The following is a 66,765-nucleotide window of genomic DNA, read 5'->3' as shown; positions in this document are numbered from 1 at the left end:
CGGGACACCAAACGCTGCTCGCTCCGAGCGCTGCCGGTGCTCGCTGCCTCCAAATCACCCGGACATGGGACCCTCGTATTTATGGCCCCGGCGCCGAGCCCCGGCTCCGCCTTCCCGCGCTTCAAAGCTCATTTATTGGTGACATCGTCCCGAAGAAGCTCGGGAGTGGAAATGGTCATGGCCAAAGAGCTCCCACAAAACCGGCTTTTACGCGGATCTGAAGCGGATTTTCGGAGCGTTTCATCTCCTCCGAGTGAGTTTGCGTGCAGTTTGGATTTAAAAGGCAGCCCTGCGATCTTATTTTGGGCGAGTAAACAGAGCTGTCCTGTGTTAAGCTCCCGATCTTCCCCTGCGCTTCTGGGCACTTTGCTGAGCTGCCGTCCCCGTTCGCAGGCGGGACAGAACTTCATTCATGGACAGGAAACCTCTCAATGCTCTGCTTGTGAGCCTCCAGCATCGCTGGTTACAGGGAATAACCAATTACAAATCAAAGCCACAATAAAAGGCATTTGAAACGAAATTATTTCATGGCAGGTTTCATTTGGAATAGCAAGGAAAAGTATCCCTGTGGTGTGTTTTGGAGGTACAGCCTTTCCCTGCATTCCTTATTAATGCAAATCCTGCTCAGAGCAGATCTGTGCGTGTATTTCCTGGCTGGTGTTGGAAGTGGAATTCAGTGGAATAAATGCAGAGTTCAGAAATCCTTTTCACCTTCAGAGCTTTGGTTGCTGTGGCAATCTGGGTGTGTGTAACCTGTGGGCACCCTCTTTTTATAAAGAAAAATGTTCCATGAGGAAGCAACCCGAGGTTTGATTAGAGAGTAATAAAGAACATCTCTGGATTGGCATGCAGGACAGGGCTGCTTAAACAATCCTGCGTTTTGTCACAACCCAAATCAAGCCTAGGAATTGAAAATTCATCAACATGACCTGAACCATTCCAATCCAGGCTCATGAAAATGTATTTTGTTCAGGCTGAGGTTTAGGTGTGCCCAAAGCAGCTTGTTACCTTTAGAGAGAAGTGTACATGTTTTACAGCAGCAGATTTATTTCATTTCTGAACAGTTACACAAATATTAGTGCTCAGATTATTTTTCTTTTTAATTCCCATCCCCCTCAAGACACACTCTCTCTGTTAGAAAAAAACCCACAAATATTCAGAATTATTAGAATTGGGTCTAGGTTTTAGCTTTTAGATCCACACCAAACACTGAGCCAGGAATCCTGTACAAAATGTCCTGATTTCACACAGCCACACTTGGATTTTTTTACTTTTCCAGTCTAAAGTTTTGGCTTCAAATCATAAGATTGGATCCCAGCCCAGGACTAACACCTGAAAATAATTTAGACCTGTTAACATCTCTGTTCTTACCTAGGAGAAATGGACTTCTTTCATGGGAGGGGAGGGATGAGAAGGGCTGGAAGCTTGCAGGGGAGTTCCAGCTGCAGGAGGCAGGAAAACCCCCAGGCAGGGCTGCCAGGGCCTGGGTCAGCCCCTCTGGGACTGCAATTCCCAAACCTCGGACTGGGAAGTGATGAAGGAGTTAATTGGGAGCCATTGATTGGTTTCCATCCCAGGGCTGCTGTTAGAGATGATCTAAATAGACCAATTTGATCAAATTCAATATCAAATCGAATTCACAAAATGCAAATTATAAAGAAATATGTTGGGCAAACACTCTTCTCTACTGGTCCCTAAGGCACATTTTGTCCAGGATTCTCCAGAACAACATGTCCAACTATGTTCTGGTTGTCCTAAAGACTTTTCTACCTAGCACAATCAAATTAATTATATAATCAATAGCAGAATATTATGCTCAGAACAAAATTTAAAAATTATTTTATGACAAGTTACAAATTAGTTGTCCACTATCTTCTGGGTATAAAAGAGAATTAAATACTTTCAACTGAACGTGTAGAATGTATGTTTTTCTTTTGTTTTTTCCAATTATTAGTGCCCACCAACAGCAGTGTGGGCATTAATTACCATCATTGATTGCCTTCTAACAAGAGTCCTGCACTAAATCTCCTGGGTTCCTGCTGTTGGGTGATTCCCCTGGACCCCAGAATTTGGGATATTTGCTCTCTGGAGGTGACAGGTGATGGAGGAATGAATGAGGGCCATCCCCCTGAGTGGGGAGGGGCAGCTCTGCCCCGGGGGCTTCCTGCCCTTCCCACTGCCCATCCCTCCTCTGCCCTCGGCCCCTGGCAGCAGGAGAAACCAGGGTTGGGAATAACCCAGAACTGAGAAAAACTCGGGATTTCGGGATAACCCAGGGCTGGGGATAACCCAGGGCTGCAAGAACACCCCGGGCTGGGGATAACCCAGGGCTGGGGAGAAACCAGAACTCAGGATTTCAGGATAACCCAGGGCTGGGGATAACCCAGGGCTGGGAATGACCCGGGGCTGGGTATAACCCAGACCTGAGGAAAACTCAGAATTTCAGGATAATCCAGGGCTGGGGATAACCCAGGGCTGGAGATAACCAGGGCTGGAGATCAACCAGGGCTGGGGATAACCCAGGGCTGGGGAAAACTCAGGATTTCAGGATAACCCAGAGCCAAGGAACACCCAGGGCTGGGGATAAATCAGGGTTAGGAAAACTCAGAACTGAGAAAAACTCGGGATTTCAGGATAACCCAGGGCTGGGGAGAAACCAGAACTGAGAAAAACTCAGGATTTCAGGATAACCCAGGGCTGGGGATAACCCAGGATTTCAGGAAAAACCCAGGATTCTGGGGTAACCCAGGATTTCAGGAAAACCCAGGATTCTGGGGTGACCCAGGGCTGCAGGATAACCCAGGGCTACGGAAAACCCAGGATTTCAGGAAAACCCAGGATTTCAGGAAAACCCAGGATTCTGGGATAACCCAGGGCTGAGGAACACCCAGGGCTGGGGATAACCTAGGGCTGGGGATAACCCAGCATTCTGAGGTAACCCAGAGCTGAGGAAAACCCAGGATTCTGGGATAACCCAGGGCTGCAGGATCTCCTGTGCCTGGCTGGGCTGGATTTCCTCCTGCCCTTGCTGCCTGCCCAGCCCAGCCCCTGTTTCCAGGGAGGCAGCACGGTCAGTCAGCTGTCAGTCTGTCCATCCTGGTGCTGCTCACAGCATTGCTCTGGTGGCTGTGAGCTCGCACTCAGCCTGGGAGCTGGGTCAGGAGCACTGAGCTCAGCTGCAGGGGGACTGTCCAGACAGATTTTGGAAGGGTTTTTCATTGTCATGGACATGCCACAGCCACCTGATTGTCCCTTCAGCTGTCAGGCACTTTGAGTCCACTCAGAGCCTCCTGCTTGGGCTGCCTGCTCCGTGCTTTAGCCTCTCCCAGTGCACTGAGTACAATTTTTTATCCATATCAATCTGATTTTCTCTTCATTGCGGCAAATGAATCTTATTTGGGAATGGTAGCACGCAGGATTTTCCACACCCATTGTGTTAATTCACCTGTGGGGAACTTTGGAAGGAATTTGAGACAGGCCCTCTGAATTGTTCTGATGATGTGGTTTATTTTTCTTATCTTTTGACAGGTAGGAAGGGTGAGTTTGGTTCATGTCATTACAGCATGGTTTAGAAGGTCACAAGACCCTTAGTGACAAGACTTTTTAAGGAGTTATTGTTATATATATTTTTATATAATTTATATATATAGGTTATAATTATGATAATTTTGAGTTATTAATATATATATTATATATATATATATATATAAACACTACTAACAAGGATCTTAATGTTTTTGACCTAATCTTCAAATATTTCATTTTATGGATTCATGCTACACTGTAAGCTTTCTTAGCCAATCATGTTATGACACACAAACCTACAGTGCTGCATTCTAAACTCCTTGTTTACCTTTGTAACTACTTTTATTTTTTCTATATTTTAAATTCTAAAGCTCTAAACTGTCTTTTACTTAGTTTAACGTGTCTCTGCTTTAAACTATAAATCCACATTGTTGCTTCTAGCGCTCAATTCTGGGAGCCTTTTCCAATGTCTCAGATCAAATCTTGGGTTTAATTCTAAGATTTGGCTTACAGGCCTAAGGTTCTGAGAGTTCTTGGCATTTCAGATTCCAACAACCCAGAATTTATCTGTTGCCTACTCAATGCTTTAACTCTTTTCTTTCCTCCCTGGTTCTCCTTTGGCATTGCAGTTACCTCTAAAATCTACTTTCATTTTACCTGATGAAGTCACACGACACATCCTGTACAATCATGTTGAAAATTCAGAATAGTATTTTACAAAGTAGGCGAGCTTTTATGGATTTGAAATTCCAGTACCTCTGTATGAGCTACAGCCTATTTCAAACAGGAGGGAATTTCGAGCTGTCACCTCTGAAATACTACAGCAAAAAATCCCTACAGTTTATAGGCACAGCGATTTGGGTAATTGTTTTGTAAGGTGGCAAAGTGTCACTTGGCTTTTGAGGCAGCAGTTTTCCAAACAGTTGGTGGAAGGATGAATTAAACACTGACACGCCAAAATCAAAATAGAATTTGTTTCTGCAGAGTTTTTGTCTTCAGAGTTTCTTCCAGGGATCTGTGGGAGCTGCTCTCATTGATGCACTGCAGTTACACTTTGTGTTTTCCTTCCTAATGACAATTTCTGTTTTCATGCTGTGCAGGTTTGCAAGCAGCAGACTTTCTGCCATCAGATCCCTCTGTGTTCATTTAGGTCACTGGGATTTTTAGCAGAGATAAAAATCAGGGATTTTTAACCAGCAGACTTTCTGCCATCAGATCCCTCTGTGTTCATCTAGATCACTGGGATTTTTTAGCGCACGCCAGTTGTGGGGACAAAGGTGTTTTAGGGGGATCTCCTGGTGGTCTGGGGGAGTCACCCCATAACCCAGGATCCTCTCCAGCCCTGGCTGATTTCAGGGGGCACAGGGGGCTGCTCTGTGCAGCTCCAGCCTCCCCAGGTGGTGGTGGCAGTGTCAGAGGGAGCTCAGAACTTCCAGTTCTGCGCCAATCCCCGCCGGTGTCCCTGGGAACTCAGGTGGCCCTGGGACCTGGGCTGCACTCAGCTCACAAACCACTTCAGCCTTCAATTTTGGGTCAAGGACTCACAGATCAGACACAATTTCCTCTCCCAGTAATAAATTTAAGCTCTACTCTTTTTATCCCCTTGCACTTTTATTTCCTCTCTGCCCTAGCTGAAAAGATAACACAAATCACCTCAGCCTGCCCCTTGGCTCGGGGGTATTAAACCTCACTCCTTGCATAGAGAGTTTTACACCCACTTTTAGCTGCCGAGGGGAAAGTGTGGCTCCACATCCCCAAACTTGTGCCTGTGTTTGTTGAGGCCAGCAGCTGGTGGGGTTTTGTGCTGAGAGGCCAGGGCTGGGCTGGCCCTGCTGCTGACGGAGCTGCTGCCTGGCTGAGCCCCCACTTGATCTGGAAATGGTGTTTTCTGCAAACCAAACAGACCAGAGAAAGTACATCTGCTGCTTGTTTATTGATTTAGGGCTCTTCCTGCCTGTTTCTGGGAAAGAAAAAAAAAAAACAAAAAGAAAATGAATAAAAGGCCACCTTCGTTATTTCACTTTTAATTTCCTTTCTCCAAAGTAAGCAGAGCAAAATTAGATTTAGGCTGATGCATATTCCACAAATAAATTACATGGAACTAGAGCGGTTAAATGAACTTTGCTTGGGGATTATTGGAAAGATAAATATTTAAACACTGAACTTGAGGTAAGTCATGTTTATGCAACATCTGGGGTTTTTTTGTCACTGCTTCTCCGCCCCCTCTTTTTTTTTTTATTCCTGTTGTGGCTTTTCTAGTCAGCTCAACCCCGAGGACATGAAAGCAGGGTGAATACCACCTTCAGAAAACTCTGTTGTCTGTATTGTTGCCAGCAGAGGGGGTTTTTTTTGACCCTTTTTTTTTTTGCAGATAATCTTTGCCTGGTTCTATTTTTATAGAAGTCTTTGATTATATTTCACACTACGTCTCAGTTAAAAGAATTCAAAGTAAAGGTTAGAAGAATTCAAATTATATCTCTTGGGGGGAAAAAAAACCAGCTTGCATTGAAATTGTTCAAAAATATTTAAATTGCAGTAGAACTTATAAACCATTGAGCACCATAGTATATGAAGCTGAAATGTGAGGGTTTTATTTTAAATTAATAGACTTTTAATCACAGGGTAACACTCCATTAACCAGACTTAGGAACTCCAGGAAATTTCTGCAGTAGGGGAGGGTAGGGATCTCCCCTCCATGTGGAAAAATGCAAACACCAATCCAGATGGGAACTGTGCTGGTTAATTCTGTAGCCACCTACCGGGTCACTGAATCACCTGCACCACAGATTAGCCAGGGTGATACTGGAGGTTTTGTGGAATTTTATCAAACTAGAATATTCCTTTCTACAGTAAAAACAAGCTACGAACCGTTATGAAATCTTTAAGTGGTCAGATCCTGAAGATTGATACAATAAAGTATTTGTCTTTTAAGCTCATGGTACAGAAAATTCTTAAATATTAAAAGTTTCATCTTAGCAGATGAAAGGCTAAGAAACCATAATTAATAATAATTTTTTCTTGCTGTTGTGACATCAAAAAGGGAATAGTGAAATGAACTGACTTTTTAGAGTTTCATGCTCACCTAGAAGTGACATTTATCCTCCCTGGATAAAATTTGAATTTTCACGGTTGTTATTTTGATTAATGGCATTGGATTGGCCAATGTCAGTGTGTTCCTCAGCTGTTTGCATATGTGTTCCACAAGCAGCCAGGAGTTTTTCCAGTTGCTACCAATATTTATTACCAGTCCAATCATATTCATATATGACTATACATTTTGAAAATTTTATTCTACCTTGGCCAAGTATTCTGGTTTCTGTCTAATTAATAATGGTAGTTTTTTGCCTTGCTATTTAAGTTAGAACTCCTGCTAATCCTATTTTTTATTCTGCTGTATTTTGTGTATATTTTATGTGTGTGGAAGGGCTCATGCAGTGCAGACCCTTCCATCTCTCACATTTATGAACTCGGCAGGTCTCTCAATTTCTCTGGTTGCTCTTTGGGGTTTTCCCCTCAGTTTTTAATTGCCAGAATTAAATGCCTGAATTTTTAGAATGTAGAATTTTTAGAATGTTTAGGATTTGTAGAATTTTTACTTCCCTGATTTTAAGAAAGCTTTCCAAAAATCCACAATATTTTTGTGAAATGGCCTTTTCCCCTCAGTGATACTTTACAAAGCAAACAGCTTTTATAGAAATAATTATAATACAAATGATAATTATCAGTAATTATAATGGAGATTAAAGGGAAATCCATGGAGCTGCTAAATTTTCACTGTCACTATCACACTTGTATCACATATAATGTTCATGAAATGCAGGAATAGTCTGGGGAGTGCCTGAAAAAGAGCAGATTGGGAATGGGAGGGGAGGATTCAGGTCAGGTTTTCTTTCATTTCCATGGGACATTTCAGGTTTCACTGGCAGAACAATCCCCTGGCCATGGGTTGGTGGCAGAGAGGTGCTGCACCATGGCAGAGGGAAAACTGGGATAAATAAAATCAGGGCAGGAATAAAGGAAAAGATGCTCAAACCCCAAAATAAAAACTGCTGAACTTCATGAACCTGTCCCAGGGACAGCTACAAACAAGAGAAGTGCTGGCATTATTGAAATTTGCCTGCCTGGTTTTTTCCTCTCTGAAGTTTTAGCTGCAGCATCCAGAGCCTGTTCCCTCAGTCTGTGTTGGGATATGGTGGAGAACATGGAATCTCAGGATCAGGGTCCAGAGAAAATGATGTTACTGCACTTTTCTGAGGGAGAAAGCACTTTTTTTTCTTTTTCTTTTCCTTTTTTTTTTTTTAATGTGAGATGTGTTGGCTGCTGTGGGCCCCAGAGGATTCCACAGCTGTGGGATCACAGGAAGATCCGTGGCCCTGTTAATTACAGGAGTGCCATCTGCACTGCTGTGCTCAGAGGTCTGCAGCATTTCCATGACAAACCCCACTGCAGTGGTTTGCAGCTCAGACACAGAAATGTGCTGCTGCCCTGATGAATCTCCATTCTGGCAATGATTTGTTCCCCTCCTACCCTCAAGAATTGAAAAAAAAAAAAGGGCCTGGTTTAAAATCTGAAAGTGATACAGCAGTGACTGGATGTTGACTAAGCAGGAACTTTGGTTGCTGCAGTTTAGCAAGAACTTCATTCCTAAATTCCTGTAGGGGTGACCTTTACTGTGTAATGCAAGTGCTTCTGGTCATTCTGAAACCAGCCAGTGTCTCATAAAGCCTCCAACAATTCGTAGTTTATGTTCCAGACCATCAGCTTTGCCTCTGACTGTATTTACTGTGCTGGAATGAGGCACTAAAGGGAGGGTTTGGAGCCTGTAACACTGTCCTGCTGCTGCCCAGTTTAGTTACATGTTGAAGGTGTTCAGCTTTTTATTTCTAGTTATAAACCTCTTCTGTGAAATGAGGTTTGTGCTTGAGTGATACAGGTTCAATAGGTGCAAATTTTAAGTGAAAAAAGCAGTGCCAACCATGGCCATGACTGGGAGATCTCAAACTTTTCTAAGTGAATGATGGAAGTAAAAGTGGTCATCCACAGCACTTCTTGCGAGACAGAAACATTCCCATTTCAGTGGATAAAGTGTTTTCATATGCTTCTGTATATTTGATTTCCTACTCAGTGGTTGGATTATTCCAAGTTTTTCCCTGCATTCTGGGCAGAAGCTGGAGCCTTCCCTAGAAAACTCAGATATTCTGGAACACAAGCTAGGAGCTGCCTTTAAAGCAAGTTTTTGTGAATTAGACATCACTGCTTTCATAAGTGGCCAGAAAATGTATTTACAGCCCTGCTAAATAGTGGAAATGAAGGGGAAAAGGTGGTTAATATGGCAACATTGCTGATTACAGCCTTGGAGAGTGTGAGTTTGTGGGCCAGAAAACACAGAAGCTAAGCTTAAAATAGGAAACAGCAGAAATTCAGTTTAAAAAGTGAAGTTAAAAGACAGACAAAAAATGTTAAGATTAAGGAAAGTTAAGAACACCAATTGGCTGTGTTGGGAATAACACTGTGCTCAGAAAATACACCCAGCAAGTCACCAGAACACAGAGGATGAGAAGTTTGAGGCTCAGAACAGCTTTGGTTCCATTATGACCATGCTTCTATAATCTCCCTAGATGATGCTGTTTAATCTCATGATCACCCTCTTCTCTAATGCTCCTGTTTTGTTTCCCCCAGCTCACAATGCCAACCTTTAACTTAAAATAGGAAACAGCAGAAATTCAGTTTAAAAAGTGAAGTTAAAAGACAGACAAAAAATGTTAAGATTAAAGAAAGTTAAGAACACCAATTGGCTGTATTAGGAATAGCACTGTGCTCAGAAAATACAGCCAGCAAGTCACCAGCACACAGAGGATGAACAGTTTGAGGCTCCACATGGCCAGAACAGCTTTGGCCACATTATGATCATGTCTGAATAATTGCCCTGGATGATGCTGTTTCATCTCATGGTCTCTCTCTTCTCTAATGCTCCTGTTTTGTTCCCCCAGCTCACAATGCCAACCTTTCCTGTTGTTGTGAAGATTGGACATGCTCACTCAGGCATGGGAAAGGTGCAGATGCTATTTGTTGCATGTTGGGAGCCTGGGGTTTGTCCCTTACCTGTGCATGCTCCTTCCTCCCCTGAGATTTTACCTTTATCTGTGTCTTGGATCCCCCTTTGCAAATCTCTGCCTGTCCATGCAAAGAAAGCATCTCTTTCTAGGAAAATTATGCCCAAAGTACTTTTACGACTTGGCCTTTGCAGTTTGAGAGTTGCCCTGTGTGGGATGTGCTTTGAACTGTGCTGAGATGCTTTCTGCAAGCAAAACCTTGTTTATTAATGTATTGTCTGCACTGAAATTCTTCAAGAGTCAAGGTCTGTTGCACAATCCGACTTTTTGGAGCTGGGAGTGTGGGAAGGTTTTGCCTTGGTTCTTTGTTGGTTTCAGCTTGGTACTGAACGTTGATTTCCTATCTTGATGTGCTGTCTGTGATTGTTTCATACCTCTGTATAACTGCTGCTTTCTTTCTCCAAAGTAATTGCATTTCAGTGGTGAGTACAGATGTTTTGGTGTCACTTATCTCACAGTGCAGGGCCAGTGGGAGAGCATTTAAATCCCAGTTTCACTGCTATCAGTGCCAACTCCTAGTCCTTGCAGGGTAACTTCACTCTCTGAAAACACTTCAGGGCTAGAAGTGGTTAGATTTTAAATCAGTTAATCAGAGAATAGTTACCTTTATCACCCTGAATCTCCAAAGCTCCATGAACATAATATTTGCCACTATTTTCAGATAGAAAAATGATTTAATTACAACTTGTACTGTATGTTATTTTTTGCCTATGACTGTTTTGCTTTGTTTCATATTTAGTAAATGATTGGAAGTCCCGCAGCCAATTTAATTGAGGGCAGAGTGAACCACTAATTAAACTGCACTTTCTGTGGGTTGCATATGTGAAGTGTTAGAATGTTTATGCTGTACTTTGGATATTCACCTCTCATTTAGAGAAAAGGGGAAATAATGCACAGAAATGTTCTTCATATCAAATGTCTAGAAATAATTTTTCCTTTCAGCTATGAAATATTTCAAACCCTCCAAGACTGAATGCAATCTGAGAGCGGAGGAAGGTTCCCCTGGAAGCCCAACCCTCCCTGAGGGTACTGCTGGCAGTCCCATTTCCAGAGGTCCCACTTAAACCCACACAGGCCAGTCAGTCTTCAGAAAATCAAGCTGAAACCAGGCCTCATGTCTGGTTTTTGGCTCTCAGATGGCAAATTACTCTGTGTCTTTCTCCATCAGAGAGCTGAGGGCAAATACTTAGACCTCAGGCTTTTATCTCCACCAAATTCCATTTGTTGTCCCACCTTCCAGCCGTGGCCCTCAGGTTCTCCAGTCCCAGGAGAAGGAGAAGCAACCAGGGGGTGCTGGGCTTGCAAAGAGCTGCAAACTCCTCATGTTGGACACCATGGGCAATCCTGAGCCTGCCTGCTCCTCACCACTCTGAAATGCCCTTTGGATCAGAGCCCCACTTCCCTGTTCTGCCCCTTTCACTCCTGCTTGCCCAGCTCTAATCTCCACAAGGATTGTCCTCCCTGTCCAGAGGTGATGTCTCTGTCCTCCCTCTGCCCTCCAAAATCTGCTTCTCCTCTCCCCTAGATCAGCATTCCCCACCTGTTCGTGCCCCTGTTCCTTCAAGGTGTAAAGCTGATGGTTTAGTGTCACTCACACCTCAGCAGAGCGTTCCACACCTGGGAAATCCCACCCCTGGAAAGCCCTGGAAATCCCACCCCTGGAAAGCCCAACTCCTTCAGAGCAGAGGGGAAAATGAGAATCATGGAAAAATGAGAATAAAATCTGCTCCCTGTGCTCCTGCCCTCCCCAGGATATCAGGACCCTTCAGCTCCTCCCTCATGGGAAAAGCTGATGGGATGATGTCAAAATTCCTGGTGGGCTTCGCATGTGTTCAGTTGCCAGCGCAATTTACAGAACCAGCAAGAATCTGCATCCATTGGAATTGCATGTCACACCTAAAAAAATAATTTTGAGACCTAAAGATCTATAATTGACTAACATCAAAAAAACCCCAACAAACAAACAAAAAACCCCAAAAAAACAACAACAAAAACAAACAAACAAACAAAACAAACAAAAACCAAAACAAAAAACCAACCCAAAATAAAACTCCAGTGCCTGCAAATTGCTTTCTCCAAATGAGCAGGTAATATTTTGCCTAGAAAAATGGATGTTTTACAGCAGGATTGTTACAGAACCTAGAAATCAGATTAAGTATCAGATTTTTTTTAATGTTGTCAAAACCACGCTTCTCACGAATGCCGTTTGCAACTGAATTCCACATTTTATTCCTAATTACTCTTTTCTTCTTTTGTCTGTGCTGTGTTCTTGTGGCTTGATGGCTCCAGATCAAGGTAGACAACCACTACGATTTTCAGGACATAGCCAGCGTGGTAGCACTCACTCAGACCTACGCCACCACTGAGCCCTTCATAGACTCCAAATATGACATCAGGATCCAAAAAATAGGCAGTAACTACAAGGCATACATGTGAGCCAAATCCTTATGTTCTTTCCTGCTTTTGTTTCAAAGTTGATAAGCACCAGTGAGATTCAAGGGTGTTGGAGGAGTCTCTGAGATGATGCCTCCCGTGTCACACTCTCTGGAAAGAGTATTTAGAACTTTCTGGATTTATCCAAATTGTTTTTATCAGTTGGTTGTGGCTGGGAGGAGGAGGATGAGACACCAGGTGAGCCTGCCAGAGGGGTTTTGCTGCTAACTTGTGGTCATTATTTTCATTTAAAGAAAGGAGCAGTTGGAAGAGGGTTTGGTTGCACAGAGGACTTGTTAATTCAGATTTCTGTGTACCTTTTCATCAATTTAAGGACAAATTTTCTCCACATTTTTCTTCTCCCCTCTGAGGATAAGTTGGATGGCGTTCATTCACACAAACAAACCTGAACTGTCACACTTTAATGGAACAAAGTCCTCTCCTTTCAACATAACCCATCACAGAAACAATCCAATCTTGCAGTGCCCTTCACCATGAAAACCTCTTCTCATGTTGGAGCCCAGGTGTTTGTTTAAAGGCCATGGTTAAAGGAGAGGCTCAGGGGATGTTTCAGCTTCACAGATGACATTCAGCTGGAGCAGCAAACCAGCTGTGATAGAGCATTTGAGCTCTGGTACCTGTGTTTGTGCAGATTTTTACTCTCTTTCAATTATCAGGCAGGGTAATCTGACAAACACTCATTTTGTTTCTCATTTTGTGACAAGTTAGGTCATCTCATGCCTTTGTTCTCTCACACTTACCATCCTGCGGCAGGGAAAATGTACCAGAGCATGGATAAAAATACACAGTTACATGTCCACACCCACATGCAGACACAGGGATATTTCTCAAGGAACTCCTGAACATTGGAGGGATCAGCAAATCCTTGTAAATCATTTGTAAGGTACAGTCAGGTTCTTTATCAGTAAAGAATTGCAAGCAAACCATAAACACTGAGAGAAGTTGAAGCTGGAGCGGGGTTAAAGCAAATCCATAAAATGCTTTATAAATTAAAAGACAGGGTTGATATTAAGAACCGAATAATTTAGAACAGCCATGAGGAAATAGAAACTTTGGTCCAGGGTGGGAGAAGGGGAAGAATTTCTCTGCTTAGGTTGATATTGGAGGGCCACACACTCTGGAGCTCTCACCCAGACGTTGCTGGCACAGGATCTGCTGCTCTGCCCTGCCCTGGCACTGCGGGGGCACTTGGCAAAGAACAGCCAAGGTCTGGCCTTCCCAAAACCCAAAACTCCCAAAACAGCTCAGAAATCCCCATTGCCTCCCATGTGAGGGGCTCAGGAGAGCACAGATCTGATGGAAGCCCAGTTCCCATGGTCAGACCCACCCTCAGTGTGGACACCCAGTGCTTCTGAACCCAGAATTCACTGAGCATTGCAAAATCAGCATGTTGGGAATGTGAGTTGTACAGTGACCAAGGCAGGACACCCAAACAGCTCATGAGGATGCAGAGGTTTCTGGAATATTCCGTGCTTTTGGTGGTACAGGACTGTGATTTCAGCCCCCTGTGGAACTCAGGTGTGTTGGGCCTTCCCCACCTCTCCCTGCAGGCTCCAGACCCTTAAGCAGATGTTACAGCTTTTATCCCCCAGCTTTCCCAGGAGGGTTCATTCCAGTTCTGTGGGTTTGTCTCACACTGCTGCTCCAGAGCTGACTTTCCCCTCTCTGAGGATCCCATCCTGCTTTTCTGGCAGCCCCACCAGTGTCCCCTCTGTCCCCCTGTCTGGGCCATGCCATGCTCCAGTCCTGCTGTGTTCCCAGCCTGCTCCAACCTCCCTGTCCCTCAGTCCTGTCCCCTCATGCCAGAGCTGTTCTCATTCCCAGGATGTCCCCAGGATGTCCCTCAGCCCTTGGATCCCCCTCAGAGCCATTCCCAGCCTGGCTCTGGCCCTGCTCCCATTCCCAGCCCTCTTCTCCCCACACACCTTCCCAGGCCACTCTGCAGGCCTGCATGGGGCTTTCCTCTCTTTTTCTCTCTTTTCTCTCCTGTCAGTGCTTTGACAGGCAGATTCCTTGTGTTGTGCTGCCCATCTTTCCCCTTCCCAAATTAAAAGAGCTGATTTTTCCCACTTTAGTGTGAGTGGGAAAGGGATAAGGCCCAGCGCTTGATGGCTCCAATGCATGGCCAGGTACCAGCTGCAGCACTGGGCTCATCCTCTGTGATAGAAATTGGACCACAGCATTTTGTAGAAGAGAGCCTCACTTTTTTTTTTCCCCCTTTGACTTGAAATTTAAATGCTGTTCAGCATCAGGAATAATTTTGGAAGAGTCAACCACGGTAAATTTATCATTCTGAAACATAAATGTTTCTTCTCTGCAGAAGGAGCAGTTGGCCTAAGGGACAGCAAAAATAAGTTAAAATGACAGCCTGTTCCTCCTACCTTTTTATTTATTTTTAAGTTTCTACTCAGCAACTCTGGGTTCATCCAAATGCTAAAAGCCTAGTGATCATTTTTTTGTCCAGATTCTTTCATGCACTTAAATCACACACCAAAATGAAATACGGCTCATTATTACAAAGCAGCGTGGAAAGAAGATTTACCAAATGTCTGAAAAAGAATTCTTCATGTGCACATACATATACATGATGTCAGTAGAATATTGCTTTACAGCTGGTTCTCATTTTGCTCTGTGACACAGGAACAGAGCACTTAGAGAGCCACCACAAAAAAATACCAGCTGAACATTTGTTTTTGTAGTTTAAAGAGAGTTATTAAGAGCCTCGGGTTTATAATTCTGTGGGAAATTGTGGTTTAAGTGGATCCATGAGTCACCAAACACTGGTGCTTATCGTCTGTCAGTAGAGATTATGGCCAAAAAAGCAGGATTGGATCCCTGTAAATACCACAGCCCCTCTGGAGGCTGTGTGACACACACTGAACTGCCCTGGGCACCCGGGCAGCATTCAGCTGACTTCAAGGAAATCCAGTTTAAAAGGGTCACACACCATGTAGAAAAACAGAAGTACAAAAGCTCTGTATCTAAATCTCCCCTCCAAAAGCAGGACTGCGAGTCCAAGGCTTAGAGTTCTTTGATCAAAAGGTCAATAAACCAAAAGTAAAGCACATCCAGCAGAGGAATAGTGCTGGAGGATCAAACCACAGAGCAGGCTGCCTACCCAAGAATAGTAGGCAGACATTTCTACATATTTTTCTGATGACAAGTCCCTGTCCCAGCAATTTGGATTGGATACTGCAAATGCTACTAAAAAGCAGGAAGGTGTTGGAAAGGGGGAAGCTCAAGTTACTATGAATTGTTTAGCAATTCTAAAACAGTTCTTCCTTCTTGCAAAGACCAAATCGAGTATAAACATGTTAAGCCTAAGTGTAAAGCACTTAAAGGTGTAGGAGTTGTTTTATTTATTGTTCAGTGTTTGGTTAAAGAGGAGGAAATAATGATGTGAAAGGCCCCTGGCAATTATCAGACGTGAAGAAGGGTGGGAAACCTACATGCTCCATAGATATAATTACAGAAATCATCTCTAGGGCTTAGGGTGTCTGGGTGGGTAGTTTTGGATCAGTTCACCACGATCTCTCCTTCTGGAGTTCATCTGTGTCAAACTCACAATCTCCTGAGATCCCACCAGTGAATTCTGTGTCCACAGCATTCCCCAGGCCTGCTCTGACCCCTGCCACATCCTCACAGCCAGCCAAGCATCCACTTGGAGACTTCTGCAGGAGCTTTTCCCAGTGTGGAGGGAAAATCGGGCTTAAATCTGGCCACCTTTTCCCCTCTAGTCAGTGGGGATTCTCTCTAGCGCTGGGATTCCATCACTGCAGCTGAGCATCTTGAGCTAAATACTGGCTAAAAGCCTTCAGGATAACCATTTCCTCTGATTTGTCACATCTTCCTTCCTAAAAGACACCTAAAAGGGTGCACTCTGATGAATTCCCATGAGAAGGCTGCAAGAGGATAGAACTGTGATTTGTGAGATTTTCTCTCTGGTGCCAAATGTCTGTGTGGAGTAGTAATGAGCCTAAAAATATTCATTTTTAAGCAGGCACATGTGTATAAACATCACCTAAAAAAACTGAGCAGAAATCACAACACAACCTCTCTGCTGGGTAAGGTTTCCTTACAACAGCACTCAACAAGCACCTTCTCACAACCTTCTCTTCTCTTCTCTTCTCTTCTCTTCTCTTCTCTTCTCTTCTCTTCTCTTCTCTTCTCTTCTCTTCTCTTCTCTTCTCTTCTCTTCTCTTCTCTTCTCTTCCCTTCCCTTCCCTTCCCTTCCCTTCCCTTCCCTTCCCTTCCCTTCCCTTCCCTTCCCATCTCTCTTTCTCTCCACAACACAGGACATGGCATCACAGAAGAACTTTATGCTTTAAATTTTATGAGGGTCCCAGAGAAAAGTCAACATTCCCCCACAATTGCTACTGACCCTCGTAATTAACTTAATGGGAAATGGAGAGAGAGCTCTGGCTGCTGCCTGATACACTTTTAATGCTTTGCAGATGTTCCCTTGATTTTACTAACTGGAAACACTTCATAACTTGTATGCATAGCCTGTTCCCAGTACAGCATTTAGCTTTCACAAAGCAGTAATCTTCCCAGCCCTGGAAGAAAATCCTTCACATGGATTTTTTTCTTTCTTAGAGGTTAAACAGAAGAAGGTGAGCCGACACAGCGTGTTTAGGTTATATCATGAAATAGCAAAGAGTGAACACTGGAGGAGGAACCAAAATCCAGCTCCAGAACACACCTGAAATCACTTCAGAGGTGTTAGAAACAAAAATGTGTTGCTTTTTGAGTGTTGGGACACAGTGGGGTGGGTTTGAAAGGAGAAGCTGAAGCTTCTTGACATTTACCTTTGCAGTGCCAGTGTGTTACAGATAATTCAGTGCCTTTGTAGCTGGCACCAGCTCATTTCTAACACTGCCCCTTCATCAAAGCAAGCTGGATTTTTAGAAAACAACTTAAACAAATAAATGTGGAGCAGAAATTTCCCAGCCATTCTTTGTACCTCCAGTACAAAGTGTTTTCCTGACAATGCTCTTACAACCCCTCATGGTTCAGCTGCTCTGTTACAAGCTGCCAGCTGGGGAAAAGGTGTCAATACTGCTGCTGCACTCATGGGAAAAGCAGAGGCATTTGATGATGGGAATGTGAAACCACTGGCTGCCTTTGTAATGTTTTCCCCCTTTCAGGAGAACTTCCATATCCGGGAACTGGAAGACAAACACGGGCTCTGCCATGCTGGAACAAATTGCTATGTCAGATAAGTAAGTGGAGTCTCGTGTCAAAGGTAATTAAAAAATTAACAGAGTTTTATTGGAAGTGGGTTTTTAAAGAATCCCATTGTTGGTACATAAGTCACAGTAAGTGCATGCACTGTGTTCATTTGGGGAAAAGGGATCTCTCGGTCAGGGGAAAGAGCAGAGGCAGGAGTTCCACGTGGCTTCAGGGTTACCCACCCACACTCACACCTGGGGGTTACATGAGCTCCTGGGTTCCTACATCCACATCTGCTCCTAGAAAATGTCTGGAATTCCAGATTGTCCTGTCAGTCATTGCTCCTGCTTCATTTGCCCTCTCTTACCCACCAGTCTCACACCTCTTTTAAACTTTCCTCCTTCTGCATCCTACCATCCTCCTACACAACCAAGCACTCCAGTCTGGACTTTGCCTATTTAAATAAATCCCATTTCTCTTTTCTACTTTCAATCCCAAACTCCTTACTTTTCATTTTATAAATTTCCACTGAAGTGCACTGTGAGGCTTTTTCCCCTGTTGCTGGGATACACTGAAGCTTTATTTCCCCTGTGCCATCATTCCAGCTCTGTGCTTTGGTTTACTGTGCTTTTCCTTTTCTTCCCCATTCTTATACTGGATAATTCCTGCAGTCCAGTTGAAAACATTCATGCAGCAGCACTTTGAAGCTCAGAACTCTTTTCTCAGCCCCCCTCATTTACTCCACAGCCCATAAACCTCTTTTCCCTGCAAAACAAAATCTCAGAGGCTTTTGAATGGCTATGCATTTTCTGCTGTTCAGCTTCTCCAAAGGCTGCCACCAGTGGAAGCTGAAATAAACTCTGTGCAGTGAAAGTGGAATTTAAGAGGTGTTTTCAAGTTCAACAGTAGTCCTGGTTTGTTTGTTTGGGGCTTTTTTGTAAAGCCTGGAACCTACAACTTGGTGCCTCTTAGGAGCTGAGGGAGACACAGGAACAGAAGCATTGCCTGCCCTGGAAAGGTGAAAACAAGAAAGAAAGACGGGAATTCCAGCTCCCTGCTGTCCAAGCCCTGTCTAGACTGTGTCCTCACTGATCTCCCCTCTGGGCATGGCCTGCAGCCACATTATTTTCTCTTTCTCATTCCCTCCCACCTCCCTGCAGAAAGTGAGGTTATGTGTTCCTGGGAGGGGAGGCACACTGAGCTCTGGGCTGGGTAATTACAGCCCGTGGGCTGCTGGAACACACAAACTCCACTTGTGCCCCCAGGAAAGCAGGGCCAGGGATGGGAAATGCTCCCCTGGCCCTGCTCCTGCTGGGAATGCTGGAAATGCTCCCCGAGACCTGTTCCTGCTCCTGTTTTTCAGTGAAGTCAATTAGAGCAGAATGGGGATTTTCCCATTAACACACCAGCCAGCAAAACCAAACTTCCTTTGTGCTGGTGGGGCCAAAAGCATGGGAAAGGTGGATGTGTAACCTGACAGAAAGGTGGGTGAGGCACAGCCCTGCTCCTCTGGGAGTGCTCACAGCAGAGCAGGACACACAGGGGGAAAAGAGACTTTTCTGCAGGGCTGCAGCAGGCTCACAGCACAGCAAACCCCATCAGATCTGCTGCATTTTGGTTTTAATACACCCATGGATGGGCAGGAAGTGCCTTGGAAGCACTGCCTGGTGGGCATTGCTGGCTGGACACAAACCTCAGGGGAGAAATTCAGAGAAGAAAGAAGAAGAGAGTGGCAGGAAGGGACAGGGAGAGGCAGAGGAGCAGCACATTTCAGGGTCACAATTCCTCATTTCCCCCTGTTCCAAAGCTCCTGCTGCCCAGAGAGCTGTGCCAGCTGTGCCCACCTCCCCTGGCACACCTGGTATTGCCCCTGGGAGCAATCCTTTATCTTTAATTTTGGTTTTAATACACCCATGGATGGGGAGGGAGTGCCTTGGAAGCGCTGCCTGGTGGGCATTGCTGGCTGGACACAAACCTCAGAGGAGAAATTCAAAGAAAGAAGAGAGTGGCAGGAAGGGACAGGGAGAGGGGTCACAATTCCTCATTTCCCCCTGTTCCAGAGCTCCTGCTGCCCAGAGAGCTGTGCCAGCTGTGCCCACCTCCCCTGGCACACCTGGTGTTGCCCCTGGGAGCAATCCTTCATCCTTTATTTTCTCCTTTATTGCTGCTGTTCCCACTGGCTCTGGGAAAAGAGGGCCCGTGACCTTTTGTCAAACCTACTGTGCAAGCCTTGGGTTTCAAACAGCCCAGGCTGCTCCATCCAAAACCTCTCTTTCCAAATGGATTTTTCCAGCTCTGTGTTTGTTGGCAGAAGATGGGCTATTAAATATACTTTCATAAATCTGATTGATGTTGCAGTGTTTTAGAGAAAATGTCCTTGGTTTTGTTTCCACTTCAAGTCCAGATATTTACTGTTCAAGACAAGTTTTGTTGTCCCCATGACTTTCTAAGATACACAATATTTTACAGCCAAAAAAAAAATTTATTTATAAGCAAGTGCATGCAAAAAGTCCAGTCAGCCAGTGCATCTACAGATGTTGAAATTGTCAGGCATCCAAAAAACCCTCTTATATTGAACAAAAACCATGTTTCTCACAGGAAAAAGAAATTATTTTCATTGCTAAGATATTACCATCAGGATCTTTTCAAATCAATTTCTTTGTATTCTGCTTAAAAGAAAAACTTTTCCATTGGAACAGATTTGATATAAGAAAATATAAAGAATGTGACTTAATAAGTTGACTTGGAAAGGATGCTGGTACTGAAGATATTTATACTTGAATCAGACTCTCAGCCCAGCAAGGAATTTCCTTCGATCCCACAATGAAATCAAATGCTTTGTTTATTACAGCAGGGTTTTTTTTTTCCTGTGGAAAATACTATGAGGTGGCAAATCCATCATCAGGGCTCCAGAGCTGGAGCAGGAGAGGGGCTGGAAGAGGAAATAGCTCTGCTTTAGACTCAACAGTGAGCCAAGAGGAAAATTCATGATCAATGAATGCATTAAAAATGGGGGGTTTTAGCCAATCATGCCCTTCAGTTGGTGACATCAGCCTGCATCATTCCAGGGTCATTTCCTCCCTGCCCAGCCCTGCTGGAGTCACTGAACATTCCCAGTGCCTTTGGTGTCCTTGCCTTTGGGCTCTCAGAGCTTGTGCTACAGGAATCACAGGAACTGCCTCACTCTTCTTCTAAATAAATCCCTCCTCACCCACTTGTTGGTCAGATAATCTCTCTATTCATGGAGGAAAAATGAAAATCAATCATATTGCTGCTGGTAGGATGGGTAAAGAGTCCACCCTCAGTCTCTTACCATGACATTACAAAATAAACTGAAGAATTTTTGTGCCCAACTCTGTATGAAATTGCCTTTTTAGGAGTTGTAGAATTCCTTGGAATTCTTTAAATTCCATTTGGGTTGTGCTGTAGTTGTCTATAACCCTACATGAAGAACATGACCCTTGTCTGCATGCTCCACTGCCCCCATAATGTCATATTTTTGGTCCTTCTGCCTCACCTGAAGGGTTTTCCTGCCTGGGTTTCTCCTTTTACTCAGTGCTGTAGGAATAAAACCAGCCTGGCTGCTTTAGAAAACAGCTGGGCCACAATCTAGGATGGAGCCTCTCACTTTCCTGATACAGGAGCCAGGCCCATCCAATGTAGTGAAAATTCTGAATTTAGGGTGAATGTGATATTGACTACATTATTAGGTGAGCGTCTAGGAAATCAAGAGCCTGATGAGACACTCACAGAACAAATTATTTTTGTGAAACAGGTACAAGCTTTGGGTTGACACCTGTTCTGAAATATTTGGTGGCTTGGACATCTGTGCTGTTAAAGCTGTACATGGGAAGGATGGAAAAGATTATATTTTTGAGGTAAGAAATCCTACTTGGTTTTTTTTTCAATATCTGCCTTTACATATTACAAACAGGCAAGGAAAGAACCTTTCTGATAGCTGGGCATTGGCTTATTTGTGTTTCAGGCAAGGCTGTGTATTTTTGAGCACTGTTTCAATCATGATACAAAGCCACAGGTCCAAATTAGTGGCAAAACTTGCTGGAAAATGTAACCCTATGGATGGGAATGTCTTCTGGTGTTGGAGGAAATGTACACAAAGTGCAAAACAAAGCCAAATGTGGATGATAGCACATTTTGCCAAGCCTGATGATTTCTTTCCTGAGCAGCCTCAGCAGCTTTTCCAGGAAGGTTTATAGATAGCACCATCCCAAGGGAACCCCAACAAAATTATACCTTGCCCTGGAAAGGGAGATTAAGGATGAAGTGGAAACAACTTTACTTTTTTTTTTTGTAGCCTAAATATTGCCCTGAAGATCTAAATCCTCACGAATCAGAAGTTTCTGCTGTAGGTAATTTTGAAAAGTTGAAGTTTTTCATTTCCTTTGAGGTTTTTTTTATGGAGAAATATCATTTTGTGTAGCCATAAAACAAGTTATCATCACTTTCCTATCACCATTTCTTCAGCACCTTCCACGTTCCTAGAATTTTATTGAGGAGGTGGGCAAGGATCTCCAGAATGTCCTCACTCCAAAAAAAGTTGATAAAGCAAAATGGGAAAGCTTTTAAAAAATGAGATAACCACTGCAAATTTTGTAATGGACTGAGACTGCTACTCAACAAATCCCTTGATTTTCCATGCCACAGTCAAACATAATTTCTAAAGCCCAGAATTCTCAGAGCTGCAGAGCATTTTAATCAGGGTGCAGAATAGACCTTGCAATTAAAAAAAAAAGAAAAAGAAAAAAGAGTGGATGGAAGTGTGATAATGCCTGCTGTTGTCTGGAATCAGAGGAATTGTCCTGGAGATGGGAATGCTCATCAGCAAGGACATTTAGAATCTGTAAAAGACATTGAAATGTGGGGCTGTTTGCAAAGTTCACATCCACCAGAACATCTGAAAAAATTAGGATATCAACAGTTCTTACACTGCGATTTTTACAATGAGGAGTGGAAAGCTGTCTGCACCAAGATAGGGAGAATTTTCTCCTTTTGTGTCCTTTCAGCATGGGAAAATAAAAGTTATTAAGGCTGGCACGTGCATGGTGCACTCGAGAGAGCTGAGCAGGACAGGCAGTCCAGAAATCCTGGGCTGCAGCTCCAGGAAAAAATGAGGAAAAAATGAGGAAAAAACAAGGAAAAAATGAGGAAACAACAAGGAAAAAATGAGGAAAAATTTAGGATAAAATTAGGAAAAATTGAGGGAAAATTCAGGAAAAAATAGGGGAAAAAAACCAAACAAGGAAAGAACAAGGAAAAAAACAGGGAAAAAACTAGGAAAAAATGATGATTTGGGTACCACTGACACCTTAATCCTGCAGAGCTCACCTGACAAGGAGCACACAGATTCCCTAATGAGTGAAATAACGTTGGCAGATTTGTTCTTGCTGATTTTCACTTGGCACATTGAGCCAGTGTCACCCACCCTGGGAGGGAATGGGAATTAGGGGAGAATTCTACCCAAGTTTTCTTCAGCTATCCAGACCAGTTTTCTGCTCTCTATAAAACTGTCACTACAGTTTTGCTGAAGAGGACCAAATTATTAATTTTTGACAAAATTATTAATTCTTATTCAAGGCCAAAACCCCCTGTGTTGTTCTGTGAAGGCCTGGGCTCTTTGCAGATTTGTAGGTGGGGGATGTAAGAGATTTTTACCTTTTCTAAACCTGGTGTGGTTCCCTAGACAAAACTGCCTCCTCCAGAGGAACACAGTGGTTCTTCCTGTCCTACTCCAAGGACCTGGCTCCCAGCTCCTCCTGGGGAGGAATGAGCTAATTAAAGGATGGCTCAGCTAAGCAGAGGGGCTGTTGGGTTGATCAGAATGAGAGCCAAGTTATGATTCTGTGTAACAGCCTCATCTCTTCATTTGGTGTCTGTTCTTCCCCCCTCAGTGGGAATTCTCAGCTGCCAAGCATCAGACAAGCTGTAGAAACAGGATTTTTATTAACACGTCACTGCAACATGCAGCAATTTAACAGCCTCCCCTCTTCTTCCTGATGAGACATCAAATCAAGGTCCATTAAACTTTTAACTTCTTAAATATACAGGCTTTTCCCCTTTTAAAATTAACACTTCTGAGGTTTCAGTACTAGAAGGAGCAGAGAATTGTTTATACTTCTGATCCCACTGAATATTATCTTTCCTGTTTCATTCTTGGAAAAGCAAAGCTCTGGGAAAGTAAATAAAAAGCTCAGAGTGGTGATGAGAGCAGTAAAAGAGAACAAATGTAAGAGAATCCTTCTGAGTGTTCTCCCAGAAGTCTCCCAAATTTTGTTTTAGATTAAATGGGCTGCTGCAGGTGTCTTTCCCACTTGCTTCATTTTGCCCTGAGCTAAGTTAAAATTAGCTCCCAAGTGGTGTTTTTGCCTTAGAAAGGATTTCAAGAAGAAAACTTTCGCTGGAAACCAGCGGAGGAAATGAAGAAACAGTGTTTGTGCACAATGGTATGGAAAGTTCTGCTCTTGGCCTAAAATTCTTCAGAAGCTCAGCTACTTCTCCTGTCCTCCCATCCAGGACAGAATTCCTCTGCTCAGCTCAGGGAAGGAGCCAAACCCAGCTGTAATCACTGATAAACTCAGAAGTCTCTCATAGTTTCTGCTCTGGACCATTGCTGTACTCGCCCACCCAAGGGAATGGCTTTGCCCAGCTCTCACTCTGCCAAGCATGGACCTTCCAAATCACCCTGATTTCATTCCCCCTTGCCCTGCACTTACCACTTATCCTGTTTTCTCCTGGAATTCCTGGGCTTTTCCTTCAGGAGGTCCATCTGTCCTGCCAGACTGACTGACTGACAGCCCAGCGTGTTCCTCTTGTCTTTCAGCATCCTGGGAAATGCCTTTTCCCCACTTTATCCACAGGATTCTTTACCTTTGCCCTTCCTTTAACCTCCCCAGCTCTGCTTTTCCCAGCCCTTCCCAAATCTCTGCCCAGCACATCCCAATCCTTGGGGCTGAGCAGCAGAGCCGGGTGTGGGAATTTCTCCCTCAAACATCACGATCACTTTGCAATTACTGATATAATTCCTCTGTCTCCTTTAGAAATCCCATCCCATTTCCCTTCCTAATTACAGAATTTCTCTTCCTTGTGTTGCCAGTCTGTCTTGTATCCCAAATTTTAGCAATTCACCTTTCCCACTAATATTTACAATCAGTCCCTGGGTGATAAAAGAAATTAATCCCAAGGAAGTGGCCACTGAAATGAAAGTACATTGATACAAAAATGTATCAAGTTCACAGTGATATGAATTAAGGGACTGTAATTCATAGTGACCCATGTTTTTACTGGCATCTGCAAAAGGAATGTATTTGATTTTATAAATTACAGATGTCCTCTTTTTTTTTTCTGTGAAATCCTCTTAGTGGGAAACTCCAATATTTTAAATAGCTGAACTATATGCTGAACTAAAAACTGGCTGAGTTTAAATGGGATTTTAAATCTAGCACAGGCTGTAAATAGACTATTTATAAACAGAGAGCTTTGTGTATGTTTAAACTTTGTCAAATCTTCTGAGGGGGGGAAATGCCAGCCTGACATTCCTGTAGTCACTCACAGGATTTAAAATCTGTTGGTGTTGCCCAAAATATTCTCAAGATACATTTATATAAAATCAAAATATAAAACAGTTGTCATAAACTCTTGTACCAGGAATGAAAATTGACTGTATTCTGTGAAAGGAAAAGACAATACACCAAAAATCACCATATAAAGCATCCACCTGGATCTCAGCTGCTCTGCCAGGGAGTGCCACAGGTGCTCTGTTCCACATCTTTGGCCAACAATATTTGTGCCGCTGTGGCAACAAACCCAAAGATTTTAACAAGGTCAAAACCTGTCCAAGTGATAAGAGACTGATAAGGACAAATGGTTCTGGGTTTAATGCCAAATCTGTTTGAATCTGCCTCAATTTGTGACTATGCCTGAAAATTCTTCATTCAAGGAGTGTAACAACTTCTCCACTGGAGTGGCCACGAAGCTCTGACACCTCAAGGCTCCTTATTTTCACTTTTCCCACCAGTTCTGCTACACAGCATGGCAGTACCTCCCAAAGGAAGCTGATGTGTGAACTTGCAGTTGTAGAAGCACTTGAGAGCAGAAATTCAGTCCGAACCCAATCCTGCAGATCTTAATCCTGCCTAATCCTTTGGCAGGATTTATTGGAGGCAATTTATTTCACAGTCATTCCAAGTAATTGTTTTAATGCAAGTGCATGGTAAACAATGGGAGGGTTTTTTGATTGTGAAAATTTTAGCTGATGTTGGGTAAGAGGGGGGCTCATCTACACCCTATGGTGCATATTTTTAAAAAAAACCTCTCATTAAAACAGATTTTTAGAGCCCAAACATCACTTCTGCTCTGAAAATCAGATGGTTTGCAGTGAAGAAGCAAACATCCAATGCCCTTCACACCAAAACATTCTAAATTCAGTCATCATTAACACTTCACAGTCCTGGCACCAAGCAAATTCCTCTCACAAGAAACAGCTCAGGGTACAAGGAAGTGGATCTTGAACGTGTTTATATAATTTTTAAAATAGCAGTAAGTGAGCAGAAATAAATAACAAAGGACCACTCAACCTGCAAGGTTACATTTTATCCCTCTTATTGGTTGATCAACTCTTCTCTCAGTTAATGGAAAACATTGGCATGTTCCACTGAAATTTATGGTTGTTAAAAAAGATGGTAAACTTTCAAGAACCTTTCAGTGTACTTATTAAACATCTCTTCTCTGCTGTTGATGTGGCCCTAGAGTCAAAACCAGTCATTCATTTCTAAGGAAACATTTGTTCTGGAGTTCAATTATTGTGCATTGTTTACTCTGGGGTTATTTTCAAGCCTTTTGGCTGTGAGGAAGCTCGGAGACCTCCTAAATCTGAAAATCCCAGCACAAGCATTGCCAACATTTTGGTTGCCAACACACGATGCCAGTGAATCTTGTAAATGAGCAAACAGAAGAATCATGGAAATGATTTGGGACTTCAAGCTAATCCCATTATTGGAACAAAATCTTCCTTTGTCACTTAGGAAGAATTTCTATAGCTCTCACCTACTACTATACTACTATACTACTATAGTTTGAAGAGCTCAAGCTTGATATTATTTATAAATAATAAATCCTTCCCAACTACTGCAAGGTGCAATGTTCTTCTAAATCCAAATATCCCTTTAAACATCCAACTTCTGTGTCTAATTCCTAGAAACCCTTGAAAACCTAAAAGAAGGAAGGCAAAACTCCGTTCTCTGTTAATAAAGGAAATGTCCTGCGGAGGCTGGGGGATTGAGAAGAGTTTTGCTGCCTCTAAATGCCTTCCACCTCAGGAGGGATGCACACAATGTGGGTGTGTTCCTGCTCTTCAGACTGATCTCTGTGCACCCTCAGATAAAATTCTTCCACCCAGACCTGTGGGAAACACCAGAGTGCAGCACTGCAGGTGACATGGACATGCCCTGATGCACATGCAAAAAGAATTGCAATTTCTCAAAAGTGAATGAAATCCTATTATTTTTCCAAGTAGGAATGCCCACTGTCCTTGTGCATAATAGCTGGGGTTATGTTATGCTCTTATTTCCCCTGAAAGAAAACACAGATGTGGCAGAAGTGGATACACTGGAGAAATAACAAATATTCTGAAGAAATAACAAATATTCTGGAGAAATAACAAGTGCTTGGGACTAACTGAAGTGGCAGAATTCAGTATTGGTTTCATTCATCAGAATGGGTGTGATAAATAACCACAGAGCATCATTAACCTGTCATGTTTAGAGTGGAAATGTGCCCATTTTTATCTGCCTCTCTGCCATCCTGCTTTCTCTGTAGAAATCCTTCCCTGTTCTTTGCAGCCACACTACTTTTTAATAAAGGTTATCAATAATAACAATGTGTAATTCATTAAAAACTTGAAAAGTTTTAAAGTTTTTTATGAATCAATAAGGATCCAGATCTCCCTAGCAAAACTCCACAAAGTGCCAGGGAACTGAAGTTTAACTCTGCATCTCCCTGGGGGAATTCAGCTCCTGGACGTGGAGTGAGCCCCAAAATCAGGGAAGGGAGGAAAGCTCAGCTGAAATTCCTGCAGATCACTGCACAGCCTGAGAAATCTCATTGTCCTTGTCAACCCTGTGCTTCCTCTCCCTGTTCCCAAGGTGTGTGCCCAGGTGTGAAGATTTTTCTGGAAGGTTCTTTGGTGGGAGATGGGGAGGGGGAAGGCATTGCAAAGTTGCTGTTCTCTCGTTTATTTTCTGCTGGAACACATAATGTCTGTAATTCTTGTGTACTTCTGCTAAAAGCACTGCTGTGAATGCACAGCCTGCCCTCCTGCAGGGGTGAGCAGGATTTCCCTCCCAGCACTGATGTCCTGTTGCATTGTGCAGGTGATGGACTGTGCCATGCCCCTGATTGGAGAGCACCAGGCTGAAGACAGGCAGCACATCACCGAGCTAGTCGTAAGCAAAATGAACCAAATGTTGTCCAAAACTCCTATTCCATCTCCTCAGAGACCCACTGCCACTCAGCAGCCTCAGGTAGGATAAGATTAAATTTAAATTCAGTTAAAATACAGCATCTTGGTCTATCATTTTAAGCACACAGTTTTTTGGACACCTGTGGAACCTCAAGGATTTGGGAACTTACCAACACATTTTATCAGTTTGTTCTATTTCAAAGATATTTCTCCAGATAGAATAAAGATGTGCAAGTATTGCTGTGTTTCTTCCTGTGGGTTCAGGGAATTACCAGGCTCTGTACTGTTCCCTTTCAGTCCCATATATAAAATATCATGGAAATACTGAGAAGCAGTGTCATAGAAAATGCTTGCCTTGAAGATGTCAAAAATAATACTGAATAATTCTTGTTCTTGTGAGAAATTAATGAGGTTATAATCTTTTTTTAATGTGCTGCAATTCATGAAAATGCCTTAGATGTCTAGGAAGCTCCTGAAATATGTTCAGCATAGTAGAAGATTCAGTTAAAGTAGAGCATCTGGGTCTATCATTTTAAGCACAAAGTTTTCCTCCAAGAATTCAGACACCTGTGGAACCTCAAGGATTTGGGAACTTACCAACACATTTTATCAGTTTGTTATATTTCCAAGAGATTGTGTCCAGGTAGAATCAAGTGCAAGTATTGCTGTGTTTCTGCCTGTGGATTCAGGGAATTACCAGGCTCTGTACTGTTCCCTTTCAGTCCCATATATAAAATATCATGGAAATACTAAGGAGAACTATCACAGAAAACCCTTTTACTGAGGATGTCAAAAATAATACTGAATAATTCTTGTTCTTGTGAGAAATTAATGACATTATAATCTTTTTTTTTAATGTACTACAATTCATGAAAATGCCTTAGAAATCTAGGAAGCTCCTGAAATATGTTCAGCACAGTAGAAGGCATGGGCCAAAGTTTGCAAAGAGATGCACATTTCACTTCTTTTATCTTGCATGGCCTGAGAGTTAAAGTGTGTGGATGAAGAATTCTGCCCCTGGCCCAGCTGGCTCCCAGGAACCACCTTTGTGTTTCTATTTCCATGCTTTTAAAACATGGGGTTTATTGGAGTGATCCTTTTAATAACTTTGGGGTGTGTGGTGTTTTTGTAAAAGAACAGAAAATTTGGGAGAGGTGTGCATTTGCTGGCTGGAATTGGATGGGTTAAAGAATTAGGTGGAATTAAATAGCAGCCAGTAACAAGTGCTGACCCGGGGGATCTGTACTTACAAAAGGGTCTATAAATCCCTTTTTCTACCAGGACTGAGGGGCAAGGGGATGGCTTTAAGACATTTAGATTAGACATCAGTTCTTTAGAATGAGGATGGTGAGGAACTAGAAGAGTTTGTGGGTGAAATAGAACCAAATCCACCCTGCCCATGACCTGGGAAGGGTTTTGGTGCTGCCCTGGACCTCCTCACTCCACAGGCATCAGCTGAACACCAGAACCAGCCAAACTGTAAGCCAGGAATTACCAAGCCTAAATAGCTAAATACCAAGCCTAAATCAAGGATCTATTTTTGCTCCCAGCAGGCTCCACACCAGGTAAACAATTTGAGAACAATTTTGTGGCCTACCTCAGACAGACCAGTTCTTGAGGCAGAGTGACTAATTTGTTCTTCAAATACCTCATCATGCTTTAAGATATAAAAATACCCCGTCCCACATGAAAAAATAAGTGGTGTGGCTTCTATTTATGTTGCAGCCACTTGAAACTAAGCACAAAATTGTTTCAGCCACAGAACCACATACAATGGAGAAGTTTCCATCCAACATGACTCAAGTCCATTGTAAAAAGGGCACTGAGAGGGAAAGAAGGGGAAAAAATAAATCACCTTTTGCCAAAATAGTTCCTTTTAGGAGCAACAGATATTAAAATGAAGCAAAGAGGCAAATTTAGAGTTATCCACTTAATACAAGGCAACATAAATCAAAATTTAAAGTATGTAACAGACACACCTGTCACATGAATAGATTCATATTTGATATTTCACATTTTGGGGGAAAATGTAAGGTCTTGGATAGGCTGTCCTGGATTTCAGAGCAGCCAGGGGAGGAGCAGGGCTCACTGTTACTGCTGTCATCCAAAGGAGCTGGCTGTTGGTTGGATGTAAATAAAATTCCCAATCATTCCCAAAGAAAACCTGCCCACCTGAGTCCAGAATGAAAGCAGGATCCAAGGACCATCTTTAGAAGGTTCCTAAATTCCTCAGTCATTGCTGCCGCTCAGCATGTCCATGGAAAGGGGTTTTTGCTCTTAAACCAGAGTTTGGGATGAATGCAGAGACAGTATTCTGGGATGGTGGAATTCTGGTTGGTTCTTTTTAGTTTAGGTTATTCCTGAAGGATTCAGCCCTTGCTGATGGCAACAAGATGTTATTCCACATTAATCTTCTTTTTCTTAGCCTACCCTTACATTATGGATTGCACTTGAGAAAAAAAAAAAAAAATGCAGTGAAAACCAGAGATATTCCTTCAGAATATTTGCAATATCTGTTAGCTTTCCTCCCAGTTAACCAGACTCTTAAAATTGGCCTTGTTCTACCAGTTTAGGGCAGGTAAAGGGAACCTGATTTTCTGCTGAAGATTCCATTTGCAAATACCCATTAATCTTCCCAGCTTTAGGGAAAATCATGAAACACGTTTGCAGAACTTAAAGCAGATAACTCCTCATGCACAGTTAATTTTTAGCTGGGTTTTGCTGAGAGTAAAATCAGCCTGTTAAAACAAAGCTGCCCCTTTTACTTTTGAGCAGTCTTTCCTAATGTAAGAAATTATTTCCCATTCTTGAGAAACACCCAGTTCATCTGCAGGGCAGAACTGCCCATTCCTACAGGTGACACAAAATGCAAAGCCACTGATTTATCCCAAATCAACTCTGTGCACGTGTAGAAACCAAAATACTGGAGATATCAAAGAGTAATTGCTGAGTTTTGCTGCTTCTGCTTTTAAATGAGCAGTCTATGCTCAATAATGCAGCTCCAAGTGTGCCAGGTTCTGAATCTCTTTATTTTCTGGGGGTTTCAGAAGTGTTTCTATTTTAGTCCAGACTGGGTGGACTGTATATAAAAACATGCCTCAATTTCTAAATGCCCACAGTGGTCAGCCCCACTCCAATTAAGCATCCATCAGGAAACAAATCAATGATTGGGAAAATCAGCCTTTGTTTGGCACTGGGCAGCCAGGTCCTGGTGGGGATGGTTGGTCCTGCAGTGCTCTGGCAAAGCTCTCCTGTCACAGTGCCAGGGGCAGCAAATTCCAGAGGGAAACCTCACAGGGCAGGGCTGGGATTGTTAAACCCTTTAAACCTGAGATATCTGAATGGGGAGATTTCTTCAATATGGGTTTTCTATGATATTTGTTTATTTATCTGCAAACTCTTGCCCAGACTCTGTAGCAAGTTCTGCTGGTGCACAGAGGGCAGAGAAGTTGGGCAGGTGAAGATTTGGACTCCCAGAAATTCTACCTGTTGTGGTAAAAAAATCTATCAAAATGAAGCTGTTTCTGTTATTTAAATCATGATCATTTGTTTTACCCCACACCATGCTGAAAATGGAACTTTATCTAGGAATATGATTTTAAAAGTTTGCCATAAACAAACCTGCTCTACTTGAAGGCAACAAAATTGTGGATTTTCCATATTTTCTAACCTCTTTGACTACTTTTGACAGATCTTTAGAGAAGCCTCTTTCAAATTTTCCCTAAAAATCAAGAAAATAGGTTAAACCACCCAATGACTCTGCTCTGGGTTTGCAGAGCTCATTCCTTGACCATTACATTTGTGTATAAAACAATAAAAATGGTCAAACACCCGCTCAGAGCTGCCTGTCAGGGCCTGAGGTGATTTGTGCTGGAGGAAATTCTGCAGAGAAAATGACATTGTCCATGAGAATCACCAAAAATGCAAATGTTTATGGGCGTGTGAGCAGCTGAAGCTGAGGGAAATCCTGTTAGGGAAATGCTCATTCAGTCCTGTTGCATTACCCATGAAAGAATAAGGGATTTATTTCCTTAATGGAAGGAAAGAAGGAAGGAATTTGTGCTCCAGAGGCACAAGATCCATGGCCTGATGTCATCACAGAGAGCAGAGCATTCCCAGCTACATCCTGGTTCTGTGTGCTGTCAGAGAAAGGAGCGGCACAGTGCTAATAAACCAATTATAATCTGTGTATTCTCCATTCCCTGACCCTTTCCATGCTGGAGTTTATCCAGTTTTATTGTTCCATAGCCAGAGAGAAAACTGAACCACACGTGGACATGGTGTAAATAACAAAAGTGTGAATTCCAGAGAGAAAATCAATCCATCAGCAAACTCCCTGTTCCTGGATTTCCATAGGAGCAGCCGCAGTTCTTTCACTTCCATCTCTTGGATTTAGTGGAATTTTTTATGATGAGCAGCAATTTGCTTCCAGTCACTGAAGTTTTTATGATGACCAGAAAATGCAGTTATTTGCTTTGGTCTTAGCTGAAGGGACCACATTTAATTGGGAAGGATCCCCTCATGGAGTTATTTGGAAATGGAGAATTCAGCATTAGTCCACTGTCCATAAAAGTCCTTTTAAATCATAGGTAAGATACATTGGTAAGTGAGGTAGGTATTATCATGGGTAAGATAAATTGTAATTTATCTTTTCATCCTTGGTAAGATAAATTACATTTCATATTAAAATACTTACAGAGTTTTTGTGGGTGCCTTCCTAAATATATTGGTAGAGAATCTAAACCCTTGGCATCAAAACTCACAAAGAGCAAGGCAAAATATTGCTGAGGCACAGAAATCACACAGCCTGAAATGCAACACATTCCAAAGGTTATTTCAGTCAAAAGCCATTCTGAAAACTGTCGGTTTTGCTGGAGGTGGTGCCCCCTCACTGCAGGATTTTGGTTATTTGCATCCCAGCGACACCTTGTGGCTTCTCTTCTGCAATAAACGACTTGGGGAATAAACAGAATAAATCTACTATTTATTATTACAATGCATTATCTCCTATTCCATAAGCTGTATCACATGAAAAATCTATTTTTCTATCTATTTTACAAAGCTGAAATGCTCCAAACTCCAAAATTTTTCATCATATTACTCTAATGCATTTCTTTCTTTTTTATTATTATTTCAATATGGAATATGTTTTAATTGGCTACATTAATGTGCACATAAATAACTGTATATATATATGTGTGTGTTTGTTTATATACACACACACGATGTTTATCTTTGTGTGCTTATTTTGATCAAAAGGGGGTTTCAAACCCTTAGTTTTTATGTTAGCAAAAATAAAAGAACAGCTGTTACTCTTTTAGATCCCAATATAAACCCAGGGAATTAAGGAAAGCAGCAGAAAATAAACAAGTAGGAGCCTGAGCTCACCACAACCTTATAAAATGCCACATTTGAGGCAGAGTAAAATTTATTTATCACAAGTATAAAATGATGGAGGTTTTTTTTTCCTACACTGAGGTTATTTTGTCCACCTTTGAACAAGACCCCAGCTCAGGGCAGGTTCTGCATGTGAGGCACAGAGGCCCAAGAGAGGCAGGACCCAGCTGGAGCTGCTGCATGGGGGATGTTCATGTATTTAAAACAGTCCCTATTTCATTAACAAAGTTTGATTTATTTTAAGCATTTGAACTCCACATGCAGGTATTGCAATGTATCAAAACCACAAAGTTCATGCTGGAAAATAAACCCCAAAAACTTTAATATTGATAAGGACACAACACACAAATAACTGAGCAGGAATTGTATTGATGGTAAAAGTGGAAATAATTGGTTTAAAACCCTTCCTGAGCCCCTGCACCAGCAGATGGAGTGAGAGCCAAGGGAGCTGCTCAGAGCTGGGTTTGAGTCTCAGGTAAATAGCTGGGGATAAATCTGTACAAACTCTGGGATTTTACCTGTGAATGTATGCACAAAAGGAGGGTGATTTAATCAGAACACTGATAATGGTTATCCTGCTCAGCTTGGTTCAACGTGCCAAGAAATAACCAAGGGTGCCCTTCTGAAGGCATCTGATGGCCTTAAGATTATAGAAAAATACACTAAAGGTCATATATTAAAAGTTTAGGGTTATTTGGTCAAAATTTCCACTGACATCAACAGAAATTTGTTGAAATTAAATAAAGTTTTCTGGGTGTACCCTGATTTTTATTTTTTTAATTTCTGAGTACTCTATACTGAATGCCGATCACCAGCAGTGTACCTGGGAAAATAAATGATTTCTTCAGAAAAGCCATCAAAAGCTTGGCAAAATAAAAATTTGCTCACAAAGCACTGGTTAGAAGAGAATGCCAAAGGAAAAAGCCCCTGACAGGGTCAGGCTTCAGGGCCAGGAGGATTTGGATGATCTCAGTTGTCTGTAGGATCCAGTGCTCCAGCCTTAGTGCTGATTTTTTATTTCAGAAAGCCACAAAGCACTGGTAAAATTGAGAAACCAAACAATTATTGTAGTCAGCTGATACTTTCCCATATTTCTCTGAAACATAACAACATGAATAATCTCTTTTTGTCTTCATTCACACAACAAAGTGATGCTTTTCCTAACTTTTTATTGCCTCCTGCCAGATGATCTCCTGATCATCTCCCAATCTGCCAGTGGTGTTGGGAATTCTGGCGCTCCATGGTCCCTCCCCTCAAGAAGAAATAAAATATTTGGGATTGAAAATAACCCTGAGCCCACCACGATGGAGGGGCCTGTCTGTTCTTGGTAAACCTCTGTGAGAAGCAGCTTTTTGGTGCCACAGGTGTTATTTTGGAAACTGCAGGAATTCTCCTCATTCCATTCTAGAGCCAAGCCAATCCTTTTCCAGAAGAGAGCCAGGGCAGCAGTGAGCCCATGGCCACAGGGCAGGGAAAAGCTGCCACAGACACAAACAGGGCAGCCCAGGCTGGACCCCTCTGTTCTGTCCTGGTGCTGTCATTACTATCAAACACAACATCCTTTGTTGGGTTTTTTATTGTTATTTTATATTATTTTCCATCTATTTTTACTCTCTGATTATTTATTTAAGCTGAACCTAACACAAATTCCCTTTTTCTGGAGGCTTTTCCTTGGTCTCCCTTCCTTTCCCCAACGTGGTGGGTGTTTCCTCTCTACTTTTTTTTTTTGTTATCATTCCCTGTCTCCACTTGACTTTTCTGTTTGATTTCTCTGACCTTTAGATCATACCCAGTTAAGCAGAGGGGTTTGGCTTTTCTCCCTGTTTAACTTGCAGGAATTCTGCCCCTCTCCCCAGAAATCCCTGCCATGGTTTATTTTCAATAAAGACCATGTGTGTCAAAATCTTTAAACAAGGAGAAGCACCAAGAGAAATTATGGAAGAATCCAAAGCCAGAGCATCTCATTTTCAACTTTTCTTGATTTTTTCCGTAGGAAAAAAAATAAAAATAAGCAGCCCTCGCACACAGACACACTTCCAGCTCTGGAATGTGGGGATGGACTTGTGGAGCTGCCAGCAGAGCAAACTTGTGTTCAGCTGCTTCAAAATTCCCCTCCAGGGTCTTTCAGTTCTAGGAGAGACTTTTCAGAGCTCAGAGCAGCCCCCAGAGCTCCTGTGGGTGTTTGAGGGCAGCAGCAGCACCACGAGGAGCGAGAAGAGGAGCTGTGGGTGCTTGTTGGGTTTGGATCTCACCAGAGCCCTGAAATTCACTTTATTTAGGGACAGCTCAGCTGTCTCTCCCAGTGCCTCTTTTCAGTGCCCCTTCCCACTCCACTGTGACCCTAAAAACACAAGATGGGGGTTCTCAGACTGGGCTTGAGGCTGCTCCAGCATCTTTTTTTCCAAACTCTCTCATTTCCAAGGATAAACTTCAGCTCTGAGTGGATCCAGTAGTGATGGATCTCTGCAAGGTGAACTTCTGCACCTTTAAGCTCCTCCTGTTCATGCAAGGATCTCTTGCCATCCCATATTTCAAAACAGCCATAAAATTACCCTTCTTTTTGTTAAAACTGGAGGAGCAGACACAGCACAGCATCACCCTGGGCTCAGGGGTCAAAACTTCCCTACAACTCCAGCCCTCAGCACAGGATTTTGGCACTTCCAGCCCCACCTGACCCACTGAGAATAGGGAGGTTCCTCTGTACACTGGGAAAGGTGAGAGAAATCCTCCTTGCCAGTCCCAGGATGTTCTCCTGCATCTCCTGGAGCCTTTTTTCTGCATTTCCATGTTTTGGAGCTGTTCCCCTGCTCCAAGCTCCCTTCACACCCAGTGTCAGCACACGGGGGAGCTCGCTGCCATCCCAAATTCCCTCCCTGGTTTTGTCTTCTCCTGGAAAGAGCTGCCTGAAAGCTGCTGTGCCACTGCGTGGTTTCAGTGTCCCCTGCTGCAAAAGCACAAGTGGAAATCGGATTTCTTCAAGCAGTGAAAGAGCTGAAGATGAAATTCCAAAAGCATCCTTGTCCATTGCAATTATTGCCTGGCTGTGGAAGGAAGCAGAAAGCTTCCATAGCTGATGGCACTTCAGAAATCCATTTTCCCTGAGAAGTTTCTCTAGAAACCTCATCAAACTGAGAGATGGGGTTATTTTTTGTTCAGCAGAATAGCAGAAAATAGGGCTGGAAGGGACAGTGGGAACTGAGCTGTTCCAGTATCTCAGGAAAACACTGGAGTGTCCATGAGAACAGCACTGAGCTCCTGCTGGGTGCTCACCTGCCCTGAGCCACCTGCCCTGCTGGGAGCATCCCTGCCCAGGTGGAGAAAAAAAATATTATTTTGGAAAAAAAAAAGATCTTGAAAGTCCCTTCCAACCTAAAGCATTCTATGATTTTATGATTTTTAAGACCGATTCAAGAAGGAAGCTATTGAAGAGAAGTAATTATTTGTCTAGCAATGGAAAGCAGTCTGTAAAATCCAAGTTAGAATACTCTTTAATTAATTTTTTAATAAAAAAGCCCTTTTCAGTGCATTTTTTAAACACTATTCCAAGTAAAATTCCCACTGTTGAGCTTGTTTTCTGCTCTGAGCAGCCATTTCCTACCCACCCAGGGGAAGACCCTGACAGGTTTTGCAGAGGTTCTTTGGGGACTTGGTTGGGCAACAGCAAAAGCTGCTCGAAGTTTTTGAATTCTTTATCACAACTTCAGCACAAAGCAACCCCAGGCTGGCCCCGTTTTTGCTGAGTGTGTTTTGCACACAGATTCCCTCAGTGCAGAAGGGCAAGGCTGGACAGGGCACTCCAAAATTGTGTAGAAAGCAGGAGAGAACTCTCCTCTTGCTGCCCCACTCGCACAGGCAACAGGAAGGTGGATTTTTAAAATCTCATCTCTCCATTGTAGCTGTTTCTCTCAGTCCACAGGGAATATAAAAACCAGCAAACAGCAGAATCTTTATTGTGGGAAATGGATTTGTAGAGAGTTTTCAGGGCTTGATAGAAGGCTTACATAGTATGTATTTATATGTAAACTCTGAGATAAGAAATGTTGACTTAGAAATGCTCTAGAATAAGACAGATTTGTTGAAAGAGAAATAGAGTTAGAAAAAAAAGTTTTAAAGGATGGTTTTGTAAATAAGACTAGATAGAGAAATAGAACTGTGAAAGATGTAGTGTAGTAGGACCTACAAGGAGTAATTTTAGATTATTAGCTTTAAAGTATCTAGAGCATAGTGTACCAAAAAGCTAACAAACCAAGAAACCCTTATTGTGTTTTGTAATTAAGAAATATTCAGCTTCTGATTGTGATAGTGTGAATTATACCATCTGTATTGTCTCACCCTTCTCATGAGACTGAAAATGGAATGAAAGTTTTTAAAACACCTCTCACAAATTGTTCCCATTAGATTTCAGTTAGTGAGTGAGCTCTGCCTTTGTGACAGATTTATTTCTTATTATAGAAGAAAGCACAATTAAAATTATATGTTATATTTTTATAATACCATAGTTATGTTATATACAATTAAATACTTAACAAATTCAGATATGATATGATATGATATAATATATATATAATCATATAGATTAATATAATATAATATAATATAATATAATATAATATAATATAATATAATATAATATAATATAATATAATATACATTCTATATTATTTTAGGTAATTATATTATTATTAAAATTATTATGAATTTTTTTTTTAGCTCCACTGATCAATTTCATTCTTCCTTTAGGATATTTTGGCCCCACAGTCTTCCAGCCCTGCATCATCTACAGGTTTTAGTAGCACACACCTATTTTTTGGTGCCATCTTAATTAATTAATAATCTATTTGAGTTCTGCATCCCACTAATGTCCTTCCCAGTATTTTTTGTCCAATAGCTGTTTCTTTCCTCAGCAGTATTCCTTACCCTCAATGCAGTATTAGTGCTTTACCTTCTCCAGTGTAACTTGGCCATTCCCAATTTTTCGAAACGTGGTTTGGAATTCTGTATTTCATGAGTCAGCTGGTTTTCATTCCTGAGATGAAGAAGGTTTCATTTTTACCTGCATCTCATTTTTAGCTTCTATCCCACCTGCCATCTTGCCCTTCCTCCCGTGTTTATCATCATCTATAACACTCCAAACACTCATTTACTATTTACCCTCCACTTAAACTCTCTCAGTGACCTCTCTCCTCAGCAATCGCATTTTCTCTTAGTTCTCTTTTTACTTAAATGTTTTACTATTTATTCCTGTTCCTTTATGAGCTCTAACTCAGCTCATCTTTTAGCAACTCTCAATTGATCCCTCGCTCCTTCTTGACCTGAAAAACATGGCTTTCCCCTCAAATATTGAAATACCTATGAAAAGCTCCTGTCCTTGCATTACAAAGAAAACCAAAGGAGACCCAAAAACAACTCTACGTGCTCCAAGTACAGTTCACAAAGTCTTCAACCTCAGCCAAATCAAAATCAATTTTTGCTGGGACTCTGTTTAGCATCTCTTTTGCCCAAGGGCTATTTCCCTGCCAAGTTGCTGCTTTTGCTCCCACCCATTTCAACATTCTTCAGGCTGTTCAAAATTCAAGTGTCTGTGAATCCAATCTGCATTTATATAAAGGTAGAAAAAGAAGTAATGCCTTGATCAAACCCTAATGTAACTTATTTGAAGAATAAACAGCTCTTTCTGTCAGTTCTACCCCTAAAACTCTAAGGAGACAGTTTCAGGTAAGTGTGGAAAGGAAGGAAGTGCCACAGGGACATCTAGAGATATTTACATTCTGGATAATTAGTGGGGTTTGTGCTCTGGCTGTAATTAGCCAATGTTCCTAAAGGTCATAATGCAGCCAAATCCTCACTTGTTCTACCCAGAGCTGAGAAATCCCCGGAGTGGATTTGCAGCATTCACGGAGGCTTCCCCAAGCAAAGCTGTATTTTGGGGGGCAGTTATATAAACAGCAAACCCTTGGGAGCAGGAGAGCCCCTTTAGGCAGCCCCACAGAATGTTCCTGTCAACTGCAGCGACTCCTTCTCCTTGGGAATTTGGGTGGGATTTGGAAATTGTGTTCCACAAAATGAAAACCAAAGGGGCTCCTCGTGCCATCAGCCATCACACTTCACTCAGGTAATCCTAAACCATCCCAAAGACACTCCTGTACCCTGATTCTGCTCCAAACCATCCCAAACACACTCCTGCACCACTGATTCTGCTCTTTAGCTCCTAAACCATCCCAAAGACACTCCTGTACCCCGATTCTGCTCCAAACCATCCCAAAGACACTCCTATACCACTGATTCTGCTCCAAACCATCCCAGACACACTCCTGCACCACTGATTCTGCTCTAAACCATCCCAGACACACTCCTGCACCACTGATTCTGCTTCAAACCATCCCAGACACACTCCTGTGCCACTGATTCTGCTCTAAACCATCCCAAAGACACTCTGTGCCAGTGATTCTGCTCCAAACCATCCCAAAGACACTCTGTGCCAGTGATTCTGCTCCAAACCATCCCAAAGACACTCTGTGCCAGTGATTCTGCTCTTCAGCTCCTAAACCATCCCAGGCACACTCCTGCACTACTGATTCTGCCCCAAACCATCCCAAAAACACTCCTGCACCATGATTCTGCTCTTTAGTTCCTAAACCATCCCAAAAACACTTCTGATTCTGCCCTAAACCACCCCAAACACATTCCTGTACCCCTGATTCTGCTCTTTAGCCCTGAGTATCCAAATGAGGACCTGTGCAAGGCCATTTTCCATGACAAAATCCTGCACTTAACTCTTGATTCCTGCAATTTTTGAACCCCAAATCCTGCATTTAACCCTTGTCCCCTGCAGTGTTTGCACCCCAAATCCTGCATTTAACCCTTTCTCCCTGCAGTGTTCGAAGCCAGCCTGCCTGCAGAGCAGTTTTATTCCAAACCATGTTTGTGCTACAAGAAGTTGGCGGGGGCGGGGGGGTGAATGTGGAGGCTGGGCAGCAAAGGAAAACAGAAAATCAGCAAGAGGGGTGAATGCATGAGCAGGGCAGGTCTGGTCCAGCACCTCTGCTCAGAGAGGAGCTCCTACAGCTGCTCTGGCAGCACCTTGCAGAGGTGAGAAGAGCAGTCTGCAGCTCATCTGCCAGCAACTGGTGTTCCAGAAGGAGCCTGGATTTTATGAAAGGCCTTGGCTCAGGGCAGCAAACAAGGCTGGTTCAAAGCCTGCCTTTAATATCACCTATCAAGGTTCTGACTGTCTGAGAGGAAGGCTCTTGGAAAGGGCTGGATTACTACAGACCATTGAAAAACCATGAGTAAGAATTCTCAATTAGGAATGTAATGCTAATTAGACTTTTTGGGTCAGCCTGGGTGGGTTGGCTAATTAGCCAAAGTAATATACCCATGTGATTGGCCTGGAGTGTGGGTGAGGTTCCTGGAAGCACCAGGTGATATCTGGTGAAAAAAAAAAATAAATAAAAAATAAAGGATGTGTGGGTGGTAAAATCAGGACAGCTGCAGTCAGTGACTGGGGAGGGGGAAATACACTTCAGCAGAGAAAGCACTGCAGAGGGAGAGCTGAGGGAGCTCCTACAATGTTTATTGAAAGCTTGGTTTGGGATAAAATAATTTCTTTGCGAGATGAGAGATATGCAGATTGCGTAAGGGCTGCTGGGGCCGTGTCAAGGCAGTGCAGTTGTGTGATAGAACCTGAGAGGTTTCAGAGCCAGAACAAATGGCAGAGCTGCTCCAGCCTCGGGGCACGGGGCAGACAGGGGCCCTGCAGTGCTCTTCCAACATCACAGTGCATGTGATTTCAGCTGCCAGCCTGTGTTTCTAAATCCAACACCAGTTTTACCTGCACAGTGGAAAAAGGATAACACCCATATCCTCCCTGGGCACCCTGCGCCACTGCAGAGCCCCAGGCTGGGCTGTGGCCCTTGGGAAGGGTAGGGAGCCCATCGCCTGCCAATCATGGCAATCACAATTATTAAACCTGGGGTGTGCTTTCTAACAAACTCACGTGGGCTGTGTGGGACTCCAGGAAGAAACCCTTGGAGTTCCTGCAGCTCAGTCCTGGTGGTTTCCCTCCCAGAGCTCTGTGCACATCCCGGTGCCCAGCAGCAGAGTGAGGGATGCCCGGAGCATCCCAGCCCTGGGACAGGCAGGAGCTGCTCCTCCAGGGCTGCTTTCAGCTTCCCCCCCTGGGCTGGTGCCCTGCTCCCCCCAGCGAGCTCCTGGTGCCCAGGCAGAGGCTGCAGGGAGTGCTACCCCCAGCACTCTGCCCAGGGCAGCCCAGCAGCTCCTGCAGCAGCTCTGAACGTCACAGCAAGGAGGGAGACAGAAAGAGAGCACTCCAACCCACACTAAAGCACTGGGACATTTTCTGGTGGCTTGGTCTTTCCTTACAAAATTTTCTTATTTTCTACATATCCTCATCCTTTAGTGATGTTAAGAGAGGACTCCAACCCACACTAAAGCACTGGGATATTTTCTGGTGGCTTGGTCTTTCCTTACAAAATTTTCTTATTTTCTACATATCCTCACCCTTCAGTGATGCTCAGCAGGCACTGTGGAACTGGGTCAGGTAAATCAAGGGGCACAGTTTGTGAGGATCATTTTCACTCCTCATTTGGGCTCCTGCAGGTTGGTCATGCTGAATAATGAGAGTTTTGGAGCTGCCCTGTGTCCTTTTATTTATGCAGGTAAAGCAGACACAGCAGCTTGCAGCAGCTGCATGCACTGGAGGGCTTTTGTGCCATTTAGAACTCAACAGCTGCATTGCTGGGCAGCAATTCAGAGCACCAGGAGCAAGATTTATTCTGTAAATAAAGTACTAGGAGCGGGATCAAATGCAAATCTATCAGAAAAAAAACCCAGTAAGCTCTGCAAGAAACACGTTTAATTGATTTTGCATTTGCTCTTTAATAAATTCTGCATTTTTTTCCTCTTGACAGATGGCAATTTGATTTCTGGATCCTTAAAAAAAATCCTAAGCTATTATCTACAATGATTTAACATCTTTCATGTTTCAAAATGTTAGAGATGGGCCTAAGACAAAGTTTGGATTCAAATACTCCTGTTCCCAGAGGGTGCTCTGCTCCAAGGTTTTGGTTCAGGCCCATCTTTTCCTTTCACAAGTATCCATGTGAAAAGGATGCTGCCAAATCAACCTCCTGTTTGGAAATGTGAAGTATCACATGTGTTTCTAATAGCATGTCAGATGGAGAAGCATGAAGTCATTTCAATTATTTTTATTATTTGTCTGTGGTTTTTGCTTTCTTCTTTCATTTTGCTTAGCAAAACAGTGAAGCTGGAGCAGCCCACCTCCCTCCCCACTTACAGCCAGCAAATCAAAGTGAAACTATCACTGGCAAAACTCCTGCTGTGCAAACGCTTCTGGATACAAGTGAACATAATTAACAATCAATTATTTCTTAAATTACACAAAGGTATCTGTTGAAATCCATTTCCTATTCAGTCTGTCCTAAAAAAAAAAAAGAGAGAGAGAGAGCAGATGCATTGAAATACAAAAAAATGGTTGCTGGTGCTGGGAACTGAGGAGAAAGTCCTTCCCCAGATGGAGGTAAGGTTGGGAAGGCACTCCCTGCATCCTGATCACATGCTGCACAGGGAAAACAGTTTTTATAAGAGTTCAGCCTTGGACCAACCCAGGATTCATATATCATGTCAGGCAGCAGCTAAATTAAAAAGTGGTATCTGGAATAAATTTAAAGTATATGTTCAGCCCCACCAATAAAGAGTTTTCTAATGAAAATAAAGACAAATTAGTGGAAAATTGGAACCGAGCTACTCTAATTTTTTTTTTTTCTCTTCTGTTTTCAAATGTATTTTCCAGAGTGGATCACTAAAGGAGCCAGAGCCAAACAAAGTCCCACCTCAGCGACCACCACCTCAAGGTTGTTTACAGTACATTCTCGACTGTAATGGCGTTGCAGTAGGACCAAAACAAGTCCAGGCTACTTAGATAACTGAGACCAAAAGCAAGGGTTAAAGCAAAAATGAAAAGTGAAAAACAAAGCAAAACCCAATTGAAATCAGAGAAACAAACAATCTGAATGCAAGCATCCCAGTTTTGTTCAGTTTGCCATTGTTTCAGTGCTGACCTGGACTGTGTTTTTTCTATGCAGTGTCAACTCTCCCGTCTGGTTGTTTCCTTGTTCCTGTCTGTGCGTGTAATGCTTTCCAACCTTCCTCTGTAAACTCGTGATTGCAGGGCTGCTGTCAACAGTGTACAAAGAATGTGCCTCTCTAGAGCCCAGTGCCATGTACACCCTGGATGGTTAGACAGTATTTTTGGAGTATTTGATATTGTTCAGTACAATCCCCCCGAGGTGCAAGCCCCCCGTCCCTTCGCTTACTCTGTGAGTGTGTGCACACTGTACTCATAGCCTTTATTTTTCCGTGCGTGTGCATGACCAATAGGTAGGTGATCCAGATATATTTTTAAAGTCTAGATTAGGATTTGCTAGTGAGGCTTTTTATTTATAATTTTATAAAGTTTATTAACCTTTGAGTTTTACTTCTATGCGAGTGGAAGTCTGCTATTTTGGTGACTCCATAAAATACAGTTCTTCCCAAGGAATATTTAAAATATCTTCTATTTTACATACTGGTATTCATATTTTTAGTAATTCTGCATTAAATTATTAGCTACAAAGCTATGTAAATGGGCCACCTATGTGCAATATCTCAGTGAAAGTGTGAGTATTTAATGTATCCTGTTTCAATTAAGTAGTACCTTTTGTTGTCATTCTGAATTAGTAATCTATGGAGATTTTTAACGAAAACTAATGCAAATACTTTCAAAAAATCTTATACTTACCTAAGATTTAAATCCCAGGTTATTTGGTGAGAAGTACCTCAAGGACTGTTAAACTTCCTGTAAGAGCTCATTTCATTGCAAATACTGAGAAGTGAGGGGATGGCAGACCAAGGTACCTTTAACCAGCTGAGGATCCTGGGTTAGAAAATGCAAGGCAAAAAATGTCAGTGGTTTTCTTTACCAACTCAGGTCTCCTATTTTACACCTGCAAGTTTCCAGAGAGCTGTAAAGAAAATCCAGTCCCGACATTATCCACATAAATAGGGTTTCTAAGAACTGCTTGACATCAAACATGCAAAAGGACTTGAGGTGCCTGACAACTGCTAGATTTTCTGTAGGTAAATTCTTTGTGATTTTTACATAAGCAGTGCTATGAGAGCTCCACAGGCAGGCAGCTAATCTGTTGGGAGAAATCTAGCCTAGAATCACAAGCTGCACGCTGCTGGCATACCAGAAAGCTGAGTTGCAAGCGAGCCACAAAACTATAATTTTCATCTTGAATATGTACAAAGATGAGTAGTGGCCATTAGTTTAGTGCAAACAATTATGTTTAAAGGGAAAACAGCCTGATGTTCTACGTCTGTTTTCCCTAAAAACACTGGAAAAAGTTATCAGTGAGTCTCATCATTCTTAGTGTTTCTTTTATTTGTACGAGCTGGCTGGTGAGATGAGAAATAAGGTATGCATTATTAGCTATTTAAATGTTTGTGGTAAGTGCTACTGTTTACTACCTATCAGTAAATTACATGAATATTTTGCTTTAGTGATCAGCATTTGTCTGGGTCAGTGATCGTTCCAACGATGGCATTGGCTATTTTGTTCTATGTTCAAGGAAACCCACCCAGAAATCAGGTTCACAAATCCTTTCCTCCAGATACCCTAAAAGAGAACAAACCATACTGCCCTGGGGTGGAGAACTGAATCTGATGACTGATTTTCCTTGCAAGCAGTTGGTATTTTTTGCATGGAGTAGTGCCAGTATTCACAAGTGCTTTTCACAGGACATTTGTGTGGTGTGTGTGTGTGTGTGTGTGGAAGACCTGGGTGTCTCAGACAGGATTCCAGCCTGTTCCCTGGGAAGGATTCACAGGGGCACACACAATTCCTACATCCCACAGCCAAGAAACAAGCCAAGATGTCTCTCTGCATGTCAGCATGCTTAGGTGCAATATTGTGGGTAACAGGGAACAGATGTTTTACAGTGTAGGCTTAATGTTCAGTTCTGTTGAGTTATTTTTGGTAAAAGTTTCTTTCATGATTGTTGCCTTTTGTACAACCCAGCTGCAAGAAAGTGAGCAAACGCTGGAAATGTGACAGCAGTATATCTTTTATGTGAAATCTCTTGTACAGCTTAATGTGCAATAAAAGAAAGTTATATCTGTCTTCAGTGTAAAGTTTCTGGCATTCAAGCCTGTACGTACAAGTGGGGGAAAGAAACCTTTTCTGGTTTTCAATATTGAGTGAAAGGAGACTAATAAGAAAAGGCTCCTTATTAAGATGTTGCAAGACCATGTTATCACCTTCAAATATTTCCTACAAAAGGGGTTCAAATTAATAAACAATGAAGGCACATTCCTTAACATTCAGTACGTGCTATTTATCTTTCTGCACCACAACACACTGCTACAATTGTGTTAAAACTCACTGAGGCATCAGCACGTGCTGTCCTCACACACACACACTGGAATTCATGTAGTAAGGGGAAAGTTAACTGTAAAAGCAATTTAAAAACAACAACAAAAAAAATAATGTATTGCAGCAGTACGTCTAGATATGATGGTCTGCTTTGAGAGACTTGAGCAGATTAAGGGTTTTACTTGCACTAAATATCTACGCAAGACTAAAAATTCCAAGAAGGTCTAGCTCAGTTGTGTTCTGTGGTATTTACAACAGCTCTTATCCTGAGTGAAGCACTGTACAAACAAATACTCAGAATGTCATCCCATCCTTTCTCCCCTCAAGTCAGATGTCCTGAGTGCATTTTCATATGCGAGGGTTAAAATTCAGTTACAATAGCCATCAGTCCAGAGAACCCCAGTCAGACCTGGGAGCTGAGATAAAAGAGCAAGCTCTGATGTCTGGCACAGCATTATTTCAGCCAGAAAGCAGAAAAAACCCCACTGGATGATACTGTAGCATCTTCCAGCCGTGGGTTTCACAGCCTGAGTCTCTCCTGCACCTTGTGGTTTCCCACTTCATGCAGTAGTTTGCCAGTGAAGTGCCTTCCTGGTAAAGAATTTGTAGTGACTTTCTTGTGTTTCTTGTAACATTCTTGACATATCTCACTAAGGGGTTAAGTAAGTTATGAAAATACTTTCAACCAGCCAGAAAATGAGAGTGTTTTACTGCTGTAAGAGTGAATCTAAGAGGAATATTACAGAAATTATTTTAAGACTTTGGAGGAAGAAAATATCTGCAATAACTACACAGAAAATAGTGAATGTCTTGCTGAATTAGATATTACTACCATGTTCAGTTACCTCACAGCCTCTCCTTGACTTGGGCCAAAACTGTTCTGGGTGTACCTCCATTGATTTGGTTTGAAGTCAGTGCCTGGGATAAATGGGGTGCTATTTAGCAGTTTTAAGGCTGATTCATGGGGGGCTCCAAGCAAGTTCCTCATGAGCGTGAGCAGTGCTCTTGCCTCCACGCGAGCACACGCGAGTAGACTTTTGCCTCGAAAGTAGAGTTAATCACGTTGGAGAGGATGATTTTAAAGTGTTGAAGTTCTAAGTAAGGCCTCTTTGCAACTATAACATTATGAAGTTTTTCTTGTACTGAACCTAGGGGGCCCAGTGCAACCCCAAGGAATGCAATCCCAAAGCCAGGAGCCATTGCAGCCCCAGCGCGTGTTCCCCGCGGGGCAGGCAGCGAAGCCCGCAGCCTCGCAGCCCCAGCGCCCGCCCGGACCCACCACCCAGCAGCCTCGGCCCCAGGCCCAAGGTCCTCCCAGCTCCAGGTTATCAAAGGAAGCAGAGCCACAGCCACAGCCCCAGCCAGAGCCACAGCCTGCGCCACAGCAGAAGCCTCAGTCGCATCCGCAGCTTAAGTAAGAGTCGCTTTATCTGGTCTTCTTCTCTCCTCATGGCATGGATTCTGTCGAACTGGGGTTGGGGGCATGCTCTGACAGCCAGGGGGGAAATGAACGTGTTGTTCCCAAGTTTAAAAGGTGGTTAAATAGCTCAAAAAGCTTAATCTCTGGTAATGGAGTCAAGTAAGCCATTAGTGTTCGTTCTAGTCCCAAGTTTAAAAGGAGGTTTTAGTCCCTGGTAATGGAGTAAAGTAAGGTAGCATTAGTTCTAGTTCCAAGTTTTAAAACAAGGTGAAATAGCCCAAAAAGCTTAATCTCTGGTAATGGAGTAAACTAGCATTAGTTCTAGTCCCAAGTTTAAAATGAGGTTTTAGTCCCTGGTAATGGAGTAAACTAAGCCTTTAGTGTTAGTTCTAGTCCCAAGTTTAAAACAAGGTTAAATAGTTTAAAAAGCTTAGACCCTGGTCATAGAGTAAAGTAAGCCACTAGCATTAGTTCTAGTCCCAGGTTTAAAATGAAGATAAATAGCTCAAAAATCTTAATATTTGGTAATGGAATAAGGTAAGCTGATAGCATTAGTTCTAGTCCCAAGTTTAAAACAAGGCTAAATAGTTCAAAAACTTAATCCCTGGTAATGGAGTAAAGCTGCTAGTGCTAGTTCTAGTCCCAAGTTTAAAACAAGGCTAAATAGTTCAAAAACTTAATCCCTGGTAATGGAGTAAAGCTGCTAGTGCTAGTTCTAGTCCCAAGTTTAAAACAAGATTTTGGTCCCTGGTAATGGAGTAAAGTAAGCTGCTAGCATTAGTTCTAGTCCCAAACTTAAAATGAGATTAAACAGCTCAAAAAGCTTAATCTCTGTTAATGGAGTAAGGTAAACTGCTAGCATTAATTTTATCCTGAGCACCGTGCAAAATTTAATCTGCCCATTGTGCAATTTCTGCCCTGGCCAGGTCTGAAAGCCCATCATCTTTCTGGTCTTTGTTTCCTCCTTTTGGTGCCACTGACTCACGGGCTGGGTGTGCTGTCAGCCTGTGCTCCAAGAGGAAGTCTTATCTGCTTCAACTTTTAACCTTGCAGTCACTGAGACAACAGATCTTGTTTCCAAAGGCGCAGTCCAGGCTGGGTCATGTTGGACAGTGGCTGCCAAATTGGTTCTCTCTGCTGCCCTTGGTTGTGCTCAAGCTCTGCCCAGAAAAGGCTGCACAAAACTCAAAAAAAAAAAAAAAAAAAAAAGAAAAAAAAAAAGAAAAAGTGGTTGTCCCACTTCTGGAAGGTTCCTTACTGATTTATACCCAGTAAGGAATATGGAAAAATCCCCCCTCAGAGCTCAAAGGCAGCCAACAGAAACCCCAGGGAAGCACCAGCAGAGCTTTGCAGTTTTCCAGGACAGCAGCCCTGACACAAGCATTGCCAGGAGAGTCTCAGACACATCTCCTCAGTCTGGGATGTACAAAGAGCTGCACAGAGGCTTTGCTTCCTCCCAGGAACACAGATCCCCTTGTTCCACCCACTCCTGTGCTAGCACCAGTGGGAAACAACCCCAGGTCCTCCCTGAGCCCAGCTCAGCGCCAGAGACGTGCTGGATGACAATATTGTGCAAAGAGACAGTATTTCCCTTGCCTCCCTGGCACAATGTATTTTTTATTCTGTTTTCTGATCATAAACCTCAAATTGATTCCTCCATCATTTCAGATGATAGAGATTAGAGAGGCGGATTTTTTTTAAAGCAAGATGGAAATCAGTTTATAGTTTGAAACTTAACTTCTGAGGTTGAAGAAAAGCAGCTAAGAACAGTTACAGCAGGGCTCTGCCACATGCTGCTTCCCAGCTTTCTCCTCTAAGCTTTTTGTTCACATCTAGATTCATTTTCCTCTTCTCCAAATGGAAGAGTCTCTCTTTAAAATAAAATAACAAAGGAGAAATGAAAGGTTTTAAGATGCAAGCCATAATAAGAGCAGCTTTCTAGCTTTCAGAAGCAGTTTTAGGTCCACACCAAGGCTCAGATCTCCTGCCTGTAGGATTAACTCTATTTGCATGTGTATGCTTTGTATTCACCCACATGCTGTTGCCTAACCTGTATGTACATGTTATTAATCTGTGAATAAATATTTAATTAGGCTACTTATTGTGTTACTAATCAAGTCAAGTGCTGCTTCCCACCCTCCCTCTTTCAGTGAGTACAAACAAACATTTATCAGTCTATTCTCATTAGCACAACTATAATTTATGAAAAACCTAAAACGCCTGCAGCACTGTTTGCTGTACATTATTAGTTTAGAAGGAGAGGAGCTGCAAACCATGAGCAGTCTGAGACAATCTGAATAAGGAAAGTGCTTCAGTTTTACCAGAGCCAAAACTGAAATCTATTGTACTGAGATAAAAATGAAATCAGGTAACTCGTTTTACCCATGTAGGGATGTCTTTGTAAAAAGCTGATAACTCATTAATGTCTTCTATTTCAATTCAAGCCTCTTTTTCAGATGTTATTTTATCTGACAAGTCATGAGTTAAAGTTTTAGACTACAGCTATTTTCCTCCTTGTTTTCCTTGCAATGTTTTTCATGCTTATGGGAACTTACACAGGAGTTACATGACAGAACTAAGAATGAAATAGCATTGCCAGGCACTGCCTATAGAAAAGAAAAATATATCTGAGTTGGGGTGTTTTTTCAAAAATATAAAATGCTTTTAAGCCTGTATCAAGGCTCTAATGTTCAATACATCTAGACACAGGGAGAGCACATTACAGTTTAGGATTCAAACTCTTGTAAAAAATACCTAATTTTTCTCTGTGCACAATCATTTGCAGCCTCGCCAAAACACAACTTTTTATCAATCCTCTTGGGTTGTGATTTGGATTTGGTAGCCAGGCCCACATTTTCCTCAAGGCTCTAATTTGCACCATCCAATTCAGATCTGTAAAAGGAAAATAAAACACCATTGTGTTCCTTGAAGGAATTGTTATCCTCAAGCCTTACTCTCAAGTCAGGGGTGCAGAATTGTGGGGGACATAACAAAAATGAATGAAAGCCAATTTTTGTCCAGCCTCAGGGACAAATCCAAGGGAAAAATATGTTGGATCTTGGATCGTCTGTTTGGTCTGGCTTCTCCAAGGGGTTGTGGTTCCACTTGGTGTGCACCCAGTTGTCCCATGGGATGCTGTGGAGGGAATTCCAGTGGGAATTTCTGTGATTTTCTCTGAATTTCCCCTCCTCTGATCCAAGTGCTGGGGGGTGGAGGCTGGGGGACAGCATGACCATGCAGAATTGTTGTGTTTGTGTCTTGCAGCAAGTCTCAGTCCTTGACCAACGCCTTCAGCTTCACAGAGTCCTCCTTCTTCAGGTCGTCCGTGAACGAGGACGAGGCCAAAGCCGAGACCATCCGGAACCTGAGGAAATCCTTTGCCAGTCTGTTCTCTGATTAGCCAGCTTCGTGTAGAGTCTGAATGTCCCATAGGTTTTGTTCTCCCTGTGCCAGCACCCTTCTCTACTGTGCTCACTGTTGTACCAAGCAATATGTCCAACCTCCAGAAACACAAATCAATTGCAGGAGGACTTTGGTGGGGGAGATGCCACGCAGGAACACGCGGAAAGCTCTGCAAAGAAGGAAGGGTTCCATTGCTCCCACAGAATGTCTGATTCCGAGGTCCTTATCCATTGTAATTTTGTGGCCTTACTGTGACTGAAGTATATAATCCTATTTGAGACTCCTTTGTAGAATTGTGTTAATAAAGCATTGGGGAAGGGGTTTCTCCTGGCTTTGCCCATCCCCAATGCATTGCAATGCATGTGTATTTCGTGTGTAAATGTTTTGTACTGCAGAAGTATAGTCTTGACTTGTTCTTGCCTCCCAGACTCGGGAGGCCATTCACACTGACATTCTTGTCGAGCCACATAAATAATGTGAGAATTTGAAGCAGTTTCTTCCTCCTTATCCAATCCCTCCATCAGCTGGTTGTGGACTTCTGATGTATTGCTGGGAGTTAATCAGTACACTAAATGTCATAAATAGAGTGTATATGTACTACTGTATCGCCATATGTCTATTTAAAGAATTTATTTCCAGACTGTAACCATAACTGGGTTTAGTTGCAAAGAATATGCATGATGTTACCCTTATTTTTGTGAACACCTTCTAATAAATGTAAAGTCCCATGCCTGATTTAAAAAAAATGTCTTCTACAAAGCTTGTTTAGACATCAATATATATTGTCTATTTTGACTGATATCAAGAGGGTAGCTTTATGATTATAAAATATTTGGACACAAACTACAGCTGTAAGAAAATAAACTATCACAATGAATTCCTTTGTTGAATCAGCATTATAAAAAAACCCCTATAAATTGTAGGAATCACATTTACATTTTCTACTGACTTGTGTGGTTTAAAATTTTTTTTTGTGACTTGTGCAAACAGAATTGATCCCAGACTTTGAGGCAGTAGCAGCAGATTTTAACAGAAGTTATCTGAGTCAAACTGAAGAAGCTTGTTAGTAATCTCTAGATTACCAATTTCCAACTGATTTTCATGTCATTCTGAATCTCTTATCATTAATTACTTGCAATCCTTGCCAGGAAACAGTGCTAACAGAGGAAAGAAGAAAAAAATAACTGAATAATATTAACAGGGAGAGGAGATTAATGAGGGAGAGAAAGAGAACACCGTGGTCACTTAAAAACCCCCTTGGATTTGTGGTGGGTTTGTAGGGACACCTCTGTTTGCCTCAGAAATGTCAGCTCCTGGAGATGTGGGAGCCTGTGGAGCCTGGGCAAATCACAAGCACCTTTTGATGGCACAAACCCTTCCAGCAGTCAGAGCTGCTCTGGGTGCAGGGAGGTTGGCAGTGAGAGTGGAGAGTTTAAAGTGCAGAGGAGCCAGGGCTGAGCTCCTGGTGGCTCTGGAGTCAGCAGGCTGGGGCAGTGAGCTCAGCACTCATCCTCCTGGAAAACGGGCAGCCCCAGCTCCCCCAGGAAACACAGCCAGCCCTTGTGGGACTGACCACAACAGCTGGGACCAGGGCTGAGCAGCCCTGCCCAGAACCAGGCCAAGGTGAATTTCTGGGGGAGTTTGCACTGCAGCGATGGAATCTCAGCCCCTCGTCTCTGGAGCAGCCCTTGGAGAAGCTCTCTGACTGACAATTCTCTCTTCTTGCAGGAGGAAGGCACTGTGGACAGAAGCCTGTAGCTTAGCTGATGAATTCTGTGGCCAAACAGAACTCTTTTCATTACTCACTAGTTCATAAATATCAGCTAGACTTTGATTTTTTTTAAGCTTTGTCCCCTTCCTGCCCCCCCCACTGGATTGAAGCACCCTCCACGAGGCTGCAACAACAACCTTGAGCACTTGGAGAGCCTTTCATGTCTGAGAAGCACTTTACTTCTAGATTAGAGAGATTAATCAAAGTTGCTAACGCAAATTAATTACTTCTACAGAGAAAGCATAGTAATTATGCATAGTTTGGCACGGTCCATGATTAGTACATGCCTGGTTTCAGCAGTATTTAGCACAATCTGAATTACAGGTACTTCATTAGCCCAGGCCCCAGATTTCCACTCGAGGCAAAGTTTCTTGCTCATATAAAAATTCCCTCCCACCTCTTCCTGGGAGAAAACGGGTTTCACTACAGCCTTTGTTTTACCATCTGCAAGACAAAAAAGAAAGAAAGGGGAGGGGAAAAAAAAAAAAAGAAAAAAGAAAAAAAAAGCCAGGGAGGGGGATGATGCAATCCAAGGTGGCTGCTGGTGTTTCCTCCCACACAGAGAACTCGCTGCCTGCCCCAGTGCCAGCGTGCCAAGGAGTGTCACACACAAGCTGCTGCACGCTCCCCTCCCCGGGCTCTGCCTCTTGGCTAAGGCATTTCCATCTGGAGACACCTCCAGAACAGAACCAGGGCAAAAAAGGAGCTTTTGTGGAAGGCTGCTGGAGCTTGGATTGTCTGCTTGGTCTGGCTTCTCCAAGGGGTTGTGGTTGCACTTGGTGTGCACCCAGTTATCCCGTGGGATGCTGTGGAGGGAATTCCAGCGGGAATTGGGGTGTCTGTGAGGGCTCATGCCTGTGAGCCCCAGCCTGGGAGCACTGCTCCCTTCTTCACTTGCATTTTTCCCTGCCCAGGCAGCTCACAGTGCCACAGGTTTCTGTGCACAGCGCTCCATCTTCACTCATCTTTCACTCAAAAATCAGGAAAAAGCTACAATATAAATAAAGCTACAGGAGCTACTAATCAAGTTTAGTCTTGAGATAGAGATGGAGCCATTCTCTGACCATTAGGCCTGAAGCCAATTCAAAATGCTGAAGGAGATTTCAAGAGATTGTAATTATGGTCGAAGTGACTAATCCAGCTTTGAAACAACCACGAACTCTCCAGTAAAAATTAGTCAAAATAGCACTGAGGTACTTTGTAAACACTGGGTGTACTTTGCATACTTCCTACCTGACAAAAACAAAGCCCCTTGTCGGAGCCAGGCCTGGCTCAGTGCAGGGATCACGAACAGGGGAGCTCCTGGTTGTGAGTTTGGGGCAGACTCTGCAGCCCTCTGGGCACTCACAGGGCTCCTGCCACCCTTTGGCTGAACACCACAAATAAATTTCCTCTTGCCCACCAGCAGCAGCTTCCAGCAGGGCTGGATGTGTCAGAAACATCAGAGGTGGGAGCAGTGCTAGGCCTGGGCTGGATGGAGGGGGCATCCCAAAGGAGCCAGCTTGGCAATGCTTGGGACTGAGCTTCCCTCTCTGGCTGGACACTCAGCTGCCTCATCCCTTGTGCAGAATCCCAGCACATCCTGAGCTGGAAGGGACCCACAGGACCATTGATCGAGCCCCTGGCCCTGCACAGCCCCCAGCAATCCCGCCCTGGTACCCGTGGCAGGGCTGTCCTGCAGCTCTGGGGGCTGTGCCCATTCCATGGGCACTGCCCAGCACCCTCTGGGGTAGAACCTTCTCTAATATCCAGCCCAAACCTCTCCTGGGTCCTGTGCCTGGTCACTACTCTCCTTAAGTAATGAAAACAATTCAATTACAAAAGGCAGTCACACCACACCACGTGCAAGAAAAGGAGCAGCTAGGGGGGCAGAGCTTGGAACATGCAAAGTCCTTTAACTCAGAGGTTCAAATCCTCTCCCAAGCTTAACTCAAATCATCTCCTGTCACAGACATCTTTTCTGAAAAATCCTTTCCTTAGGATTTTTCCTCCTGAGAAGCTGAGAGGCCTCAAGAACAAAATGTAAACAATGATTATCTGCTGCTGTGGAATGCAACAGGTGCATCTGTGATTGGTCTCATGTGATTGTTTCTAATTAATGGCCAATCACAGTCAGCTGGCTCGGACTCTCTGAGAGTCGCAAGCTTTGGTTATCATTCCATTCCTTTCAAGCCTTCTGATAAAATCCTTGCTTCTATTCTTTTAGTATAGTTTTAATGTAATATATATCATAAAATAATAAATCAAGCCTTCTGAAACATGGAGTCAGATCCTCATCTCTTCCCTCAACCTGAGACCCCTGTGAACACCATCACAATCTCCCATGACTAACTACCCTCTCTAAATCAACCTCAACACAGCCCTCTCCTATGCCCTCCCAATTGCAGTGCCCTCCCTCACACTAGCAGAGCACAAAATCCTAAGCTATATACAAACATTGTTGGCCCATTTGGGCTCCTACAACCTCTAGCAGATGGAGTAATTTATCAAAGAACCTATTCGACCATCAACATCCTCCCCAGTCTTATTTATCACAACCCCAATACCAGCCTGACTTCTAGCACAGCCCCCAGCAATCCCGCCCTGGCACCCCTGGCAGGGCTGTCCTGCAGCTCTGGGGGCTGTGCCCATTCCCTGGGCACTGCCCAGCACCCTCTGGGGTAGAACCTTCTCTAATATCCAGCCCAAACCTCTCCTGGGTCCTGTCCCTGGTCCCTATTCCAGCATGGACTCAATTGAACTGTGCTCTGCATTTCTGGCACAGCAAAGCTGTTCAGAAGGCAGCGCTGCAAACAAAGAACAACCTGCAAATTCTGATCCTCAGCAGAGTTTAGTTTTCCATACCAAAATAGCTAGAAGTGATTTTGGACTCAGAGCAATTCAAGAGAAATCATCTAAATTGTCACAGGTGTCCCCACAAATGGATTTAAGTTCTGAATGACAGCGCCTGTCTCCAACAAGGAAATGTTTTTTCTTAGACATCACCTCTAAACAAGCAAAAATTGTTAGGTGCTTTTTTTTTAAAGATTCAAAATAGGTACCTAAAATTAGTGATTAGTTTTCCAAATGCATATTCAGTTATTCAAATTAGCAGCCAAATTTGCAGAATCCCATCAGTTTCTGTGATTCTTCCTCTTTTTTGAGGAGGACCATTCTACCTTGAGATGACACTTTACATCAAATTTCGTGAAACAGTGATTTACTCCTCCACAGCTAAATTATTGCAGCTCAAAAATTAACTCAAAATTAAGCAAGATAATAAAATTAAGCTTTATTTTTTAAAAAGAGAAAAAATTCAAATAATATTTTAAGAATCAAGTAATTTCTCTAGATTTAAAACAAGCCAAGAAGAACAACAGAAACAACAGCCCCTGTTTCACAGTAAGATAGCCCAGGAGAGACATGTTTGGAAGTTTTTTAACCACAAATTACAACACAAAAAAATTAGAAAGAGAACCAATTTAAACAAAACAAAATAAAATGAACAGAATTTGTGTTTTTTACTGGGCCTGAAGTTTTAACTTCTTTCAGCAGTGGCATTGCTCTGCACTTCCAAGGGTGGATGTGGGGTTTAGAGGCTGATCCACATCACATTATCCAACACTGGAGTTTCCCAGGACAAATTCTTCTTCAAGGCTTTATAACCTCTGAGCAACAACCATTTCTTTTACCTAAAGACAAGATTTTGAGTCGTTTTTATTTCCTTGCACTGCTTGTACTTCCCAGCACCATGAAGATAGTTACAGTAAGTAAAAAATTGAAGCTGCTTGTGGTGTTCTCTTGCTTTTTTTTGCTAGGCATGAATTTTTGGTACAAAATCGTGCAGATTTATAAAGCACCTGCACTGGCAGTACAAAAGAACTGTTGTCTCTCCAGATGAGAAAGAAAAGAAACAAGTAGAGCGTGTGGGCTGGTATTCAGCTATTTTTTCTTTTGGGAGCTCCCTCTCAGAAGTCTGTCAGCAGTGTTTGAGTGACAGGCACTTTCCAGAGCTCATGCAGTGAAAGGACTTAAAATTACCCAGCTGGACCTGCTGCATCACTCACAGAATGTCTGCAGTGCTGAAGAAACCCTGGATAGGACTGAAAATTGACCAGAGCTGGGCTTCTCTAGTGTGCCCTCCTAAAGAGGGGATTTCATTTTCCTGTCCCTCAGAGCAGTCAAGGTGATCCCCCAGTGAATTTGTGTGGATTAGCAACTCTATTTTAAGGAAAAGCAAGATGCTGATGCTTCTTTTCACATCAAATTCTGCCACTGAAGGCTCCTTCTGTGGGCACTGGAGATGTTGGGCAAAACTTCTTCAGGCAATCAAAGTGTGCGAGGAGACCTTTCATTCATACCTGCTGTAATAAAATCTCACAGCCTCTCTCCTAAAATGCCTCCTGCCCTGAAATCAGGAGTGGTTTTGCCACACAGAGGGGGTAAAGCATCCTCACTGTGAGAGCAGGGGCTGGGAGCAGCTCCTCTGCCAGGGAGATGTAGCTGGAGCTGCTCTGCCCATCTCTGCAACTGCGGATTGTGCAAATCCTCCAGACTGGAGGACTTGAAAATCGGAAGATTTGAAAATTCCTTCAAACAGGAATTTTCTATCCTGACTCTACCATCAGTGAATTCTTCAGACTTTGGGCTGCTTCAAGCCCAACTGCTGCATTTTCCCCACTTTCCTCGCTGTGCACCCCCTCTGCCAGGAGCACAGGGAATCTCTAGGCAGGTTTTCCCCACATACAATTATTTTCTACCTTCAGTTCCAAACTCCAGTGGCCTCGTGCAGTGAGGAAGAGGATGTGGCACTGAAGCAGTGCCCCTGGAATTCAGAGTGTGCAAACAAACTCTGCTGCCAGGGTGACACATCAGCTCCCAGTCCACGGCACATTTGCCTCGCACAATAGATCCACCAAACAGCTCCCAGGGCCAGATTTCCAGCTCAAGAGAAAGGAAATGTTCCTTTCCTCCCCTCTCCTCGTGGGGAAATGGAAATTAGTCACTCCCTCCCCAGCAGCTGAAGCAGGGCTAATTGCAGTGATGGTAATTGGGAGCTGCCCTGGTGTTTGTCCTGGTGACAATGTCAATAAATTCACTGGCACTGAGGGCTGCAGGCTTCACCTCCCAGCTCCTGGGGAATGAGGGGGTGTTTCCACACGGGATGGATTCCTCCTCTGTTGCTGTGACCACACAGTCCCAGCAAACACCCATTTTTCAGCCCCTGGAAATGGGAGTTGCTGTCTGCGTGCAGCAGGAGCGGGGTTTGCCCATCACCTGTAACAAATTTGGGTGTATGCAGGAGAGCTGCCATTTAAATAAAGGCCTCTGCCCCACCTGCTGGGGGAATGCCTCTGAACTAGGATCAAGGAAGCATTCTTTTTTCTTATTTAGATGGTTTTTTTGTCTGTTTGCAAGTCATGACTGAATCTGTGAGAGCAGCTGAAATGGCTCTTGCAGAAGCACGATGTCTCCATCCCTTCTCCCCTGGAAGCCAGGTTCACTGCCAGGTGAGCACCACACTCCAATAAATATTCCTTCCCTCGCCTTTGTTCCAGGGTACATTTCTGAAGACATTAGCATTTTTCACGCCTTTTTTACTAGAAAGGGAAAGCATTTGTGTTGACTCTGGGCCACGGGAGCTGATGTAATTCCGTGGCAAGAAGACTCCTGCTGCCCTTAAGAATGTCAGTACAAGTTCTGAACTGACTTACCCTCCTCTGGAATAATTATGCATTCCACTCTGGCACATTTGATCATGCAATTCTCCTGCTTTGTAGATTACATGTCTTGAGGAGGTACAAAAGGAAAGAGCAGAGACTGGTTTATTTCTGTGCCTGCACCTAACAAAATTATATACACAGACACACACACCCCAAGTGAGACTTTTAAATGTAAAATTACGTGAGAATTTACAGGCTGATTTAATATGTACATTAAATACAGGCATCCTTTCATGCAGCAAGGAGGTGCAAGCATCTCTTGGGAGGAACACAGCGAGCGGGGGGGAAAATACATTGTTAAATTACAATTGAACAAGCTGAAACTTGTCCAGGTTAAACAGCCCACCCTCAAACTGCAAAAAGCCAAATTTTGCCCTCGGCAGCTTCTGAAAAGCAAGCTGCCTTCAGTGGATTTGAGTGAATTTAACTGTCTAGAGTCTCCAGCCACATCAGAATCCGTCTCCCCGATGTGGGAGATAGCAGAGCCCAGCCTAGGAAGTCTTTGGAGAGGAGACCACTTGGCAATCCCACACTAAAACAGGATTAAATGGGAGCACAGGATGCAGCTGGGCTCAGAGCTTGGCTGGGAAGGGAGGGATGTTCACAGCACACAGTAAATGTCCCCACCAAGGAGTTTTAGGGTGCATTTCTCAGCCTACCCCTCGCTGACTACAGCAAAAGCCTAAAATTGGGTTTAAAAAAATCCAAACAAACAAAAAAAATAACCCCAAACCAAAACAAAAATAATCAACCCCCCAAAAAATACTTCCCCTCAGCCAAAAAAAAAAAAAGCCTTAACCAAAACAGGCAAATAAAGAAACAAACAAACAAAAAACCCTAAAATGAAAAGAAAACCCAACAAACTGGAGGCTTAATTGCCCTTGGTTCTCCTTACAAATAGCAGATACTAAAGGGTGACAATAAAAGCTGAATTCAGTTTGAATTCAGTTCTGACAAACGGGCACTGAAATACAATTCTGTCCAGGGGCACAGAGCAGGTCAGATTTCAGACTGAAGACACAAAATTGGGTTGGCAGAGCCAGCAGCAGCCCCCTGGGGAAGGAATGGTTAAAGTCACTGGACACTTGTTCCTCACCAAAGCCAGGCAGAGGATTTCTGCTCTCCTCTCTCAGAGGTGTTTTGCTGCATCCTATTGAGATGGAGATATTTCAAATCCTTTTTTTTTTTCCCAGACCTTCAGCACATCACGCTAAAAATTCGGCAGCAAGAGCACCCAGCTCAACCCAGGGGCACAGAAAGGATTTAAATGTTTACTTTTTAACCCTCCTGGAACATGAATTCCACTATTAAAAAGTTCTACCTTGTTCTACAAAGCAAAAAGATTTTTTTTTTTTACCCCAAAATATTCCCACAGACTGGTCAGTGATGCTGAGGTGCAAAGTGTGTTCCTGTGGGATGAGGGTGGGACATGGGAGATGTGCATGGAGAATCTAAACCCAAAAATGTTACAAAAAGACACACAAATGTCTTCAATTCTCATCTAATTCTGAGGTTCAGGAAAACCAACACATCCACAATAGGACAGAGGGTAACTGGAGCACCTGTATTTGTATCTGAATTTTCCTGTTTGAAACTTCCAGATCAACCCAAAAGTCAGATTTTCTATGAGTGGCTCCAGTTTGTGATGGGGGCAGCACACAGTTTATATTCACAAAATACAGCTCTTGCTTATTTTTAAGCTTCTTCTCCCAGTCAACACACTAAAGACCTCATTAATGAACATTAACAAAAGGCCAAAATTTCCATGCAGCTGAGAAATCGAGTGTTGAGCTGCTAGCAGTGATGGGTTTTGTGCTCCCTCACACAAATGGCTAACTGAGAATGAGTAGCAAGTTCAAGCTTGAAATGAATTTTTTTTTTTAAGCCACCAGTACAAAACACTAAACATGATTTAATAATGGAAAGACTGGCACAACCTTAAAGGAATCTCATCGAGTAGGCAAGGTATGCTTGTGACTTATTATAAAACAGTTAAATCGAGTCGGAACCATAATCCAGATTCTTTACATAATTATGGCAGGAGGGTGTGGAAGAAGGAATATCAATTCTTTTTTAAACTGGAGAGCTTCTAAAGTAAAACCAGCAATACATTGATCTCCCATTTCCCTCAGCTCTCTTGAAAATGTAATTTTTCACTTACGTTCATGCTATAATCTATAATTAATTAAATATGTTAAGCTGTATAATTTACAATCCAGCTTAACATTTTGTTAGCATTGAGGGATTTTTTTTGGGTTTTGGGGGGTTTTTTGTTCTTTTTTTTTTAATTTTTTTGTTCTTTGTTGTTGTTGTCGTTTTGTTTTTGTTTTATTTAGTTGGTTGGTTTTGGTTTTTGAGTTTTTTTTTTTTGTTTTTTTTTGCAGAAATTAGAACAATTTTTTTCACAATTCTCACAATTTTTATCACAATTCTCTCCAGGTGAAGCTTAACATTCTTAGGACAATTCCTTCTGTCATTAATCAAGCTGATCACAAGGTGAATGAAGCATCATTGCTGGTCCTCATTCCACTGGTAACAAAACATTATTTACTTAGTCACTCACACAAATGACTTAATTAAAACAATAGGATCTGATGTTGTGGGCAAAATTAGAGAAGAGACTGAATCAGAGCAGTGAGTGAAAATGGAGAATTTGTTGTTTTACACTCAGTTAAACCTTAAATAATTTCTGCTACAACTAAACCCAGACCATTCTGTGCTGTTTGCAGCCAGAATCCCACGTGCAGATATCAGAATGGCTCTCCCTGCTTGGAAGGGCTTCTGCTGTGGATTTCTGTGATAGACCCAGCAGAACCCTGAGATTTCCTCCAGCATTTCAAGGCTTTGAACCTCTCCTGCTGCCCATTGGGATGAGGTGTCACTAAATAACATGACGTGGACACACTGCTCTTTTCAAGGTAAAAGAGAGTTTTGAATTTCTGACTCCAACATTTATAGATTTCCAAAAGTGGCAGTGGGTTGGAGGGTGACAGTGCCACCTCTTCTATGACACTGGACAAACCAACAGCCCATCCAATTCTCCTCCTCCATAAAAGAATGCAAAGCAACGAGTTATTCACATAAAGCTTGTGAGAAAGCTCGGTACAAGAATGCAAACATCAGAACGTTTAGAAAATCTTAAAAAATCAGGGTGACACGGAGGGGCTGGGTGAGGTGAGGGGAGCAGAGAGCCCTTGTGGGAGCCCTGGAACCAGAGGTGTGGCTGTGATTAGAGCAGATCTTCCGCTGATAAGGGCGGCCTTGCATCAGCTCCTGGCTGCTGCTGCCGGTGACTCAGCAATCGCAGGAACCCAGCCCCAGCCAGGCGTGAAACCTCCAGTGATGCTTTCTAGAATTCCCCAAAAAGGAGCCCTGGAGCCCTGAGCAGGTTCAGCTCTGAGGAGCAGCTCCCCTGCGAGTGGTGGAGCCATCCCAGTGTCTTCTGCGGGTGTTTGAAGGTCCCCAGCATGAGGGGAGAGATGAATCTCTTGAATCCATGTTTCAGAAGGCTGATATTCTATTATATTATATTGTATTGTATTGTATTACATTGTATTACATTGTATTACATTACATTACATCATATCATATCATATCATATGGAAATGATATATTAAAACTACACTAAAGAAAAAGAAAAGGAGACATCAGAAGGCCAGCAAAGAAAGGAATGGAATGATAATAAAAAAGCCATGACTGACCAGAGTCCTGACACAGCTGGACCTGGGATTGGTCATCAATTAAAAACAATTCACATGCTGGGTAAACAGTTCTCCAGATCACATTCCAAAGCAGCAAAACAGGGAGGGTGAGGCTTCCCAGCTTCTCAGAGAAAAGATCCTGGTAAAGGGATTTTCCAGAAAATATGTCAGTGACACCAGAGTTATAGATGGATAATGAGATGATTGGCTCTCACAATTAAAAGATAACTATTGTGTGAATATTAAGTAAAGCTTTAGTGATGTGTAGTTATGTTATTGTGGTTTAGATGTTCTCTGTTCTCCCCATAGTTCTCTTTCCCCCCTGTATTGCTGCCATCAGACAGGCTGGGCTGTCTAGGACAGGTACAAAGAAGTGCACAGGTGTCTGTTCCATGGGGCAGTGGGGAATGGAAAAGCTTGGGGGTGCTTAGGGGGGCAGCATGGCAACACCTGACCCCCAATGCAGTTACAAGAAAGCATCTCCACTGATAAATGGCACAGAAGAGCTGCCTGACAGACTTTGGGAGGGGCCAGGGCTGGCTGATGCAACTCCCAGGGGCATAAAATCCTGAGCATCCATCTTGAAGATGAACTGGCCACGAGGGGCACTTCCCAGCACTGCAGCTTTTTCCTTATGTAGTCCTTTGCTGTATTTTTGTTAAGGTTTAATAAACCTTTTTTAAATTTTCAAAGTGGGCAGCTGTCTCTCAGACCTGCCCAGGTGTTTGCTCTGCTGCAGGAATTGGTGTGCAGGGCTCAGCAGCTGCTCCTGTTGCAAGTCAGCGCAGCACAGCACAGGAAACTCGGATTTGGAACCCAAATGGAACTGGGAGAGCAAACATTCCTGGTAATTCTGGTGATTCATCAGTCCTTTTCTTTTTTTTTCCCCTGTGATTTTGGTGTTCTCAAAAAAAACCAGAATTTTTGTCCATTCTGGAGATGTCTGAAAAGCAGAACACCTCATAAAATTCTCATTGATCAGGAGTCTGTGTTTTGGGTTCTACACCAAAGCACCATGATTAACAAAATTATCTATGTCAAATATTTAATTATAATAGTAAAATACTTTTTTTTAAATTATCCCCTCCTACTGCCATCAGGGATGGAATATTATGGAATTACATTCCATGGAATTATATTCAATGGAATTATATTCACCACTGGGTGGACTCAGCAGGAGAATTCTGGGGGTTTTCTCTTCTTGCCTCCAAGCAATGAGTTTGCACCCATCACTTTAAGCCAGCCCCAGTGAAAGTTACTGTGGCTGGGTTGCCAAAATTTCTCCTGAAACAGGGTTGTAGTTGTGGGGGGAAGTGGAAAAGGAACGCTTCTATTCCTTTCCTCACAGGAAAGACTTGTGAAAAGGGAATATTTGTGGGTATTTGGGGTTGCTCTTCACAGAATTGGTCAGTTTGTGTTAGAAATAGGACATGCAGGAAAATTTCTGCCTGTTCCTGGCCTGCCATTGAGCACAGGTGTGACCGTGTTCACAGGGGTCTGAGGACGAGGGAAGAGACGAGGATCTGACTCCATGTTTCAGAAGGCTGATTTATTATTTTATGATATATAGTACATTAAAACTATACTAAAAGAATAGAAGACAGGATTTCATCAGAAGGCTAGCTAAGAATAGAAAAAGAAGGAATGATAACAAAGGTTTGTGGTTCGGACAGAGAGTCCGAGCCAGCTGACTGTGATTGGCCATTAATTAGAAACAACCAACATGAGACCAATCACAGATGCACCCGTTGCATTCCACAGCAGCAGATAACCATTGTTTACATTTTGTTCCTGAGGCCTCTCAGCTTCTTAGCAGGAAAAACCCTAAGGAAAGGATTTTTCAGAAAATACCATGGCTACACACAGGTGTAAAGAGCAGACTTGGGGCCGTTTGTACCTGAACCTGGAGCTTGCCCACGTTCCTGCCTCACCTCTGGGTGCAGCTCAGGCTGGCAGCCCTGCTCTCAAGTCTACAGCCCCCTCTGAGCCTTGCTTGCCACGCTGTGCCTGCTTTCTAATATTTCAGTCCTTTCCCTGAGCTCTGGCAGGAAGCAGTCACAGGCTGTGCATGCTCCAGCCAGGTGTCACCAGGCTGGGATTTCATCATCACACTGTGGCACAGCAGACATTCCCTCTGGGCTGGGTCATCTTCAAACAGTGGCCTCCAAGAAGAGGAAAAATCTCAAAGTTGTATTTCCAGTTAGGCTCATTCTTAGAACAGGGCTCTGAAAAATCCTGGGTGATTACAAACATATGGGAATAAAATTGACAGGGACAAGGAAGAAAAACCCATTAATTGAAACCAATCAATCTTTGTCACTTATTGTACAGTGTTCCAGAAAGTCTGCTTGCTCTCCTGAAACAGGAATTGCATTTTCTAGGTTCCATTCATGAAGTTTAGGAGGGGCTTTAAAACCAATTTTGAAGTCTTCCCATTTCCTCTGTGTTGAGATCAGTAAGTCTGGAAAAGGTGATGAAATGATGATAAAGTCAAGAGAAACTTTTGTGCCCAGTTTGCACAATGCAGCTCCAAAATACAATCCATCACCTAATCCAGAAAATATCTTCGTGCCAGCTCTGGTTTTCAGCACCATGCCCTTCTGAATCAGCATCCAGAGTGATTTAAAAGCACAACTGATCCAAAGCTCAGTTTGCACTGAGCTCCTGACGCGCTCACCAAAGGCCAAGTGATTTTCTGCTCATGTAGCTGATCTTACTGCAACAGTGCTGAAAGCGGGTTTGCAATTATTCAACTAATTTATGTCAATTTTGGAGGAGTTGGTCACTTTTTTTGAGCAGAGTGGGCTTTGAGGAGAGTGGTTTAGTCTGTGAAATACTGGCACCCATCTGCTGCTAAGGCAAACGTTTCCTATTCATAAAACCCAAACCAAAAGGAGCCCACTGCATTCACAAACCAATTGCACTTTAATACCAATGAAGGCTCAAAATCCTGTGTGTGCTGTAAGGAGGGGTTGAGCCAGAAAAGACCATGATGTTGCTGAGTGGATTGCTGTCCAGCACAGGGATAATTTACATTTTAAACAACTGGCAGTGTGGGTTACTCTGTGTATTGACATTTCACAAGGTATACTCACAATGCAGGGAATTCCCATGTCCCAAATGCAAATCCTGTGTTCGTCATTTTCAAGATCCAGTGAGAATTTCAGGACTAAAGATGACCCGAGAGACAGAACCTGCTTTGTGACCAGCTCTCTCTAACTCTTTTGCCAAAAACCCCTGAAAATCAGGAAACTCTGAGCAGGAACAGAGGCACTGCCCCAAGCAGCACTCCAGGACCCTGCTGGATTTGTTCTGTTGTGCCAGACACAAACCTCAGGGTCTCCTTTGGCTGATGGCTTCCTGATTCACAGAATATCATATATATATATATAAAATTCATACATATTTGTATATAAATTTCATATAATTAGCATGCATTTGGAAAGGAAAACCCGCAGTTAAAATTTCTGTAAAAACACTGGGTCACACGTTCTTTTTTAATAAAAACAAAGAGAAGGGAAATTAGTAGGATATAATAATTAACTTGTCTGCTTCCTTATGCCTCCTGCAATGCCCGGAGCTCCTGGAAGTGGTGCTGCTTGTGTAGAATGAATGATTTGTCACTGCCCAGCTGCTGCAGCCATCCCACTGCTGGCTGGGCTCTGGGGAATGCATCCTCACGTGTTCCAGTTCCTGGCACTCCATTAATGACAAACTCCCAGGCACCAGAGCAGCGCAGGCAGTGCCACCACACCCAGCCCCACCAGGGCAGGCAAACACCTCTGACAGCCCGGCTGATGCAAGCAGCAGCAGATCGATTCCATTGATTTTCACACGGCTGCTCTCGAACTCGTTTGTAATTATTTGTACGAGCTTTCCACCCAGGGTTTGGATTTGAACTTGTGGTGTCTCTGTCAGAGCGACGGCTCATTATTATGCCAAAACATAAAATATTACAGAAAAGCGAAATAGGTGATTTTTAGAAGATCAAAACTGGGGATATGTGAGGCAAATCTCGACAAGGCAGCTTTCAGTTTAATTTTAAAACAAAGTTTTAAAGCTTTAGTTTTAAAACAAAGCTTCCTCCGAGTTAATACCACTGCAGTCGCTGCTGTTACATTGATTTCCTATGCTCACTTTCGGTGTTGAAAAGTGAGAGGGCTCCTCGGTTTGGGATGAGGGATTTGTCCCTAATTCCCTGTGGGTAGAATTTGTCCCCAGTTCCCTGTGGATGGGATTTGTCCCCAGTTCCTGTGGATGGGATTTGTCCCCAATTCCTGTGGGTGGGATTTGTCCCTAATTCCCTCTGGATGGGATTTGTCCCCAATTCCTGTGTTTGGGATTTGTCCCCAATTCCCTGTGTGTGGGATTTGTCCCCAATTCCCGGTTTTTGGGATTTGTCCCCCATTCCCGGTGGCTCGGGCTGGCGGCTCAGCTCGGTTGCGCTCCCGGCCCAACGGGGAGAGACCGAACATCACCCGAACCGCACCCGAACCGCACCCGAACCGCACCCGAACCGCACCCGAACCGCACCCGAACCGCACCCGAACCGCACCCGAACCGCACCCGAACCGCACCAGAACCGCACCCGAACCGCACCAGAACCGCACCCGAACCGCACCCGAACCGCACCAGAACCGCACCTGAACTGCGTCCGAACCGCATTCGAACCACATGCGAACCGCACCCGAACCGCATCCCACAGCCCGAACCGCATCTGAACCACACCCGAACCGCATCCCGCATCTCGAACCTCATCCCGTGCTGCATCCTGAACAGCAGCCCGCACTACATCCCAAACTGCACCCCGCATCCCAAAACACACACCAAACTGCACCCCGCAGCCCGAACCGCAGCCCGAACCGCATTCTATCCCGCATCCCACATCCCACATCCTGCGTCCCGCATCCTACATCCCGACCGCATCCAGCCCCGCAGAGCCGCTGCCAGGGCTGGTCCTGGCAGCGACCAGGGAGTCACTGCATCCCGTATCCCGCACTTTCCCGCACCCAGCTCCGGATCCCGCCCCTCATCCTGCCCTGCACCCAGCTCCACACCCCGGCCCACACCCAGCCCTACAAACTGTTCAGCATCCCACCCCACATCCAGCTCCTCATCCCACCCCTGCACCCAGCTCCTCATCCCGCTCCATCCCACCCCCATCCCACTCCCATCCCACA

At 43.3% G+C, this 66,765-nt stretch overlaps 1 protein-coding gene across 1 annotated transcript; it reads left to right on the top strand.

Moving 5' to 3' along the window:
- Positions 1 to 9,515: 9,515 nt before the first annotated feature.
- SYN2 (synapsin II) lies at positions 9,516 to 51,341 on the top strand (the record flags this gene model as incomplete). Its single annotated transcript, XM_005430422.1, has 8 exons — positions 9,516 to 9,578; positions 11,928 to 12,070; positions 17,240 to 17,314; positions 21,040 to 21,142; positions 27,650 to 27,799; positions 42,968 to 43,028; positions 46,742 to 47,003; positions 50,274 to 51,341. Coding segments are annotated over 8 exons (993 nt in total), but the record flags the coding sequence as incomplete, so codon positions are not given.
- Positions 51,342 to 66,765: the final 15,424 nt, after the last annotated feature.

Source organism: Geospiza fortis, unplaced genomic scaffold (assembly GCF_000277835.1).
Source record: "Geospiza fortis unplaced genomic scaffold, GeoFor_1.0 scaffold1212, whole genome shotgun sequence".
NCBI lineage: Eukaryota > Metazoa > Chordata > Aves > Passeriformes > Thraupidae > Geospiza > Geospiza fortis.
The sequence above is the reverse complement of the archived record's forward strand: the minus strand, read 5'-3'. Positions and strand labels throughout refer to the sequence as shown.